At 42.6% G+C, this 62,074-nt stretch overlaps 1 protein-coding gene and 3 long non-coding RNA genes across 4 annotated transcripts; all 4 read left to right on the top strand.

Moving 5' to 3' along the window:
- Nucleotides 1–31,597: 31,597 nt before the first annotated feature.
- Nucleotides 31,598–32,666, top strand: LOC123488750. The gene is made up of 6 exons (XR_006660259.1): nt 31,598–31,632; nt 31,762–31,842; nt 31,963–32,049; nt 32,245–32,322; nt 32,453–32,524; nt 32,620–32,666. It is a non-coding gene; the product is annotated as an uncharacterized LOC123488750 (long non-coding RNA).
- A 7,260-nt stretch (nt 32,667–39,926) lies between these two features.
- Nucleotides 39,927–41,141, top strand: LOC121556888. Its single transcript, XR_006660257.1, has 5 exons — nt 39,927–40,207; nt 40,435–40,512; nt 40,642–40,722; nt 40,843–40,923; nt 41,104–41,141. It is a non-coding gene; the product is annotated as an uncharacterized LOC121556888 (long non-coding RNA).
- A 5-nt stretch (nt 41,142–41,146) lies between these two features.
- On the top strand, nt 41,147–42,215 carry LOC121564437. Its single transcript, XR_006660258.1, has 6 exons — nt 41,147–41,181; nt 41,311–41,391; nt 41,512–41,598; nt 41,794–41,871; nt 42,002–42,073; nt 42,169–42,215. It is a non-coding gene; the product is annotated as an uncharacterized LOC121564437 (long non-coding RNA).
- A 1,085-nt stretch (nt 42,216–43,300) lies between these two features.
- Nucleotides 43,301–48,169, top strand: LOC121556891. The gene is made up of 8 exons (XM_045219545.1): nt 43,301–43,561; nt 43,827–43,873; nt 46,448–46,517; nt 46,605–46,694; nt 47,168–47,266; nt 47,394–47,477; nt 47,582–47,686; nt 47,911–48,169. The coding sequence occupies exons 1-8, from the start codon at nt 43,301–43,303 to the stop codon at nt 48,043–48,045; spliced, it is 891 nt and encodes a 296-aa protein (XP_045075480.1). The 3' UTR covers nt 48,046–48,169.
- The last annotated feature ends 13,905 nt before the right edge of the window (nt 48,170–62,074 follow it).

The following is a 62,074-nucleotide window of genomic DNA, read 5'->3' on the forward strand; positions in this document are numbered from 1 at the left end:
CCGTGGTGACTCTTGCTGTCCCCAGTCCGCCTGGCCTTGCTGCTATTCCAGTTTCAACTGTTCTGCCTGCGGTTATGGAACCCCTACCTGTCCCAGACCTGCTGTTTTCAACTCTTAATGATCGGCTATGAAAAGCCAACTGAGATTTATTCCTGATTATTATTTGACCATGCTTGTCACTTATGAACATTTTTGAACATCTTGGCATGGTTCTGTTATAATCTCCACCCGGCACAGCCAGAAGAGGACTGGCCACCCCTCATAGCCTGGTTCCTCTCTAGGTTTCTTCCTAGGTTTTGGCCTTTCTAGGGAGTTTTTCCTAGCCACCGTGCTTCTACACCTGCATTACTAGCTGTTTGGGGTTTTAGGCTGGGTTTCTGTACAGCACTTCGAGATATTAGCTGATGTACGAAGGGCTATATAAAATAAAATTGATTGATTGATTGACAACGCTAGAGGGATTGACATAAAGTTATGAACTATAGTCAGCTGGTTAGATGAGAGGAGAGGAGGGCATTGACCAAAGCTATAGCTGTTTGTTTCCTGAATGCCTTGATGACACTAATGTTCGCACTTAAAGCTAGAGGGGTTGACATTCTGTTCTGTACTATAGAAAGTATGTCCACAAGGAGAAAGGTAGGCATTGACCCCGAATGCCTTGGTGACCGTTAATGTTCACACTTAAAGCAAGAGGGATAAACCTAAAGGTCTGTACTGTCACCGAAGATTTTGTGGTCCTTTTCATGTTACACAAACATCCAATGTGCTTTATCACTGCATGGTTGCCATGCCAACCCCTGGAGCCTCCCAGGAATTGATAACATAAATGTTAACAATGTTGAAGGAATTATAAGGGTCTTCAGATTAGGAACCCTAAATGACTGACTCCTCTTGGGTCACATATTGACCATACTGTACCCTCTAAATGAGCTACTGTAAACGTGGGAATGACCTGCTCTAGCTTGAGAAGTGACGATCAAACACAGACAGGCTTGTTTTGGGCGCAATGTTTGCGCCAGTCTGATCCACAGCCAGAAGAATCTGATCGCTGCTAAAATGTATTGATGACAGCCAGGCATCCACCTCCCTCTCCCTGCCCTGGGACGACACTTTCAAAACGGAGCTACTGGGTGAAGGCCTGATAACCCGATTGGGTTTGGCCCCCCATAGCCCCCACAGCCCCCTGGTGATCTGAGACGCACAGGGACCTAAGCCTGGACCCGCTGCCCTTTGGAAATATCCTGCTGCTATCAATACGTACCACTTCAATGTAGAACATCCATAGGCCATCTTTGTTGATATTTGTCTTTGATGTGTGGTAAGGAAATTGATTAGAAGGTCATCAGAACTTAACATCACTACTGCCCAGTGAACTTGGTGGCAACTACTTTCTGCACTTCTCAGTTGACAATAGATAGATATGTTCATATTAGCTGCAGTCAATCACATGGTATTATGTTTAACTGGAAACTGTCCCCATAGAAGAACCCTTTTTGGTTCCAGGTAGAACCCTTTTTGGTTCCAGGTAGAACCCTTTTGGGTTCCATGTAGAACCATCTGTGGAAAGGGAACCAAAGAGGTTCTACCTGGAACCAAAAGGGTTCTTCAAAGGGTTATCTTATGGGGACAGCCGAAGAACCCTTTTCGGTTCTAGATAGCATCTTTTTTTCAGTACAGTATTCCATCCAGATACACAAACAAAACATCAATACTCATGCAGATATGCACCCAAAACATCAATAATCATGCAGATATGCACCAAATACATCAATAATCATGCAACGATGTCAAATCAACAGGAGTGAATAGGATTGATAGTGGATCTGTAAAGCAACTCCCTCAGCTGATCTGACTGAGAATACAACAGTGAGCAGAGTGGTCTCTGTGATCACTACATGTTCCCCTCATGCAGTCAGTACATGTAGCTATATCTACCTGCCCTGTCTAATTAGCCACAACACCGTCACTGCAACACGCACTCAACACCAGCCTGTCTCCATACACTGCAGAATGCACATGATAAAGTGAATGAAGTACTGTAGACACAGAGGGTTGTCATGGGTACAGAGAGAGAAGTCCCTGTAGTTTGACCTCCCTCTCTGGGTGTAGCTGCAGTGTGTAGCTGACAACCAGTCTTACCTCCAGGGAGCGGTGAGTCAAAGCTGTAGTCCAGACTGCTGCTACTGCTACTGCTGCAGTGTCAATCTATTGCTCTGTAGCCTCCTGCCAGCAGAGAGGAAATGTTATCCAGTGTGTAGTGTTTCCACGTCTTCCTTCCCTGATCAAACCCTTTCTCTCCTCTCATGTGTGTCCTCAGCTTGCCTCTGTCTGTACAATCCAGTTAGAGCGATGTGGGGAGGAGGAGGAGGAGGAGGAGGAGGAGGAGGAGGGGGGTGAATCACTCTCCCGCCGATGCTGACGGAGAGAGGGAGCGTGCCTGGGAGAGAGAGACAGAAAGAGGGGGAATGAGACGCTGCTGTGTGGATAGAAGGACAGTGTGGTGCAGTGGAGAGAAATGACTGGGGAGGGAGGGAGGGGAGGAGAGAGGGAGGAGGGGGTAGAGGGAGGGATAGGACCTGGCATGCAGATATCAGCCTCGCTGCTAAATTTAACCCACCCCTAATGACACCTCTAGCCCCCTTCCACAGTACATACACAAACACACACACACACTTGGCCAGATGGTCCTGTCAGGGAACTGATCCCTAAGGAGTCTGGGACAGTCCCCGTGGAGAGAGAGCGAGAGGAAGGAGAGAGAGAAGGGGGGAACTTCTTTCAAGTGCCCAGGGGTAGGTTAGTCCGATTGGGTGATTGTTGTTTTATGAAGAGAGTGAAAACCTTGACAGGGGAACATGAAGTATAGACAGGTTTCCAAGTTGAAAGAAACTGGCCAGTAAGACCCTAATAGCACCTACCATACACATCCTATAGTTCTATATGATTGTACATGTCATTCGATGGCATCTACCTTCATCAGGACAGACAGAGAGACAGAGAGAGAGACAGAGACAGAGACAGAGACAGAGACAGAGACAGAGACAGAGACAGAGAGAGAGAGAGAGAGAGAGAGAGAGAGAGAGAGAGAGAGAGAGAGAGAGAGAGAGAGAGAGAGGGCGGGGCGGGCGGGCAGGCAGGCAGGCAGGCAGGCAGGCAGGCAGGCAGGGCAGGCAGGCAGGCAGGCAGGCAGGCAGGCAGGCAGGCAGGCAGGCAGGCAGACAGACAGACAGACAGACAGACAGACAGACAGACAGACAGGCAGGCAGGCAGGCAGGCAGGCAGGCAGGCAGGCAGGCAGGCAGGCAGGCAGGCAGGCAGACAGACAGACAGACAGACAGACAGACAGACAGACAGACAGACAGACAGACAGACAGACACTAACAAGAGGCAGCACTGTGGAAAGCTGAGCCCTACATGTAATCAGGACTTTAGTGTTAGTGAAGCCACTGGTACCCACAGCTTAAACAACAGGTGACACAAGGTGACAGAGTAAAATACATTGTAGTTTTTATTTGACTCAGGTGGTCTATTCTGGATGACAATAGAGTCTGGGTGACCATGTCACCTGGTCTGGTACCTTAGGACAAGGCATTTGATTTGCATGTGGGGAATCAAAATGGTTGTCTGATAGGAGCATAGCAGTATTCAAAAACAATATCCAGATTCTATGTTCATTTGCCAGCCAACTCTGCAAATAATTGAAAACTGTATTTTTCAAAGAATTACTGAACTTCACAGCATGTTCTTTCCCCTTTAAAACCTAGGGTTCCTTCCAGAAGTATAATGTTCTACGCTTGGACCTTCACTGAGGCATGCTCTCCTGTGGGACTGCTTTCTGTCCGACCACACCACGGCAACCACACTGCAACAACGGATTCATCTCAGACTCCTTTCAATGTGTCCTTGGCTCTATGCAGGTCTGTGTTTTCAATCAGTGAGCGGTGCTGCGGTGGGTGTGTGGGTGGGAAGGCTTTTCCTCTGGCCTCTTGAGTAGCAGTGGTGTCAATGTTTCAGTGTCTGCAAGTGTTTCTGGACTGACACAAACTATGTGTGTGGTGAGGACAAGGCACATTCGAGGCTTCCATTGTGTCAGTCCCCAGCTGTCATCTGAACTTCTCCTTGACACACACACACACGTACATCTTCTCAGAAACAGACTAAAAGCTGGGGCTCACAATCCCAGCTAGGGGAGGTAGAAAATATCCCCTTATAGATTTAGACCTCAATGGGCTCCCATCGTCTCTGAGTTTATTTACAATGTGCTGGGGGTTGTCATGGAGACGTGACGGTGCCTGTATTGTCAGAGCCACCTGTTGTCCTTCTCAGGAGAACAATAAGGCAGGGTAGTGGACAGCATGTCACTACACACTCAGTCCCACTGTAAATGAAACTGTTGGAATACAGGAAAATAGATTATACAGCCAGGCGAACTTTTTCCAGACATTGAGTTGCCAAAGACACACATCATTCATCAATTCACAATGAACTCTGAGGGACGTTCCTGTCTAGTCTGACTCCCAACTCTGTTTGTGCTGTCTTGCCAACTTTGGCGTGACGTTGACATAGCAGTTGGCAAGACAACACAAACAGATGTGGGACTCAGGCTAGCTCCTGTGCCCTCAGATATAACTAGTTCATCGTTGGCCTTGCGGCCAGTCACTGTGGCATGATGGATGTGATCTGCCTCTTGGGGATGCTGTGCTGAATGCCTGCGCTGATGTATTTCATTGACAGCTATGTCAGCCATTTTGAGAGTGATGTACTAACCTTATATCCCAGCTAGGTTTATTTACGATACGTAGCCTAGCAATTTAACATCCTCTCTAACTGACAAAGTGAAGTAAGAAGGTTCATATAGCCATCAGTTACTTTCAGTCATCAGCAAGAAATAGTCAACTGAAGAAAAATGGCTATAAAATATCTTGACTTCTATAAAGGGAGCCGGATAGAATATTGGCATTGAAGCATCCTAGACCTGGGACGATAAACCGAACCACTTATCGTGGACATTTTGCTGATATCGTTCATTATAATAAATAACCCATAGGGCCCTACTAGGAAATGTGTAGTTTGAAATAAGTTTGCTAATATGAGTGACTGTTGAGGCGTAACCTAACCATGCCCACGAATCACAAGCATCATAAAATTAACCTCACTGACAGCTCCCAGTGTGATCCAGCTGAATGTGCAGGGCTAGAAGTTCCCACCTGCCCATCTTTCATCGCCACCCAGCCCGCCGGGAGCCTTGCAGGAGGGGGGAAGGCTATTCCGTCGCACCCGCTGGTCTGAGCCGTGATCCATCCCACTGAGTGTATGTATATATAACACCTCCACCTGGAGAGGGAGGGAGGGAGGTGCATTCCAGAAATAGACCCCAATACCAAGGACTGGTAACCAGAGAGGTGCATGCTCCTCAGGCGTACCATGGGCCAGTCTGGATAGAGCATACTTATGATGAAAGCTGAAGGATATATGGGTTATCAACCCCACGCGCAGGTCTAGACCACTGACCTATAGACTAGGGTACTTTGGCCAATGAGGCATGAGGCCCTGTCTAGAATCAACCTCTAGCTCCTCCGCCTATAGGCTAGATCTTTAAGGACTCTATGACCTCATCCTCTCTCCATCTCTCCCATTTTGTTGTTGTCCATCACATAATGGCTGCTGTGCTGCACAATACTATGCCTTTGACCTCAGACAAAGTTAAGTGCTTTTCATTGTCCCTGCCAGACATGACGTTGCCTAGTGCTCCATCCCAAAATGACTCAAACAGTACACATGCACGCATGCACACACATACACACACACACACACACACACACACACACACACACACACACACACACACACACACACACACACACACACACACACACACACACACACACACACACACACACACACACACACACACACACACACACACACACACACACACACACACACACACACACACTAACAAATGGGCCATTATCGCTAATAAAAGGCTCTCTGGTGCAGAGATGCTTCCCAGAAAGACCATTCACAGCTGCTCTCTCCAGCCAGCGTTAGCTTAATGCTATACAGTTGAAGGAGACAGGTGGTGCATTTGTAAAAGCACCCTATGTGTCACGCCCTGGCTCTGGGGACACTGTTATGTTGAGCCAGGGTGTGTAGATCTATGTATTTCATTTCTATGTTGGCCAGTGTGGTTCTCAATCAGAGGCAACGAGTGTCAGCTGTGGCTGGTTGTCTCTGATTGGGAACCACATTTAAACAGGCTGTTTGCCCACAGTGGTTGTGGGATCTTGTTCGTGTTGGTTTGTGTTTGACCATTGACTGTCACGTCATCGTTTTGTTGTTTTTTGATCGTGTGATCATTATATAAATAAATATGTTCGCATTCAACGCTGCGCCTTGGTCCTCCTCTCTTCCCGACGATCGTGACAGAAGATCCCACCAAGACTGGACCAAGCAGCATGTCCAGGAGCCATCGCCAGGGAGATCTCTAGCAGATCTCCTTCGCCTCCTCGACTGGGTCAAGCCGGGTGAGGAAGAGAAGGGCCGGACTTGGAAGCAGAAGGGCGAAAGTTTGGCGAGGGACATGGAGACCTGGTCCACGGGTAGGAGAGACGCCCAGAAAATTTTTAGGGGGGGGCTAACGGCGTGGAGGACGGGCCAGCAGGAGACCGCGACAGAGCGGCCCAGCGGGTTGGCAGAGGAGGCCACCAGGTTACGGGGGCCACTGGTCGAAGAGGGGATGAAAGGTGTAGAGGCACGGCGAGAGGTACTGGGGTGTTTTACCAGTCCGGTCCGGCCCATTCCAGATCCCTGCGTAGGGCCAGTGGTGTGTGTCCCCAGTACGGTCCGGCCTGTTCCTGCTCCCCGCACCAGGCCAATGGTGCGAGTCTCCAGCCTGGTCCAGCCTGTTCCTGCTCCACGCACCAAGCCAGGGGTGCGTATCGTCAGCCCGGTCCGGCCTGTTCCTGCTCCCCGCACCAAGCCTATGGTGCGCGTCGCCAGCCCGGTTCGGCCTGTTCCTGCCACTCGCACCAAGCCAGGGGTGCGAGTCGTCAGCCCGGTCCAGCCCGTTCCTGCTCCACGCACCAAGCCAGGGAGTGCGTATCGTCCAGCCCGGTCCGGCCCGTTGCTGCTCCACGCACTAAGCCAGGGGTGCGCATCGTCAGCCCGGTCCGGTCCATTCCTGCTCCACGCACCAAGCCAGGGGTGCGCTCGTCAGCCGGTCCGGCCCGCTCCTGCTTCCCGCACCAAGCCAATGGTGCGCGTCGCCAGCCGGTTCGGCCCGCTCCTGCTCCTCACACCAAGCCAGTGGTGTGCGTCAAGTCCAGTCCTGCACGGCCCGTGCCTGTTCTCCACACCAAGCCAGTGGTGGGCGTCGCCATCGGCACGGCCCGTGCCTGTTCCACTGGTGCCTGGTCCGGCACCGGTCAGATGCGTTACGCCGGAGCTAGAGCAATCCGCTCCACCAGTGTTCAGTCCAGCTCCGGCCAGCGGGGCCAGACCGGACCAGGGGTACTTTGGGGGGTTAGAGAGGGAGTGGGGATCAGGCCCGGAGCCGGATCCGCCGCCAAGGCGGAGTGCCCACCCGGTCCCTCCCCTGTGGTATTTAGTTGGCACGGTCGGAGTCCGCGCCTTTAGGGGGGGGTACTGTCACGCCCTGGCTCTGGGGACACTGTTATGTTGAGCCAGGGTGTGTAGATCTATGTATTTCATTTCTATGTTGGCCAGTGTGGTTCTCAATCAGAGGCAACGAGTGTCAGCTGTGGCTGGTTGTCTCTGATTGGGAACCACATTTAAACAGGCTGTTTGCCCACAGTGGTTGTGGGATCTTGTTCGTGTTGGTTTGTGTTTGACCATTGACTGTCACGTCATCGTTTTGTTGTTTTTGATCGTGTGATCATTATATAAATAAATATGTTCGCATTCAACGCTGCGCCTTGGTCCTCCTCTCTTCCCGACGATCGTGACACTATGGTGACGACTACCTTTTTACCCTACTGTCTATTCTCAATGTGATGACTGTTTAATACACTTCACTTCACTTTGCCTGCCTGGGTCTCAGAAGCATAGCTGATAGTGGAATCCCCCCCTTGTGTGCTATTGACAGAATGAGCTACAGATGCTTGACGGGGAAAAAAGAAAAAACACATTTTGACAGTTTATTTGTTAAGCTATTGCTCATCCTGCAAATGTTTAATACCATATGGGATTTCTAATTTCCCAACTAGTGCTAACATTTATATTTTGTTACTTTGCCTGTGTGAAACTACATTTCTGCTTCACAGAATCTTTGAAAAGGAAACGTTTTGGTGTCTAGAGGAAGAACTAAAGGGCTTGTTCCCAGGGGGAGAACTAAAGGGCTTGTTCCCAGGGGGAGAACTAAAGGGCTTGTTCCCAGGGGGAGAACTAAAGGGCTTGTTCCCAGGGGGAGAACTAAGGAGTTTGTTCCCAGGGGGAGAACTAAGGGGTTTGTTCCCAGGGCAATAACTAAGGGGCTTGTTCCCAGGGGAAGAACTAAAGGGCTTGTTCACAGGGGAAGAACTAAGGGGCTTGTTCCCAGGGGGAGAACTAAAGGGCTTATTCCCAGGGGAAGAACTAAAGGGCTTGTTCACAGGGGAAGAACTAAGGGGCTTGTTCCCAGGGGGAGAACTAAAGGGCTTATTCACAGGGAAAGAACTAAAGGGCTTGTTCACAGGGGAAGAACTAAAGGGCTTGTTCACAGGGGAAGAACTAAGGGGCTTGTTCACAGGGGAATAACTAAAGGGCTTGGTCCCAGTGGAATAACTAAGGGGCTTGTTCCCAGGGGAAGAGTAGAAGGGTGCCATGTAAAGTCATGTGACTCTCCATCTCCTCCCTTGGCCCTAACCTCCAGGAAGCAAGTGTTGTAAAGCTCAGATTCACACCCCCTCCCTTCCCCGTTCTCTCCCTCAGTGTGATGGGCCCGGTCGGACAGTTTAAAAAAAGAAGTATTTATGACTCAGCATTCACTCTCATCTTCCGTTCCTGGAGCTCTCTTGTGCATGTGCCTCAGCCTCAGCCTGGCCAGCAGGACGGCATGAAGAGCAGGTTTAAACTTAGCTGTCAGTTCTGTTTGGCTATATGTTCCCTTACGGCTTGTGGCTCGGGGAAGCACACGGTGTGTGTGTGTGTGTGTGTGTGTTGATTGGCTTCTCGTTTCAAAAACATGTATTTTGATGCTCATAAACATAGTATGAAATGCACTTTTTGTTTAGAATTTTATTAAAAGGTATCCTCATAGTGTTTGATATTGCTGCTTCAGGTCACAAGCATATCAAGGCTGTCTGCTACTAATGGTGTCTGACCGCTGCAAGGCCAGGTACACATCACTGTCACAGGTCTCTGATGTGGACAAGGAGGAGAGGGCAGATCTGGCTTCAAAGGAGAACTCCTGTAGAAACTGTAGACACTGCATTATGCTATTTGGATACCCGAGCAGACAAGGTGAAAAATCTGTCGATGTGTCATTGAGCAAGGCACTTACCTCTAATTTGCTCTAGGGCGCCGTACTACTATGGCTGACCCTGTAAAACAACACATTTCACTGTCTGCCCCTATCCGCTGTATGTGACAATAAAACATGGTTAATTGTATTTATTTCACTCCCTGAGCACATCAATTAAGGCAGCCCCCCGCACCTCTCTGATTCAGAGGGGTTGGGTTAAATGCGGAAGACACATTTCGGTTGAATGCATTCAGTTGTGCAACTGACTAGTTATCCCCCTTTCCCTTCCCAGTAACTCTAACAACAGTCCTGATGATTCCTCAATGCAGGTGCAACCGCTTGTCTCCCTCTAATGGTCATACACTACTATTACATGTTCTCATCTGCAGCTGGCCAATTTGATCTTTGCTGTTTTCCCCTCTGTGTCTCCCTGCTCCCGACCATTTTTAGAGGCGCCAAGAGCCATGGCATTTACAGTCAGCTGTTTAGGGATGATTTAGCCTCGCTGGAAGGTAGAATTTCAAGCAATGCAATTTACCATCCATTGTATTTTATGTTTACTGTATTTATATTGTATATTATGTATGTTGACCGTGTAAATTCCTCTGTCTGTATTCTGTCTGTATATTTGTCTATTGCTGGGTATGAGTAAATGTACTTGGTGAATAAGTACATTCTGATTCTGACGGTGAAATGATGGTGAAATGTATGTCAAGTGAAAGCATCCAATGGCCTATTACTCTTCTCTCACTGCTTTCCGACCTCCCTCTGAGATTCGAGGGTGAAAACGGATTATCACACATCTATCTCTATCTGAGAAACGTTCTATTGTAGGATAAAAAAAAATAATGTAGCCTATAAAACATTTAAAACCCTGCAACATAATTGAATATATCAGTATTGTCAGATCAGTGGTTAACCTAACCCCAGGGAAGGGAGAAAGGAAGCAAGGAGGAAGGGATGCAATTGTAGGTGAGATTGGAAAAGATGGCGGAGGTGGAGGATGAAGTGGATTGTGAATCTAATGGCGGTAGAATCAAGGAGGATTGGAGTCTTTTTTCAAAAAACTGGAAAATGGAGTAAAGTAGGGTACAGTGATGAGAACGTCCTTTATATCTTGTAGGTGGAAGGTTTGTTAATGAGGAGCAGCTTATCCAAATACCAATCTTGAAGAATCCATTTGAGCTATTCAAACTGGTGGAGAGAGTGATGGGTAAAGTGAAGGATGTGAGGGTCATGAGAGGCGGGTTTGTTTCGATTCTTTGTACTTCTGCGGATCAGAAGGAACGTGTGTTGCGGCTCATCCCGATTTGAAAAGTTTGACGTGTCGTGTGTGTCTCTTCAGAACAGGGCACCCCTCAAAGGGGGTAATATCTGGCGTCTCGTGGGAAGTCGATGTTAAAGAGATGAAAAATATTCCTGGAGTGATTGATGCACGTCGGATGAATCGAGTGGTGAATGATGAAAAAGTGAAGAGTTTATTTGTTCTTTTGTTTTTTGATATGGAGTCTTTTCCTACTCAAGTGCAGTTGGGGTATATAAACTTGTAACGATCCCGGCAGTCTGAGTCGGGTCCTGTCTGTGGACTAGTTTTTCTGCTCGTGATCTCCAGTTTCCCGAGGGTTCTGGAACGCTCCGGGGAGCTCTCTTGATTTCCGCACCTGCATCCCATCAGCAATCTGCACACCTGGTCCTGATCATCACCCTTCTTAGGCTCTGGCCTAACATCCATTCCCTGCCGGATCGTTAGCCATGAACAGTAGGTTTACCAGAGTATCAGTCGTAGAGCTTCTAGCGTTAGTTTTGTTGTTTTGCACCTTGTTGGTTTGTTGTTTACTTACCTCCGTTTTTGTTCCATCTGCAGTCACTCGTCCGGAACCTTCATCCAACCTCTGCCTGGTGGTCGGCGGCTGCCGAGCCATGATTGGATCAACCACTGCACCCCCAACAACTAATCAACGCCGCCCGCTCTGTTCCCTGGATTATTCAGCATCACTCTTGAATTTGTAAATAAACACTCACCTCCGTTTCAACTTACCTTGTCCTGGTCTGCTTCTGGGTTCTGGCTTTGTAACTCGTGACAGAACGATCCGGCCAGTAATGAACCCAGCGGACCTGGACTCTGTTCGCCATGCCATTACCCATCAGGAGAAGATGTTGGGCCATCATAGCACGGAGCTACAGGAGATCGCGTTGGCAGTTCGGAACCTTTCTACCGGTCTGACGGAGGTCCAGAACCAGCGCAAGTTTCCGGTGGAGGATCCACTACCGGTTTCACCCATCTCGCCTGCCGCGTCTGGAGCGGTGTCCTTCCGTGAGCCCAAGGTTCCGGCGCCGGATAAATATGAGGGGGAGCTGGGAAGATGCCGTTCTTTCCTTATGCAGTGTGGGTTAGTGTTCGATCTACAGCCCTACTCTTATGCCACAGACAAGGCTAGGATAGCCTTTGTGATTGAGTTGCTGCGTGGTCGAGCGCTGGAGTGGGCTTCAGCCGTTTGGGAACGACAAGACCCCTGCATGGCTTCATACCAGGGGTTCACGGCCGAGATGAGGAAGCTTTTCGACCATTCCGTCCGAGGGAGGGACGCAGCTAGGCGCCTGTTTTCGCTTCACCAAGGAACTCGCAGCGTGGCCGACTTCGTGATCGAGTTCAAGACGTTGGCTGTGGAGAGTGGGTGGAATGAGGAGTCTCCAGCGGCCTTTTACCAGGGTCTGTCGGAGCAGCTCAAGGATGAGTTGATCTCCTATCCGAGCCTAGTGACCTGGACAGCTTGGTAGCCTTGTCTATTCGGGTGGATAATCGAGTCCGAGAGCGAAGGAGGGAGAAGCAATGGGGTCCGTCCAATCGATCAGCTTCTCAGGTTCCAGTCGGGTCGGGGATTGGACCAGAATACGTCGATCATCGTCCACCACACAGGATTAGTGGAGAGGTCCTGTCTCCCGATTCGGAACCAATGCAAGTAGGGCGGCACGGGTTAACCAAGGAGGAACGCCAACTCAGGCGTAGGACTAACTGTTGCCTCTACTGTGGTGGTTCGGGACATTACCTCGCCACCTGTTCCCGGCGGTCGTCAAACTGCGCGGCTCGCTAAAGTTGGGAGGACTTTTAGCGAGCCAGTTTCGATCCTCTCAATACCTCTGTCAGACCCCGTTTCCCGGCTACCCTTGTGAACAGGAATCAGAGCTTAGCGATTAACGCTTTATCGATTCAGGTGCCGATGGAAGCTTTCTTGATGCCGAGTTGGTGGAACAGCTGGGGCTTTCCAAGGAGCAATTGCCGGAAGCCATTGAAGCGACCACTCTGAACGGCAGTAGTCTGGCACGTATCACGATGAGGACTGAACCGGTTAAGATGCTGTTGTCGGGGAATCATTCGGAGATGATTTCATTCTTCATTCTGCCGTCTTCCCATGTTCCTCTGGTCCTTGGATACCCCTGGCTGAAGGAACACAATCCCACGTTCGATTGGGTGACGGGCAAGGTAACGAAGTTGGAGCCTTGATTGTCATGCTAACTGTCTCAAGACTGCCTGTCCCCATTCGGTTCCCAGTCAGGTGATTGAGGCTAAACCCCCAGATTTGTCCCTGGTTCCCGAGACATATCACGATTTGGGGGAAGTGTTCAGTAAGCAGAAGGCTCTGTCACTCCCTCCCCACCGACCATATGATTGTGCCATCAACCTGTTCCCTGGAGCTGTCTACCCCAAGGGAAGGTTATACAGTATCTCCCGCCCTGAACGTGAGGCTTTGGAGACCTACATCAAGGAGTCCCTAGCTGCTGGTCTCGTTCGTCCCTCGTCATCACCCCCTGGGGGCAGGATTCTTCTTTGTGGGTAAGAAGGATGGCTCTCTTCGACCGTGTATTGATTATCGGGGGTTGAATGACATCACGGTCAAGAACAAGTATCCCCTGCCCTTGATGAGTTCTGCCTTCGACTCCTTACAGGGTGCTACGGTGTTCACCAAGCTAGACCTACGCAATGCGTATCACATGGTCCGGATCAGAGAGGGAGACGAGTGGTTGACGGGTTTCAATACACCGATGGGTCACTTGAGTATCAGGTGATGCCGTTTGGACTGACCAATGCTCCAGCGGTATTCCAGAGTATGGTGAACGACGTCCTGAGAGATATGATCGGTCTCTTTGTGTTTGTTTATCTGGATGACATTCTGATCTTCTCGAAGGAACCTTCCGACCACGTCCAGCATGTCCGGCAGGTTCTGCAGCGATTGTTGGAGAATCGCCTGTTCGTGAAGGCCGAGAAGTGCGAGTTTCACGCCCACACGACATCCTTTCTCGGGTACATCATCTCCAGGGGAGAGATTAGGATGGACCAGGAGAAGGTTAGAGCGGTTCTGGAATGGGCCCAGCCCGGTACGAGATTGCAGCTCCAGAGATTTTTGGGGTTTGCGAATTTCTACCGCAGATTCATCCGGGATTACAGCCGTGTGGCCGCTCCGTTAACTGCCTTGACTTCCAGTATCAGGAGCTTCAAGTGGAATCCGGAGGCGGATCGAGCGTTCCTGGATTTGAAGAGGCGATTCACCAACGCACCGATTCTCTCTCAACCGGACACGGCCCGTCAGTTCGTCGTTGAAGTGGGCCGCGTCTGATGTGGGAGTTGGCGCCATCCTGTCGCAGCGATGCTCCACGGACAGTAAACTCCATCCCTGCGCCTACTACTCTCGTCGCCTTTCGCCTGCGCAGAGGAATTACGATGTGGGTAACCGGGGAGCTTCTCGCGGTGAAACTTGCCTTGGAGGAGTGGCGCCACTGGTTGGAGGGGCGGAGCAACCGTTTATTGTCTGGACTGACCACAAGAATCTTGCTTACGTGCAATCGGCTAGACGTCTCAACTCCCGTCAGGCCAGGTGGTCGTTGTTTTTCGGACGATTCAATTTTTCCCTGACGTTCCGACCTGGATCTAAGAACGGCAAGGCGGACGCCTTGTCTCGGATGTTCTCCAAGACGGAGGAGAGTGGGTCCAAGACCGAGACAATTCTCCCCCGGAACTGCGTCGTGGGAGCTGTTAGGTGGAAGATTGAGGAGGAGGTGATGGCGGCCCTTCGGACGCAGCCCGGTCCCGGTAACGGTCCACCCGGTCGGTTGTTTGTGCCTGAGTCGGTTCGCCCTGCGGTCCTCAAATGGTCCCACGCCAGCAAGATGGCTTGTCACCCTGGCGTGGCTCGGACGATGGCGTTTCTTCGCAGACGTTTTTGGTGGCCTGCCATGGCCGAGGATACTCGGGGTTATGTTGCTGCCTGTCCAGTGTGTGCGCAGAATAAGAGTACCAATCGGCCCAGCTCTGGACTACTTCACCCCCTTCCTATTCCCCGGCGACCATGGTCGCATCTGGCCCTGGACTTTGTCACTGGGTTGCCCGCTTCTGAGGGGAACACGGTCGTTCTGACTATCGTGGACAGATTCAGCAAGTTCGCCCACTTTGTGCCAATTGCCAAGCTTCCCTCTGCCTCGGAGACGTCCGAGATCCTGGTTAGGGAGGTTTTCAGGGTCCACGGTTTGCCCAGTGATATCGTTTCCGACCGTGGCCCTCAGTTTACCTCTGCTGTCTGGAAGTCCTTCTGTTTGGCCATTGGAGCTACAGTCAGTCTCACATCTGGTTTTCACCCCCAATCTAATGGTCAGGCGGAGAGAGCCAACCAGAAGATGGAATCCACGCTACGCTGCCTGGCCTCTTCCAACCCCACCTCCTGGGTCTCTCAGTTGCCTTGGGTTGAGTATGCCCACAATACTCTCCCTACATCTGCCACTGGGATGTCTCCCCTTCCAGTGCCTGTATGGCTACCAACCTCCCTTGTTCCCTTCTCAGGAGAAGGAGCTCTCAGTGCCTTCTGTTCAGGCCCATATTCGTCGTTGCCACCGGACCTGGCATCGGGCCAGAAAGGCACTCCTTAGAGTTTCGGACCGGTATCAGCTCCAGGCGAATCGTCGCCGGATCCCCGCTCCCACCTATACCATCGTAGATAGGGTCTGGTTGGCCACACGGGATCTTCCTTTACGGACTGAGTCTAGGAAGTTGTTACCGAAGTTCATTGGTCCGTTTGTGGTGGAGAAGGTGATCAATCCGGTGGCAGTTCGACTCAAACTCCCGAGGACGCTCAGAGTCCATCCCACCTTTCATGTCTCCTGCATCAAGCCTGTTTTCCTCAGTCCTCTGTTGCCTCCTCCGCCTCCTCCTCCTCCTCCTCGGATGATCGGAGGTGGTCCTGCCTACACGGTGCGACGCATCATGGATTCCAGACGGCGGGGCCGGGGTTTCCAGTATCTCGTGGACTGGGAGGGGTATGGTCCTGAAGAGAGGAGTTGGATTCCGCGGCGACAGATCCTAGATGCTGACCTCATCCGTGACTTCTACCGCCTCCATCCTGGCGCTCCGGGGAGTCCGCCCGGTGGCGTTCGCCGGAGGGGGTACTGTAACGATCCCGGCAGTCTGAGTCGGGTCCTGTCTGTGGACTAGTTTTTCTGCTCGTGATCTCCAGTTTCCCGAGGGTTCTGGAACGCTCCGGGGAGCTCTCTTGATTTCCGCACCTGCATCCCATCAGCAATCTGCACACCTGGTCCTGATCATCACCCTTCTTAGGCTCTGGCCTAACATCCATTCCCTGCCGGATCGTTAGCCATGAACAGTAGGTTTACCAGAGTATCAGTCGTAGAGCTTCTAGCGTTAGTTTTGTTGTTTTGCACCTTGTTGGTTTGTTGTTTACTTACCTCCGTTTTTGTTCCATCTGCAGTCACTCGTCCGGAACCTTCATCCAACCTCTGCCTGGTGGTCGGCGGCTGCCGAGCCATGATTGGATCAACCACTGCACCCCCAACAACTAATCAACGCCGCCCGCTCTGTTCCCTGGATTATTCAGCATCACTCTTGAATTTGTAAATAAACACTCACCTCCGTTTCAACTTACCTTGTCCTGGTCTGCTTCTGGGTTCTGGCTTTGTAACTCGTGACAAAACTACAAAGTCAGAGCATTTATCCCAAGACCAATGCAGTGTGATCACTGTAAAGCTTTTGGTCATGTGTCAAGGGTTTGCAGAAGGGAGAAACCGAGATGTCCAAGTTGTGGAAAATATCATTTAATGTGTTATAAAAGTGATGAAAAAGTGAAATGTTACAATTGTGGTGGGAACCATGAAGCCACGGTGAAAGAAAATGAGGAGGCCAAAGTTAGGGTTGTACAGAGCATTTCCTATGCAGCAGCGGTTAAAAGGGTTGAGGGTTTGAATGGTGCTCCTGAAGAGTCCATGGTGGTGGATAGGCCTTCAATGCAAGCTGCAGGGTTTGCCTTTCACCAAGATGATCCTGACATTTTAAAGGTTAAAATGTGGACTTTGTGGCCTTTATCGCAATGGTGATTAATGGCACTACCAAGGGGGAGAAAATATAGAAATCATTGTGGTTGCGGCAATTTAATCCTCCAGAAACTACAGAACAAATAATGCAACAAATATTGTGGTTAAATTCAAATATACTAATTGACAAAAAACCTTTATTTTTTGACAGAATGTATAAAAAAGGTATAATCTTCGTAAATGATATCATCGGTAGGACTGGTGGAGTTATGTCGCACATGCAGCTAACAAAAACATATGGAAATGTCTGCTCTACCCAAAATTACAACCAAATAATTGCAGCCTTACCGCAAAAGTGGAAGAGGAAAGTGGAAGGGGGGAGAAAGTAAGGAACTTGTCTGTCGGCCTTGCATTAAAGAACATAATTGGTTAAGGAAAACTGTGATAAATAAAAAGAATATCAGTTTCACTTAAGGACCAAAGGATTGACAGCCGTCCCATATAGATTGCAAAATAGTTGGGAAGAGATTTTTGACGTACCGATCCCATGGCATAGTGTTTATGAACTGACACGCAAAACGACACCGGATTCAAAAATTAGAATCTTTCAATTTAAATTATTATATAATATTCTTGCTACCAATAGAATGTTATTTATATGGGGGAATACAATCTTCCCAGCTCTGCAGATTTTGCTGTGAAGAGACAGAATCATTAGATCATTTGTTTTGGTTCTGTCCATTTGTAGCTTGTTTTTGGACACATGTCCAGGAATGGCTAAAGGATTGCAATATTTACCTGGAGCTAACCTTGCAGATAGCATTACTGGGTGATCTGAAAAGTCATAGTCAATCGATAAATAATATAAAAATACTTTTAGCAAAAATGTTTATTTTTAATTCACAATCTGTAGAAGCAATGAGAATAGTTTATGGACATAGTTTAGAGACTTGTCCCAAAGCCACTCCTGCATTTCCTTGGCTGTGTGCTTAGGGTCGTGCCCAGTCTGAGGTCCTGAGTGCTCTGGAGAAGGTTTTCATCAAGGATCCCTCAGTACTTTGTTCCGTTCATCTTTGCCTCGATCCTGACTAGTCTCCTAGTCCCTGCTGCTGAAAAACATCCCCACAGCATGATGCTGCCATCACCATGCTTCACCGTAGGGATGGTGCCAGGTTTCCTCCAGATGTGACGCTTGGCATTCAGGCCGAAGAGTTAAATCTTGGTTTCATCAGACCAGAGAATCTTGTTTCTCATGGTCTGAGAGTCTTTAGGTGCCTTTTGGCAAACTCCAAGCGGGCAGTCATGTGCCTTTTACTGAGGAGTGGCTTCCGTCTGGCCACTCTACCATAAAGACCTGATTGGTGGAGTGCTGCAGAGATGGTTTACCTTCTGGAAGGTTCTCCCATCTCCACAGAGGAACTCTAGAGCTCAGTCAGAGTGACCATCGGGTTCTTGGTCACCTCCCTGACCAAGACGCTTCTCCCCTGATTGCTCAGTTTGGCCGGGCGGCCAGCTCTAGGAAGAGTCTTGGTGGTTCCAAACTTCTTCCATTTAAGAATGATGGATGCCACTGTGTTCTTGGTGACCTTCAATGCTGCAGAAATATTTTAGTACCCTTGCTCTGACATGCACTGTCAACTGTGGGACCTTATATAGACAGGTGTGTGCCTTTCCAAATCATGTCCAATCAATTGAATTTACCACAGGTGGACTCCAATCAAGTTGTAGAAACATCTCAAGGATGATCAATGGAAACATGATGCACCTGAGCTCAGTTTCGAGTCTCATAGCAAAAGGTCTGAATACTTATGTAAATAAGGTATTTCTGTTTTATATTTTTAATACATTTGCAAAAATTTCAAAAAAAACTATTTTCGCTTTGTCGTTATGGTGTATTGTGTGTAGATTGATTAGGATTTTTTTATTTAATCCATTTTAGAATAAGGCTGTAACGTAACAAAATGTGGAAAAAGTCTAGGGGTCTGAATACTTTCCGAAGGCATTGTATGTATGGCCAAGTTTCCTAACAGTCTTCCAAAATGCCTCTACCCGTATTTGAAGATTTTTCACACACACACACACACACGCACACACACACACACACACACACACACACAGTTTTGTTACTTTGAATTCATGATTAAACATAATTTAAACAAAATGCACCGATATATCTGGATGATACTAGTACATTGTGTCCAAACTCAAATGGCAAAGTGTTTACATTGATACGTTATCATACTAGCTATACATACTCACACTTTCATATTCACATTCACACATGAACCCCACCTTCAACAGGTCTGATCACATACAAGGTCCCTGGTTTGGCCTCATCTCCCTCACACTGGAGAGGCAATTGAGTAGTCTACTTCCTTACATTGAACTAGGCATAGCTCCGGTGCTGATGTGCTCTCCAATTCTTGCCCTCCCACTGTTTATTCTCTACCTTTGTCTCTCTTGCACCTTATCTCTCTCTATTTTATCTGTTTCTATGTAGCCTATCTTCCTTGGTCATGCATGTCTGTGATAGAGACAGAGATAAGATTTTATGGGAGAGAACCCTGTTCTTAGACTTAAACCAGTACTGTAGAACATAACGTGTATATAATAAGTATAGTATTAATGGCAGTGTAGCCTAGGTTGCCTCTGGCTATGTCAGAGGGAATGTTTCTGTACTTGTATCAGTAAATTTTAGGCTACTAACATAGACCTAACTATTATTGTAAATGTGTGTGTTTACCTTTTGTTATAATAACCTATTTTCAATACAAATGATAGGACTGACTGAAAAACTGACTTTATAGGCTCGGTTGTAATTAATTACATTTGAAAGCCCACAACAGCATTGCTGTTAGATAGCTCCATGTATTTAGTTACCTGTACGAAATTAATAATACCCTAAAACTTTTATTAGCTGTATTGCTAGCTTTATTCAAAATAGCACAACATACCTGCCAGGCTACAAGTCCACTCTCCCGCGCTGCCTCTCTTTACGCGAAAATCGTCATGCAGACTTCATGGAGATTCCGCGCACTGGATAATTAATACTGAGGTATTAATTTGTGACACCTTACTAGGCTAAAAACTGCGTTTACTCGTTCATTCGTGTCCGTCAACCACTGAAAGCATAAATGTGCCAAACTTTGTCTGCCTCTTCTTATCCATTTGGTGGAATTTCAACCAGGCTCTGTCTTCTCTGCTTCCCACCTCTCCTTATGCACTTCTCAAATCTCACTCCCTCTCAGTCTCACAACAAGAGGATCATGGTGGTGTCTCGTTTCCCTTAGCAACCAGTTGCTATAGTAATATTCCTAGGTAATTCAAAGTGTTATAGTATGTTGATGATGACAATGAAGAGTCCAGATGAACGACCAAAATAGTTAGATTAGACTGGTTATTAAATCAAACACATTCATTTTACAATTATAGACCCCTAACCTCAGAAGAAACGTCTCTTATAAACATCTGTGTGCAGTTGCAGGTGGTAGCCTACTCAAAAATAGAGAGAAAATTCAGGAAAAAATATTAAATCCACTTTTTGCACGGTGCAAGGAGGTTCCTCATCATCTTAGCTGCTGCAAGTCTCGTATTTCCCAACATCTTTGCAGAAACTAGTCGTTTCTATGAGAAGCGTCTGTGGCCACTTGTAGAAGTAGCCTAAATGACATCACACAGTGTGACCAAAACAAAGATATACACAAATGCAAGAGGCATTTCTCACTCAATACAAAAAGTGGATTTAATATTGTTAGGCTATACTGGCTTTGCACTGTGTGCTGGAGAGATGTACCGTTTAAAAGACTTATGTGTGCAGGTTTTGCTGTTATTTGCTGTGGGATAGGAGTCCGTTCTAAAATTCTAAATTTGTTTGCGCTGGTAACAACGCAAACAGGGGGGGAGTGTCTATAACTATTGAAGAATAGAATGAAGGAATAAGGCCAAGGAAAATGTATACAAATTAGGACATTGCGAATCTATGGAAGCCCTCTAACGAGGCGATCATTAGGATGGGCCGAAAAATCCTAAAAGCACGTTAGGTGAATTTAGGTAAGTCCCGGGGACTTTGGGTTGTGGTATATATATTCGGTTGCAAGTTACCGCTCAACTTATAGTTGACGAAGTATATGATTGATGTAACCGCTCATCGAATGTCCTCGAACTCGTGGTAGCAGAAATTTAGGAACAATGGAAATATACGGCGCAATGGAGGTAGCATACTGCCTTAGGGGTCCATAGGAATGGGAAAAGCCTCTTAAACTGTATGTGTATGTGTGTAGAAGAGAGTAGGATTTGTGTTCGATGTTTTATGTTGGTTTGTGAGTTCTGTTAAGTGTTACTGTTTGTCTATGGGGGAAAGAGAGGAAGTACAGCGGGACTGTCTACTTTCTGTTGTCTAGCTGGGAGAGAGCCTGGAGAGAGCTCCCTCCACTCTGAAATCGCACTGGTGAATGTCCTACGCATGCGTGTGATTTTGTGGGTTTGGAGTTACGTGGAGCGAATGTGCCGCTCCTCTGCCTGCACTGAGTTGCTGGGAGACGCAGACTCGGAGCAGACAGGGAGTGGGGGAGATTTGAACACGAATATAATGTTCTGTTTGTTAAATTGGCTGTTGCTTAATGATGAAACTATTTGTTGAGATCTATTGAATTGATAAATGAGAGAGATATGTTGACGGATTAAAAATAAAAAAAATGATTAAATAAAAAAATAAAATAAAATGTTATTGAGCTATTTATACTATTCCTGAGTAAGTTGTTTGCTTATTTCTTAGAGCGAATGTGAACAGAGGGGTATTGGTATTGAATGGTTGAAATAACCCAGTGAGTGCATAAACTACTAAATTATTGTCTGTTTCTTTGTTCTTCTGTGATATGAGAGACGATAAGAAGGAGGAGACAGAGAGAGAGAGGAAGTGCTAACGAGTGCATCATTTTACATTTTTTACATTTTAGTAATTTAGCAGACGCTCTTATCCAGAGCGACTTACAGTTAGTGAATATATATTTTTTTTATACTGGCCCCCCGTGGGAAACGAACCCACAACCCTGGCGTTGCAAACGCCATGCTCTATTAACTGAGCTACATCCCTGCCGGCCATTCCCTCCCCTACCCTGGACGACGCTGGGCCAATTGTGCGCCACCCATGAGTCTCCCGGTCGCGGCTGGCTGCGACAGAGCCTGGATTCGAACCAGGATCTCTAGTGGCACAGTTAGCACTGCGATGCAGTGCCTTAGACCACTGCGCCATGCGACAGAGTGTGCTGCAACGGATCAAGTCAAATCAAGGCTAGTACTGTTCTATTCACAAAACGTACCTTCCCATAGAGGATATTTTGGGTGCCTAGCATATTTGATGTTATGACAATTTAACAAGGACTTGGCAACAGACTGATCAATTGATGTAATTAAGATTAGTATTTTGGAGTTTTTGTGCATGAGTGGGTTTGATTAGAGTTGAGTGGGGAAATCGAGTACTGACAATATTCTGTAAAATTAAGGTAATAGGGTGCTTATTAAGCAATGGGGTTTGTGAGTACTGTAGTGTTGCAGGATTAGAGGTCTTTATTTTTTGGATTGCTCTGAAGTTGACTACTTTCATTTACTTTTCCTGATCGGATGTGGTAAGATTGCCACTAATCAATAATTTGGTAAAATAAAATAAAATAAAATAAATTGATACAAATAAATAAATTGATGAATAAATTAATTGATTAATTAATTAATTTGGGGAAGAAAAAAATAAAATAAAAAAATAGAGGGAACAATAAGCTACATAGTCTAAAATAATGAAATAATTTACAATAAAGGAATATAAAAGAGTTGTTACAAGGGGGGAAAATGACATAAAAACTATGAAAGTAATTACTCCTGTTGATGTAGTAGAAAATAGTATTCCTCTAGTTAATGGTATTGCAAGGTTATTTGGAAAATGGAATAAACGTTGGCCTGACATTGAACAACCATGGCCAGTGGAAGGGACTCTTAACCCTGACGTCCTCAACATAATGAAAGTGTTTCTGTCAATTCATAAGGAAGATCAAAAGAAGGGGGAAAAAAAGGGAACAACGTAAAGAAAAGAGAAAAAGAGAGCTGGGTGTTCTTAAGCTGTTTGAAAATGAAGGACAAAAACTGATGAAAGATACCAACGATAAAAGAAACAAAGGTATAGAGAAGTGAAGGTGACAGAAAAACTAATGACAGAAGTCAGGACACCTTTCTCACATACGGATTCAGCAAAAATAACCCCACCTTATGAGAAAGAAGTAGAGTTTAAGGATGTCTATCCTCAGCTTCCAGTGATCATTCAGGAGGGTGATTATAGCATCAGAGTTGAAGATGAACGAATAATAGAGAGAGGACAAGCAGAAACGACCATAAAGATGAATCCAAACTCCAAAATTAAGAAGAAAATGAGACGTCTGGAAACTAAGGGTGGAGTGAGGTTCAGGAGGATGGAACTTGAAGATGAAGATGATGATGATGATCAGGGTGATTGAGAAGAGATCATGGGTGGATATGACTCTGTGATCAGAAGGAAGTTGGCAAAAGAGGAAAGAAGAAGGATACTAGAGATTTGATCTCTGATGGAAGTTGAAGGAAGAAGAAGGATACTAGAGATTCGATCTCTGATGAAAGTGAAGATGGAGAAAGCGATAAAGATTTGGAGATTAAAGGTGCTTTATGTTCAGGAGGATTTTATCCTACAATGATTAGCAAAGAAGAAATAGAAAGAGATATAGACTGATGCGTATCATGCCTGGATAAGGGGAATAATTTAGAAGAAGTAAGAGAACTGGAACAACAACTCAAGAAGCTGAAGACACAGAAGAAAAAACTGCTGAGAAAAGGATCCCAAGAATTGGAGAAAAAGTATACATTGAGGCCAAGAAAAGAGGGCAAGTAAGAAAATGATGCAACATGATATTTTGAGGACAGAACTTAGAATATAAGCCTTTGAAGAATACCGATATGTCAACAACTAGAAAGAACAGGACCAAGAAACTCTCAGAAAACTTGATGAAATACAACTGGGGGAGAATAAGAAGGAGAAGAAAAGCTTTGGTTATGAAGAATCAGTGTGCACCAAATCAACAATCACTGCCACAGCTTCAACTGAACAAGGTCAAATGCAATTGTACCAGCCACAATAGCGGTACCAGTTGTTTCATATCCATAGACAGTTTCTGGAAAGATAAAGAATTGGAGAGGAAGAGGACAAGAAGACTTAGAAAGAGGAAGAGGAGGAAGATTCAAGCCATACTTCCAACAATCTTGAGAAGTGTGTTATGATTGTGGACAGGTTGGCAACTTTGCCTGTGAGTGTAATGGGCCAGAAGGAAACATTAGAGGGAATTTCAGAGGAAGATACAGGAGCAAGTGAAGATCATCTGGAGGACAGGTGAACCCTTATAGGGGCCAGGAGCAAGGATTCTAGGGGTGCCTAGAAGATCCGAAAGGGGGGTGTCAGCTGGTAGCACCAGTTAGGGGAAAAAGATCCAACAATTGAGGTGAAAATAAACAACCGACCATTGGAAGTGATGGTGGATAGCGGAAAGGCTTTTATCTGTGTTCAGCCTGAAGAGGTTACACATCTCACTATGTCAAATCAACTAATTAGGACAATCGGATTCGAAGGAGTAAAACAGCTGATTCCTCTTACGGAACCAATTGAGCTCTGCTATAAAAATCAAAAAATTACAATACCCATACTGGTATCAGAACATACACCTATTGCATTGTTGGGAAGAGATGCATTGTGGAAATTGAATTGTACAATCAGATGTACACCAGACGGCTGTCTGGTAGAAGTGCCAAAGGAAAAGGTTTACCAATTGTTAATGATGACAGAGATGGATTTGTCTACAGTATTCTGGATTGGAAATCTCAGTGAAGATTTTTAGGAGCCAGACCTCCTTGGAAGAATCAGTATCCATTGAAAGATGAAGCAATCCAAGGGATTGAACCAGAAATTGAAGGACTTTCAAAAGCAGGTGTTTTGAAGACAAAATAAAAAATCCTTAGAGTAGGAATCAATTGTTGTTTTGGGGAGAAACCATGAGGGGTTGATAGTAGCGCCTCTGGACCTATTAGGTCTGATGATTTAGGAAGCTAGGGGTTAGCTAATGTTGCAAGGGGGGGAGATTAGGAGAAAGATTAAAAAGGAGTAGGGTTTTTGGGAATAATATTTGCTTGAACAGATTGACTATATCATAGGAAGGTGCACAATCTGTCTGAAAAGTAATGTTTATAGGGGGTGACTGTTATTCTTGTTTACATTCCTACACCAAGAGGGGAATAAGATTTCAAACTAAGCTAAAAGATACTCAGTCGTTTGCCAAGTCTGTGTGTAAAGAAGTCATAAGCAGGTGGGGACTTCCCGATCACATATCCTCAAATTAGTGGGAAAGGAATTTGTGGATAAATCAGTGAAATGGTTTTTGAAAAGTTAGAAGAAAAGTCAGACTAAAAAGTTAAGAAAACTAGGGTTGAAGGAACTCTAGGACGGTCAGCTCAGCTTCAATGTAAGTGCACGAGAGAGAACAGTGGTAAGGGAAAATTAGAGTTCAGTGGGAAGATAGATATGGCAGGAGTTTAGATCTGTTAGGAGCAGTTGCATTGAGAAAGTATGCGTTGTTGAATGATAAGAGAAGAATGAAGATTGAGGGTGATTGCAGTATCTATATTTACGATTCCCAGCAGGAAGATCAAGGTGATTATAAATGTATTTTTTATCATCAACAGTTTGAAAGTGAGGGATTAGAGTTGGGACTGAGAGTTAATGTAGTGACACTAGTGGTGATAGATGGAAATACAAGTAAAGAGTTCAAAGCTTTAGGGAAAATAGATGGATCAACAACAATGACATTAACACTTCAGCCTATTATAGCAACGGTGAGAAGCAATTCAACTCTTTCGACATTGATAGTTATTAAAGCTATAAATATATCACATTTGATTACAAGGGAGCCAATCGCTCCAGCACCAATTTTAGAGGAAAAGACTGTCATTAGGGTTAGGATGGGTGGTACAGCTCATCTTCCTTGTAGATGTGAGAGAAGGAATGTGTAGAGGTGATATTCCTCTCATGTGGAGAGATAATTATGGAGAAGAAGTGTTGTTATGAGGACCAGAAGTAGAAGCTGTGTCACCTAGTGAAAGGAAGTATATTTTGTACAACGATATGAAGTGGAAGAGGGTTATGAGTGATTGCTAACTTATTTTGAATAATGTTAGAGGGAAGATTAGGGAGAATACTATCATGGAGGTATAGGATGAGTTGTTTGATTTTGATGGAAGACAAGAAGATATATCTGATCAATACTGTTTGTTAGGGAAGAGAGTTATTAAATGGAAGGCATTTGGATTTAATTCTTCTGTTTGGAAATTAAAGATGGATGGGCAGGTAGGAATCTTTGGTTCCAGCAGTTAATTCATACTGTAAGATCAGTGAGGAATCTTGAGGGTCCATGTCTGTTGAGAATTCCAGCAATAGGAACATGGGGTTGAATCTTAGAGAAGGTAGCTCAACCTCTATAAAGTATGTGTCAATCTTATGCTTTATCATGGCTGTTGTATCAGCAACAATCATTAACAGATACAATAATGTCGTTGTCGAAGCATTTGTTTAGGCCTAGGTTTAAGTGTTCTTGGTTAAATGAATTACCCTATGTGAATTTGTTAGATGGGAAGGAAAATCAGTTAACAGCGCTTCATGAAGCATTGGAGGTGAATCCAGTGAGGGCTAAAAACTGTTTTTGTTAAAATAAAACATATGATGGAAAGAGGATGTTTAGGGGAATATCAGATGGTGATGATTATATGATGACTTTGGGTAAGCATGAACATAAGGTTAGTAATGAGAAATATAATGTAACTTTTGATGTTTCATTTAGTAAGAAGAGCAGGACTTTGATGGTGAAAGATCAGCTTTTGCATTGTAATGTGGCTATTGGGAATTTTAGAAACATCTGGGGTTTGTGGTGAGAAAGAATATATTCTTACCCTATGGATGGAAAGGATGTTGTTACATGTCGACGTTGAAGCTTCCATATGAGGTTTTTACCATTAAAAGAGGGGGAAGCACCGGACACTGATAAATCTGAGTCTAGGTTTGGAAATAGGGTGAAAAGGGACAGAGAGGAATTTCATAGTCTGGAAGCTACCATTGGAGGATAAGTCTAGGAGAGAAGTGGGGACTTTTTCCATGGTATGGTGTAAAATTTGGGAAGATAACATAGATAATATTACCTATAATTTGAAGGGTTTTGCAAATGAAACGATAAGAGGGTTTAACCTTCTGTCAAGACTCAAAGGAGTATTGATGGATAGATATCAATTTTGAATATCCGATAATTTTTTCACGTTTTTAAATATTATGGTGATTTTAGTATTTTGTGATGAATCAAAGGGGGGAAATGGTATGAGATTCATTTTATATATAATTTTATATATCATTTTTAGTTGATAGTGATGTTTTAATTTGAATGTGTTGTTTTGCAAAAGATACTGTTTGGTCTTTTCTTTTCTTCCAGAAGCATATGGGGGAATGTGTAGAGGGGATTCAAATATTCAAACATGGACAATATGAAGGGACAATATGAATGGACTGGAGGAAGTGGAACAAGGAAGGTGTGGAAAGGTTCAGATTCCATCATCGACGTTGCATTGGAAGTCGACACTGCTGAGGAGATGAAGTGTAGTGGACTACATTCCAGTGTCTGCAATGATATATAGATTGATTGATTGATGGATATTTGGAAAGAAAGCTGCCAGACAGGTTTTTCGCTCTCACACTCCATAAAGATTTGTTCATATTTCATAGAAATGTATTTACACTCCATAGAAAAATGTGTTTTTGGTTTATTGTTAAAGATACTCAATAAGAGAAATTGTTATTTGTCATAATCCTATTCTTTTTGTTTTCGAGACTTAATTAGTCTCGAAGGGGGGAAATATGTGGTGTCTAAGGAATTTATGACTTTGCTAACGTTTACAAATGGTATCTTGGAGGATGTTGATTCAGCTTAGGGAAGCATCTGTGGAGCAGTTTTATAGGGGCACCCCATAAAACAGAGGAAGTCTGTTGTGTGGAGTCATGGGATTGGTCTCTAGGCGAAACCACCCATATCATGGTAAAGATTATAAATACTTGGTGAGACAAAGGAGGACAGAACAACATATTATTTTGGGTCGTTGTTCTCCAGATGCCTGCAGATGTCTGTAAACTTACGCTGAAATCTTGTGATATAAATAAACCTTTATAATCAAAGTACAGTGTAAGCGGACTCCTTGTTCTCACAGCAAAGATTAGCATCATTATTTAGAAACAACAGAGGTATTGCAGTGGAGGCTCTGGTGGTTGAAAATCAACACTATCCCTCCACCCCCTCCTGCGGCAGAATCAGCACCCTTGCTTGTGGAGATTATACTAGCAATGGAATGCTTTGATAAAGGATGACGGTATAGTAAGTAGCCTATTATAAACTGTAACACATCTGACAAATTAGAGTAACATGCCATTTTATCAATAGGGACATCAAACTTGTGCAATAGAGTACAGACTGTTTGGTTTAACAACGTTTCCATAACTTCCTTTTTGTTTTGTTTTGAAATGTGTATGCCAGTAATAGCCTATGTTAATTTTATCACCAGCACTTTTGGAACCATACCACCAATGTAGCTATATAATCCAACCACCTTTATTCCTCAACCTGCCTTGATTCCCTTTGGTCAGAGTGATAACTGTCTTGATTCCTTTTGGTCAGAGTGACGACTGTCAATGCCTGCTGGAAGTTTCTAATTTTCACAGACTGACCAACCTTTTTAGATTGTTGGTCATGAAGATGTCCCTTTCTTAAAATGTTGTGGCTAAAGGAGGGTCGGGGAAGCGAACCCAGGTCACTGGCGTGAAAGATAAGCAGCCTACGCATTGCGCCAACAGGGTCAACCAACCTAATATGAATTGTCTTGTGGCTCACTGGCCCTTATTAGCGAGGATCACTATACTGCCGCCCCCGAATGGGAAGGCACGTCCCCATGCTTCGACCCCTTTGACCACCAATATGTATCCTACAGTTTTTTAGAGAGACAATATCTTTGTGGGAGTCCTTCCTAATTAAAACCCTAACCAGCCGTAACATACGCATTAGATTTCTATTGTCTGCCATTTTCTGTCTTTTAGCCTCTAATTCGTTTTCTCTCCTGAAGAGGATTTGTGTTGGTCTACTGGTTTTCCTCAACATCCACCCTCTTTGGATTTCTTATTGTTGCCGGCTATACAGCCAGAGCTTGTGTGCTCGCCTAGGGTTTCTATGTTAGTCTATTTTGGGATTAGGGTTATGTTATGAAACGTGGGATACTACATTATAAATATGAATTATCCAAATTATCAATCAACTGTAAAAACGTTCAGATACTGTTTAACCAGCAGAGCAGAAGTGCCAAGAGATGAGAAGAGTAGGCTATCTCAGCTGATAAAAAATAAAAACAACTATTTGAATTGTGTTTGAGTTCCATGCATGTTTGTTGAACGCTTTGACACCTTGAAAGTGAAAGTGAGAGTGGTTCAGTGAGTGGGCTCGGCCTAGAACATCAGGGAGCTGATGAACGCAGGAACGAACGTTCCTTTTCAGAACCATGGAGAGCGCACTGTGCATAGTGGCGCAGTCCCTTCTTCTACTCCTACTTAGAGCCATATGTATATTCTAAATTATTCTACTCCTACTGCTCTCTAAACCATGGTTCATAGTTCACCATTTTATAAACTCCCAAATCATCTCCAAAATTCAACTGAATTGATATCACTGTTAAATGATTTTTTATCCGTTTGGTAAACATGTTCATCCCATTGTGACATTGCCAACCATGATGTATGGAAGCATTTGACGTATTAATGGTTCCCTATAAAACCCTGTAATTCTAAGAACGTGTCAGATGGTTTTGAACTCGGTCAAAATCACTGCAGTATGAAGGGCGATAATGAGTAGGCCTACATTCAGTACTTTGTTGAAAGCGACCACGCTGAGATTCCTCCGCGAGCGGCCGCTTCTGTGTGCAGCTGGCCTGGTGCTTGCGACCGGTTCGGCTGTCTACTTTTATAGAAAATATTACGGCGTCGGTGAGGATGAACCGGCCACCGTGGAGAGCGTGTACCGTGTTGTCACGGTTGAGGAGGGTAAATTTACAGATTTTACAATGTCTAAATAGCAATACATACTGTTTATAGTACGGACTGAAACTATATTTAGCCATCATCATGTCATCATTTGAGTCCCAAACGGCACCCTATACCCTATTCCCTATTTTTTTTTACCAGGGCCAATAGTTATATGGTCAAAAGGCTCTGGTCAATAGTAGTTCACTAAATAGGGAATATGGTGCCATTTAGGACTCAAATAATGACATTTACGTCATTTCGCAGACGCTCTTATCCAGAGCGACTTACATTATATATTTTTTCATACCCCCTGTGGGAATAGAACCCACAACCCTGGCGTTTCAAACACCATGCTCTATCAACTGAGCTACATCCCATAATGACGTAATGATGGCTAGCAAAGCCCAGAGGAGATTTGATATGTTTTACAGTGTAGCCCTAGATGCTATGGAATTCCACTATTAACAACAACAAACGAACATGCTCCTCTGAAACCAAACCTTTGCTTTAGGTTTAATTGAACATATTGGTACATTATGCAGACACATAAATACAATGTGATATCACACAATATAAAAATACAAATAAAATATAAGATCGGCCTAACTACATGGACAGATGTCTGGTGTCTTGCAGTATTTCTTAAACTTAGAGAAAATAATCCTTTATTGTTTATTCATAAAGATCATGAGCCCACCCTGGACCAGGAGGACCCAGTCCTTGTTCAGGTAATAATGTAGGCCTATCAATAGTCTGATTACCGGTCTGTTTCTACTCTCTTGCTAATTCCATCGTGGCAATATGATATTTGCATAACAATCCAATAAGGTTGTGGGCAGAAAGCTGAAACAGACTGGCACCCAGGCTATAACAATACTGCTTCTGTAGCAGGATTGGTTCAATAACAATCTGACATTCAAACTGTAATTTTACTCACTCGAAAATTGATCCTTAGTTTGTAGATGAGGAGGTTCGGCAGCGGCCCTGTCTGGCTTTAATCCCTTGGTCTGGACCTCTGTGGGTTTCAAGCGCTGTAAGTCCATCCATTCTGATACTCTCTGGTCTTTAGACTGGTTTATGTAACTTAAACATAAACATGACGTTTTCTAAAGAACAATATAGAAATACATGTCTGTAAACATATTTCCTGTTTTTCTAATAGTCTGTAACACTGCAGCCAACTTATTACCTTACCCATGCTGGGAGGATGCTGGTGAGAGAGCTGGCAGTGTTAAACCCACAGGTAACCATGCAGATTATTGGACAAAGCTAATCTGATCTAATAGGCAGGATTACCTTCAGTATCCACTATGGTAGTGGGATACTTTGATGTCCTTAAACCTATTCCCTAATTTTCTTACAGATTTTCATGAATGAGCAACACATTTTCATCTCTCATGCTGGCACGATGGTATGGGATGAACAGTTTTCTCAGCCTGAAGAGGTAGCCATTCACATGCAGGTACTTTAGACATGTTCTTAACATTTGTAACTCAGACCTGTGTGTTTCAACTACTATCATTGCAGTGGCCTCCTCTTGCAATCCTCCCTATACCAGTCTTTCACTCCTATACTAGTGTATTATTCAAACTGACTCTTAAATGGATCCTGTCTTGTTCCTTAGTATGTGGATGAGGAGGTTCGGCAGCAGCCCTGTCTGGCTTTAATCCCTTGGTCTGGACCTCTGTGGGTTTCAAGCGCTGTAAGTCCATCCATTCTGATACTCTCTGGTCTTTAGACTGGTTTATGTAATTTAAACATAAACATGACGTTTTCTAAAGAACAATATATAAATACATGTCTGTAAACATATTTCCTATTTTTCTAACAGTCTGTAACACTGCAGCCAACATATTACCTTACCCATGCTGGGAGGATGCTGGTGAGAGAGCTGGCAGTGTTAAACACACAGGTATCCATGCAGATTATTAACCAATGCTCATCTGATCTAATAGGGATAATTAACCTTCAGTATCCACTTTGATAGTTGAATACTTTGATGTCTTTAAAGCTGTTCCCTTATTTTTACCAGATTTTCACGATGGAGCAGCCTATTTTCATCTGTTTCACTCCAGCTAGGAGGATGGTATGGGAGGAACTGTCTTCTCAAAATGAACAGGTAGCCATTCATATGCAGGTACCTCATAGGTTTCCTTAACCTTTAAACACAGACCTGTGTAGTTCAACTGCCAATTGTCTTAGAATCTATCTTTGCAGTGGCCTCCTCTTGCGATCCTCCCTATACCAGTCTGTCACTTCTATACCAGTCTCTCATTCAAACTGACTCTTAAATTGATCCTGTCTTTTTCCTTAGTATGTGGATGAGGAGGTTGGGCAGTGGCCCTGTCTGGCTATAATCCCTTGGTCTGGACCCTTGTATGTTCCTGTCTCTGTAAGTCTATTCATTCTGATACTCTCTGGTCTTTAGAGGATATTAAACATTAAACATCAAGTCACTAGTTTTCTATAAAACAATATAATGAACATGTCTGTAAACATATTCCGTCTTCTTCATCTCCAAGCCCAAACCAGTCTACTATCTCACCCGTGCTGGGAGAATTCTGGTGAGAGAGCTGGCAGTGTTAAACACACAGGTAACCATTCACATTATTAACCAAAGCTCATCTGATCTTATAGGGAGAATTTCCTTAATTTGATGGCTTTACCCTATTCCCTCTTCTTTTCACAGACTTCCAAATTGGTTACTGAGGAGCCTACCTTTCACCTCACTGAAGCAGGGAGGCTAGTGCTTGACGAACTGTCAGCACCTTTAGATAGCCATTCACAGGTAGCCATTCACATTATTAGACAGTCATAGAGTATTAGTAATAGTACACATTAACATGTCCTCTATCTCCACAATTGTGTTTTTTATTAATCACAGAGAAACCTCTGAAATTAGGGGATGTCTTTGTTTTTCAGCCAAATAGTGAAGACTCTCGTTTTCCCTATGAGAAGTTGCAGCTGGTTGGGAACTGGGGTTCGTTTCATTTCCATTACTGGAAGATCCATTATGGACGAGTGCAGGTACTTCATACATATTCTTAACACTAATGAACACACCTGTATATTTTAACTCCCATTTGTCTCTGGGGTTTCTTTTGTATGTCTGGCCCTAATTGAAACGTAGGGGAAAGTTGTTATATCACTGCCAGTAATGATAGTCAAAACTGAAATCGCCTGCCAAATGATATAGAAATCTACAGTAAAATATAGAGAAAGGTCTGCAGACTGAAGGCGTTTTTTCTTTTAGCAAAATGAAGAGGACTTGCATCACCTGTGCATTGTGAGGGGAGTGGAGAAACAGCTGTGGTGGAGCAGAGTCATTCAGGAAAAAATCCTGGACCCATGGGTGAGAGATTCTCAACTGATCTTTCATCTCAAATGCACCTGATTTGTGTCAAATGATGCACACAATATAGGGCTACTTATATTTCCTGGATGAAATGTAATGTTTTCCTGTGTCTCTTTTAAAGGGTCTTGTCCAGGTGGTCCTCACCAACAAGGAGCTGACTGGTATTAAGGTACAGTCAAACACTTTTTCACCCCACAAAAATGGGAAGTGGCAAATGTCCATTTACCTGTTTCAATAAATATTGACAGAAAATGAAATGAGACATTTGAATTTCTATCCTCATTTTTAGTTCCTTGGTAGAAGGATCTATGGACTCAGGTCCTGCCTTGTCAAGAGGAGGTCTGAGTTCACCTATTATGAGGATGCCCAGGTATAACTCGTTGTTTCTCTGTGCTAGGATTTATTTCAGTGTTTGGTTGAGGGGTTTTTAATATTGTGGTTTTCAATGTTGGGCTTACAGTGTCACATGTTGTGTGTTAAACAGCAGGTGGATATCTCCACCACAGTGGAGGGGTTCCAGGAGAGGGGGGATGAGATGACGTCGTATCAGTTCTCCACCTCTGACATCATCACCACCCCTCATGAACCGTTCTCTGGCTCCTCTCACCAGTTCCCCCAGGATTCTCCCCCCCCCCCCCCCCCCCTTTCCCTTCCGATTCCCCTCCCAGTCCCCCTCCACCATTCCACTCCACCCAGGACCAGGACCAGACCCCTGACAGCACTCCTCACGTAAAACTCTTTCTACAGTCAATAGCACTTTTTCTTTGTTTTACTGACATTTGTACTTGTGTGTACAGGTGTGTGTCTAAGTGTCATTGTGTTCAAAACACAATGTTTTGGTATCGACAGGTTTGTATTGTCTGTCAAGGGTCAAGTTTTTAGGTCAAGATGAAAGTATTGTTATGATGTCACTGAATGTTTTGTCTGCTTTAGTTGATGTTGCAGGTGAAATGCAGTTTAGTAGAGTTGATGTTAATGTGATGTCTGCTTTAGGAGTTTGTGGAGGAGCAAAATAATGTTGCAGATGTGCCCCAGCTGTGGTGAGTTTGCTTTAATGTGTTCATCTATAGTAAAAACATTTGCTTTGAAATAATCTGCCCAATATTGTACTTATACAGAAGTAGGACCTTAATAACCTTTTACTGCAGTGGGCTAGATCAGGGTCACACAGTGTGTTTCTTAATAGTCTTAAACAAATCTACTTTGAAGCAAAAGTATACATTTCACACATATGGACATGGTCTTAAAAAAAGAAGACACCTTTACCATGTCAGATATAGAGTTGAAACACTTTCTATACGGTACCAGTCAAAAGTTTGGACACACCTACTCATTCCAGGTTTTAAAAAAAATAATAATCTATATTGTAGAACAGGTTTCTTCAATTCCGGTCCTGGAGGGCCGAAACACTTCTGTTTTTTATTTCTACCTGATAGTTAATTGCACTCACCTGGTGTCCCAGGTCTGAATTAGCCCCTGATTAGAAGGAGAGGATGAAAAACAGAGGTGTTTCGGCCCTCCAGGACCGGAATTGAAGAACCCTGTTGTAGAATAATAGTGAATACCTCAAAACTATGAAATAACACATATGGAATCATGTAGTAACAAATAAAGTGTTAAACAAATCAAAAAATTTCACTTTTGAGATTTTTCAAAGTAGCCACCCTTTGCCTTGAGGACAGCTTTCCACACTCATGGCATTCTCTCAACCAGCTTCATGAGGTAGTCACCTGGAATGCATTTCAATTAACAGGTGTGCCTACTTATAAGTTAATTTGTGGAATTTCTTTCCTTCTTAATGCGTTTGAGCCAATCAGTTGTGTTGTGACAAGGTAGGAATGGTATACAGAAGATAGCCCTATTTGGTAAAAGACCAAGTCCATATTATGGCAAGAACAGCTCAAATAAGTAAAGAGAAACGACAGTCCATCATTACTTTAAGACATGAAGGTCAGTCAATCCGGAACATTTCAAGAAATTTTAAAGTTTCTTCAAGTGCAGTCGCAAAAACCATCAAGCACTATGATGAAACTGGCTCTCAGGAGGACCGTCACAGAAAAGGAAGACCCAGAGTTACTTCTGCTGCAGAGGATAAGTTCATTAGAGTTAACTGCACCTCAGATTGCAGCCCAAATAAATGCTTCACAAAGTTCAAGTAACAGACAAATCTCAACATCAACTGTTCAGAGGAGACTGCGTGAATCAGGCCTTCATGGTCGAATTGCTGCAAAGAAACCACTACTAAAGGACACCAATAAGAAGAAGAGACTTGCTTGGGCCAAGAAATACGAGCAATGGACATTAGACCGGTAGAAATCTGTCCTTTGGTCTGATTAGTCCAAATGTGAGATTTTTTGGTTCCAACCGCCGTGTCTTTGTGAGACGCAGAGTTGGTGAACGGATGATCTCCGCATGAATAGTTCCCACTGTGAAGCATGGAGGAGGAGGTGTGATGGTGTGGGGGTGCTTTGCTGGTGACACTGTCTTTGATTTATTTAGAATTCAAGGCACACTTAACCAGCATGGCTACCACAGCATTCTGCAGCGATACGCCATCCCATATGGTTTGCGCTTAGTGGGATTATCATTTGTTTTTCAACAGGACAATGACCCAACACACCTCCAGGCTCTGTAAGGGCTATTTGACCAAGATGGAGGGTGATGGAGTGCTGCATCAGATGACCTGGCCTCCACAATCACCCGACCTCAACCCAATTGAGATGGTTTGGGATGAGTTGGAGCGCAGAGTGAAGGAAAAGCAGCCAATAAGTGCACAGCATATGTGGGAACTCCTTCAAGACTGTTGGAAAAGCATTCCATGTGAAGCTGGTTGAGAGCATGCCAAGAGTGTGCAAAGCTGTCATCAAGGCAAAGGGTGGCTACTTTGAAGAATCTAAAATCTAAAATATATTTTGATTTGTTTAACACTTTTTTGGTTAGTACATGATTCCATATGTGTTATTTCATAGTTTTGATGTCTTCACTGTTATTCTACAATGTAGAAAATAGTAAAAATAAGGAAAAACCCTTGAATGAGTAGGTGTGTCCAAACGTTGACTGGTACTGTACATCACAGAAGACTGAAATATAACAAAACCGTTTGACATAGAAAAACCAGATTTTCTGCATTAAAAAAAATCATTTTGATTAACTATGAAATTATGAAAAAGATTAATATCATTACACCCATGAGGCCACTCGAGGGCGAGTTGGTCATTTGACTGCAGGAAAGGGTCTACTTTAAACCAGTGTGCTACAGCAGGGAAATAATCCTGCAGCAACAGCAAATATGAATTATTATGTGGATTATAATTTTCATTTTTGTAGGGGTTGATACATTTTTTGGGCAAATCAGTCTGACATTTCAAAGTGAAAATTACAAACTTTAAAAGCCTTTTTAAAACTAAAATACACTATAAGTTTAATTTCCTGCCGTGCAGGAAAATTCTCAGCAACAAAAGAGTGATCAAATGAAGGTCCTACATTGGTATGGTCTGTCTGAATCCTGCAGTTGTAACATAGGCTAACATAAGAGGATATCTTCATATCATGGCATTGATGTATGCTTTATCTCCTTATGTTGCACATGTGTTACTAAACATTTATATTTACAGGAGTTACTTTGGAAACCAAGGGACAACCAACTTCTCTCTGAGGCTGGCCGGTATCCGACATGCTATGGAGGTGTGAAATTGTGAATTTAGCACCTTTTGTATTTCATTTGATGAACATTTCTGGACTATTTGTAAATGTATTGTCTTGTTCTCACAGGCTCTGACATCCTCAGACAGTACCTCCCTTAATTACCTCACCCACGCTGGGAGGATGGTGTTGAGCGGATTGTCCAAGCTCAACCAGCAGGTAACCATTCACATAATTGTACAGAGTTCATCAGACCAGATATACAGTATAGTTCCCACATAGATGTCATTTCAACGTCTAGTTTTGAGTTACATTTGGTTGAGTTGTCAACTAATGTGAATTCAATGTGAAATCAACAAAAACATTGACCATGTCATTGGATTTAGGTTAAAAGTTAGGTGAAAAAAAGATTAAATTCCCTTACGTTGATGACTTTTTTCAAATCCAATCAGTTTTCCACGTTGCTTTAACATCATCACATTACATTTTTTTGTTAAAATGACATAGAAACTACGTTGATACAACAAGTCTTTGCCCAGTGGGTTACCTTTAGGCAACAGTGATTCATAGGTTTTAGTTGAAAAGTTCCAATGTCTTACAAGCAAAACAATCAGAGACCCTCTGAATTACAGACCTGAATCTTTGATTTTATGATCTAAGTTTAAGGAATTGTATGATTGTTTTGTTTTGAGGATGTGAGGCAGTTTCAGCAGGCCTACGACCTCCTGGTGAACTTCATTAATGAGCCAGCAAACAGGGGAGCGACTAGAGCAAGAGATGGCTCTTGTAGGAGTAGGTTTACATGCAAGTTTGAGCGTTAGCTGCAGGCACAGTCTGCTCATCCAACATCTACTCAATGAGACTTTCTAAAGTGCTTGTCAATGAAGATTATGAAATTAGCGTATTTGTTTGACTTCAGATCGACCGCATCAACTTCGTGGATGTATTTTATGAATTCGTTCTACTAAGCCTTCTAGAAGGAAAAACATCTCTTCCTACATCTGTAAGTGGCCCTAAGAATGTAAACATCCTGTTGTTTATCTATCCTATCCACACTGTTGTATCAAGCCTGTAGACACTCACTCATGTCCCCTGTTCCTTCTCCAGAGGCCTGGTAGCTTCTTTTATCTGCTCATGGAAGTGATAAAGAGGATTCACCCTCCTGGAGGAGCCTGGACAGAGGCTGCTTGGAACTTCTACCTCCTCATTAAGGTACATTTCTCTCTCTCTCTCTCTCTCTCTCTCTCTCTCTCTCTCTCTCTCTCTCTCTCTCTCTCTCTCTCTCTCTCTCTCTCTCTCTCTCTCTCTCTCTCTCTCTCTCTCTCTCTCTATATATATATATATATATCCTGAGCTGTGTGTGATGGTTTGTTCATCATTATCTTTGTGGTTGGTCATTAAATAATAGTTGATGATGTGTCTGTTGTCGTCAGGGCCAGATGAAGGCGTGGCTGGACTCCATCTTCAACCTCGATGAGTCCATCTATGAAAGCCCACAGAGGCTCTCGGGGCAGGTGATGGGGAATCTAGAAATGCAGGTTGAGTTCCTCCTGTCCAGCCTGGATTAAGGGTCCCAAACTGAGCTGAGGATCACTAACACAAAATAAAGTTTTTTGCATTTAAACATTATCTGTCAATCGTAAACTAACTTTACATAATGTGTGGGGGAGAGTGGGGTAAGTTGAGCCATTTTTTACATTCAGTATCACTCCATCAAGGGAAATATAGTATTCTTTCTAACAAAGATATCTACATATATTTCAACTTGCCATTGGCTCAACCATTGGCTCAACTTACCCCAAGGCAAACATTTTGACTTTATTAGCCCACACAGCTATAATGATGCACTTTCATGCCAGGTTTAGGACCTCATATTAAAGCTTATAGAGACCCCAACTGATGTATAGAACAATCTTTACATTATCTACTTTGGTTTAGGTACAAGCATAATGAAACCTCTAACACAATAAATTAATTTGACTTGGTGAAAATCTGTTTTTTGGACCTTACTTGCTTACCACTTTTTCTATGTGGTTTCTTTCTTCATAATAATAATATGCCATTTAGCAGACGCTTTTATCCAAAGCGACTTACAGTCATGTGTGCATACATTTTTACGTATGGGTGGTCCCGGGGATCAAACCCACTACCCTGGCGTTACAAGCGCCATGCTCTACCAATTGAGCTACAGAGGACCCATGAAATGAAATGATGACCACACAAGAAGTAGATTAATGAAACTGGTTACAATTGACAGCGTCACCCATAATTCACCAAATGATATTGGCTCTGATGTGGACAAGGAGGAGAGGGCAGATGTGGCTTCAAAGGAGAACTCCTGTAGAAACTGTAGACACTGCATTATGCTATTTGGATACCCGAGCAGACAAGGTGAAAAATCTGTCGATGTGTCATTGAGCAAGGCACTTACCTCTAATTTGCTCTAGGGGCGCCGTACTACTATGGCTGACCCTGTAAAACAACACATTTCACTGTCTGCCCCTATCCGCTGTATGTGACAATAAAACATGGTTAATTGTATTTATTTCACTCCCTGAGCACATCGATTAAGGCAGCCCCCCGCACCTCTCTGATTCAGAGGGGTTGGGTTAAATGCGGAAGACACATTTCGGTTGAATGCATTCAGTTGTGCAACTGACTAGTTATCCCCCTTTCCCTTCCCAGTAACTCTAACAACTCTAACTTTACCAGGGCCAATAGTTATATGGTCAAAAGGCTCTGGTCAATAGTAGTTCACTAAATAGGGAATATGGTGCCATTTAGGACTCAAATAATGACATTTACGTCATTTCGCAGACGCTCTTATCCAGAGCGACTTACATTATATATTTTTTCATACCCCCTGTGGGAATAGAACCCACAACCCTGGCGTTGCAAACACCATCCTCTATCAACTGAGCTACATCCCATAATGACATAATGATGGCTAGCAAAGCCCAGAGGAGATTTGATATGTTTTACAGTGTAGCCCTAGATGCTATGGAATTCCACTATTAACAACAACAAACGATCATGCTCCTCTGAAACCAAACCTTTGCTTTAGGTTTAATTGAACATATTGGTACATTATGCAGACACATAAATACAATGTGATATCACACAATATAAAATACAAATAAAATATAAGATCGGCCTAACTACATGGACAGATGTCTGGTGTCTTGCAGTATTTCTTAAACTTAGAGAAAATAATCCTTTATTGTTTATTCATAAAGATCATGAGCCCACCCTGGACCAGGAGGACCCAGTCCTTGTTCAGGTAATAATGTAGGCCTATCAATAGTCTGATTACCGGTCTGTTTCTACTCTCTTGCTAATTCCATCGTGGCAATATGATATTTGCATAACAATCCAATAAGGTTGTGGGCAGAAAGCTGAAACAGACTGGCACCCAGGCTATAACAATACTGCTTCTGTAGCAGGATTGGTTCAATAACAATCTGACATTCAAACTGTAATTTTACTCACTCGAAAATTGATCCTTAGTTTGTAGATGAGGAGGTTCGGCAGCGGCCCTGTCTGGCTTTAATCCCTTGGTCTGGACCTCTGTGGGTTTCAAGCGCTGTAAGTCCATCCATTCTGATACTCTCTGGTCTTTAGACTGGTTTATGTAATTTAAACATAAACATGATGTTTTCTAAAGAACAATATATAAATACATGTCTGTAAACATATTTCCTGTTTTTCTAATAGTCTGTAACACTGCAGCCAACTTATTACCTTACCCATGCTGGGAGGATGCTGGTGAGAGAGCTGGCAGTGTTAAACCCACAGGTAACCATGCAGATTATTGGACAAAGCTAATCTGATCTAATAGGCAGGATTACCTTCAGTATCCACTATGGTAGTGGGATACTTTGATGTCCTTAAACCTATTCCCTAATTTTCTTACAGATTTTCATGAATGAGCAACACATTTTCATCTCTCATGCTGGCACGATGGTATGGGATGAACAGTTTTCTCAGCCTGAAGAGGTAGCCATTCACATGCAGGTACTTTAGACATGTTCTTAACATTTGTAACTCAGACCTGTGTGTTTCAACTACTATCATTGCAGTGGCCTCCTCTTGCAATCCTCCCTATACCAGTCTTTCACTCCTATACTAGTGTATTATTCAAACTGACTCTTAAATGGATCCTGTCTTGTTCCTTAGTATGTGGATGAGGAGGTTCGGCAGCAGCCCTGTCTGGCTTTAATCCCTTGGTCTGGACCTCTGTGGGTTTCAAGCGCTGTAAGTCCATCCATTCTGATACTCTCTGGTCTTTAGACTGGTTTATGTAATTTAAACATAAACATGACGTTTTCTAAAGAACAATATATAAATACATGTCTGTAAACATATTTCCTATTTTTCTAACAGTCTGTAACACTGCAGCCAACATATTACCTTACCCATGCTGGGAGGATGCTGGTGAGAGAGCTGGCAGTGTTAAACACACAGGTATCCATGCAGATTATTAACCAATGCTCATCTGATCTAATAGGGATAATTAACCTTCAGTATCCACTTTGATAGTTGAATACTTTGATGTCTTTAAAGCTGTTCCCTTATTTTTACCAGATTTTCACGATGGAGCAGCCTATTTTCATCTGTTTCACTCCAGCTAGGAGGATGGTATGGGAGGAACTGTCTTCTCAAAATGAACAGGTAGCCATTCATATGCAGGTACCTCATAGGTTTCCTTAACCTTTAAACACAGACCTGTGTAGTTCAACTGCCAATTGTCTTAGAATCTATCTTTGCAGTGGCCTCCTCTTGCGATCCTCCCTATACCAGTCTGTCACTTCTATACCAGTCTCTCATTCAAACTGACTCTTAAATTGATCCTGTCTTTTTCCTTAGTATGTGGATGAGGAGGTTGGGCAGTGGCCCTGTCTGGCTATAATCCCTTGGTCTGGACCCTTGTATGTTCCTGTCTCTGTAAGTCTATTCATTCTGATACTCTCTGGTCTTTAGAGGATATTAAACATTAAACATCAAGTCACTAGTTTTCTATAAAACAATATAATGAACATGTCTGTAAACATATTCCGTCTTCTTCATCTCCAAGCCCAAACCAGTCTACTATCTCACCCGTGCTGGGAGAATTCTGGTGAGAGAGCTGGCAGTGTTAAACACACAGGTAACCATTCACATTATTAACCAAAGCTCATCTGATCTTATAGGGAGAATTTCCTTAATTTGATGGCTTTACCCTATTCCCTCTTCTTTTCACAGACTTCCAAATTGGTTACTGAGGAGCCTACCTTTCACCTCACTGAAGCAGGGAGGCTAGTGCTTGACGAACTGTCAGCACCTTTAGATAGCCATTCACAGGTAGCCATTCACATTATTAGACAGTCATAGAGTATTAGTAATAGTACACATTAACATGTCCTCTATCTCCACAATTGTGTTTTTTATTAATCACAGAGAAACCTCTGAAATTAGGGGATGTCTTTGTTTTTCAGCCAAATAGTGAAGACTCTCGTTTTCCCTATGAGAAGTTGCAGCTGGTTGGGAACTGGGGTTCGTTTCATTTCCATTACTGGAAGATCCATTATGGACGAGTGCAGGTACTTCATACATATTCTTAACACTAATGAACACACCTGTATATTTTAACTCCCATTTGTCTCTGGGGTTTCTTTTGTATGTCTGGCCCTAATTGAAACGTAGGGGAAAGTTGTTATATCACTGCCAGTAATGATAGTCAAAACTGAAATCGCCTGCCAAATGATATAGAAATCTACAGTAAAATATAGAGAAAGGTCTGCAGACTGAAGGCGTTTTTTCTTTTAGCAAAATGAAGAGGACTTGCATCACCTGTGCATTGTGAGGGGAGTGGAGAAACAGCTGTGGTGGAGCAGAGTCATTCAGGAAAAAATCCTGGACCCATGGGTGAGAGATTCTCAACTGATCTTTCATCTCAAATGCACCTGATTTGTGTCAAATGATGCACACAATATAGGGCTACTTATATTTCCTGGATGAAATGTAATGTTTTCCTGTGTCTCTTTTAAAGGGTCTTGTCCAGGTGGTCCTCACCAACAAGGAGCTGACTGGTATTAAGGTACAGTCAAACACTTTTTCACCCCACAAAAATGGGAAGTGGCAAATGTCCATTTACCTGTTTCAATAAATATTGACAGAAAATGAAATGAGACATTTGAATTTCTATCCTCATTTTTAGTTCCTTGGTAGAAGGATCTATGGACTCAGGTCCTGCCTTGTCAAGAGGAGGTCTGAGTTCACCTATTATGAGGATGCCCAGGTATAACTCGTTGTTTCTCTGTGCTAGGATTTATTTCAGTGTTTGGTTGAGGGGTTTTTAATATTGTGGTTTTCAATGTTGGGCTTACAGTGTCACATGTTGTGTGTTAAACAGCAGGTGGATATCTCCACCACAGTGGAGGGGTTCCAGGAGAGGGGGGATGAGATGACGTCGTATCAGTTCTCCACCTCTGACATCATCACCACCCCTCATGAACCGTTCTCTGGCTCCTCTCACCAGTTCCCCCAGGATTCTCCCCCTCCCCCTCCCCCTTTCCCTTCCGATTCCCCTCCCAGTCCCCCTCCACCATTCCACTCCACCCAGGACCAGGACCAGACCCCTGACAGCACTCCTCACGTAAAACTCTTTCTACAGTCAATAGCACTTTTTTCTTTGTTTTACTGACATTTGTACTTGTGTGTACAGGTGTGTGTCTAAGTGTCATTGTGTTCAAAACACAATGTTTTGGTATCGACAGGTTTGTATTGTCTGTCAAGGGTCAAGTTTTTAGGTCAAGATGAAAGTATTGTTATGATGTCACTGAATGTTTTGTCTGCTTTAGTTGATGTTGCAGGTGAAATGCAGTTTAGTAGAGTTGATGTTAATGTGATGTCTGCTTTAGGAGTTTGTGGAGGAGCAAAATAATGTTGCAGATGTGCCCCAGCTGTGGTGAGTTTGCTTTAATGTGTTCATCTATAGTAAAAACATTTGCTTTGAAATAATCTGCCCAATATTGTACTTATACAGAAGTAGGACCTTAATAACCTTTTACTGCAGTGGGCTAGATCAGGGTCACACAGTGTGTTTCTTAATAGTCTTAAACAAATCTACTTTGAAGCAAAAGTATACATTTCACACATATGGACATGGTCTTAAAAAAGAAGACACCTTTACCATGTCAGATATAGAGTTGAAACACTTTCTATACGGTACCAGTCAAAAGTTTGGACACACCTACTCATTCCAGGTTTTAAAAAAAAATAATAATCTATATTGTAGAACAGGTTTCTTCAATTCCGGTCCTGGAGGGCCGAAACACTTCTGTTTTTTATTTCTACCTGGTAGTTAATTGCACTCACCTGGTGTCCCAGGTCTGAATTAGCCCCTGATTAGAAGGAGAGGATGAAAAACAGAGGTGTTTCGGCCCTCCAGGACCGGAATTGAAGAACCCTGTTGTAGAATAATAGTGAATACCTCAAAACTATGAAATAACACATATGGAATCATGTAGTAACAAATAAAGTGTTAAACAAATCAAAAAATTTCACTTTTGAGATTTTTCAAAGTAGCCACCCTTTGCCTTGAGGACAGCTTTCCACACTCATGGCATTCTCTCAACCAGCTTCATGAGGTAGTCACCTGGAATGCATTTCAATTAACAGGTGTGCCTACTTATAAGTTAATTTGTGGAATTTCTTTCCTTCTTAATGCGTTTGAGCCAATCAGTTGTGTTGTGACAAGGTAGGAATGGTATACAGAAGATAGCCCTATTTGGTAAAAGACCAAGTCCATATTATGGCAAGAACAGCTCAAATAAGTAAAGAGAAACGACAGTCCATCATTACTTTAAGACATGAAGGTCAGTCAATCCGGAACATTTCAAGAAATTTTAAAGTTTCTTCAAGTGCAGTCGCAAAAACCATCAAGCACTATGATGAAACTGGCTCTCAGGAGGACCGTCACAGAAAAGGAAGACCCAGAGTTACTTCTGCTGCAGAGGATAAGTTCATTAGAGTTAACTGCACCTCAGATTGCAGCCCAAATAAATGCTTCACAAAGTTCAAGTAACAGACAAATCTCAACATCAACTGTTCAGAGGAGACTGCGTGAATCAGGCCTTCATGGTCGAATTGCTGCAAAGAAACCACTACTAAAGGACACCAATAAGAAGAAGAGACTTGCTTGGGCCAAGAAATACGAGCAATGGACATTAGACCGGTAGAAATCTGTCCTTTGGTCTGATTAGTCCAAATGTGAGATTTTTTGGTTCCAACCGCCGTGTCTTTGTGAGACGCAGAGTTGGTGAACGGATGATCTCCGCATGAATAGTTCCCACTGTGAAGCATGGAGGAGGAGGTGTGATGGTGTGGGGGTGCTTTGCTGGTGACACTGTCTTTGATTTATTTAGAATTCAAGGCACACTTAACCAGCATGGCTACCACAGCATTCTGCAGCGATACGCCATCCCATATGGTTTGCGCTTAGTGGGATTATCATTTGTTTTTCAACAGGACAATGACCCAACACACCTCCAGGCTCTGTAAGGGCTATTTGACCAAGATGGAGGGTGATGGAGTGCTGCATCAGATGACCTGGCCTCCACAATCACCCGACCTCAACCCAATTGAGATGGTTTGGGATGAGTTGGAGCGCAGAGTGAAGGAAAAGCAGCCAATAAGTGCACAGCATATGTGGGAACTCCTTCAAGACTGTTGGAAAAGCATTCCATGTGAAGCTGGTTGAGAGCATGCCAAGAGTGTGCAAAGCTGTCATCAAGGCAAAGGGTGGCTACTTTGAAGAATCTAAAATCTAAAATATATATTGATTTGTTTAACACTTTTTTGGTTAGTACATGATTCCATATGTGTTATTTCATAGTTTTGATGTCTTCACTGTTATTCTACAATGTAGAAAATAGTAAAAATAAGGAAAAACCCTTGAATGAGTAGGTGTGTCCAAACGTTGACTGGTACTGTACATCACAGAAGACTGAAATATAACAAAACCGTTTGACATAGAAAAACCAGATTTTCTGCATTTAAAAAAATCATTTTGATTAACTATGAAATTATGAAAAAGATTAATATCATTACACCCATGAGGCCACTCGAGGGCGAGTTGGTCATTTGACTGCAGGAAAGGGTCTACTTTAAACCAGTGTGCTACAGCAGGGAAATAATCCTGCAGCAACAGCAAATATGAATTATTATGTGGATTATAATTTTCATTTTTGTAGGGGTTGATACATTTTTTGGGCAAATCAGTCTGACATTTCAAAGTGAAAATTACAAACTTTAAAAGCCTTTTTAAAACTAAAATACACTATAAGTTTAATTTCCTGCCGTGCAGGAAAATTCTCAGCAACAAAAGAGTGATCAAATGAAGGTCCTACATTGGTATGGTCTGTCTGAATCCTGCAGTTGTAACATAGGCTAACATAAGAGGATATCTTCATATCATGGCATTGATGTATGCTTTATCTCCTTATGTTGCACATGTGTTACTAAACATTTATATTTACAGGAGTTACTTTGGAAACCAAGGGACAACCAACTTCTCTCTGAGGCTGGCCGGTATCCGACATGCTATGGAGGTGTGAAATTGTGAATTTAGCACCTTTTGTATTTCATTTGATGAACATTTCTGGACTATTTGTAAATGTATTGTCTTGTTCTCACAGGCTCTGACATCCTCAGACAGTACCTCCCTTAATTACCTCACCCACGCTGGGAGGATGGTGTTGAGCGGATTGTCCAAGCTCAACCAGCAGGTAACCATTCACATAATTGTACAGAGTTCATCAGACCAGATATACAGTATAGTTCCCACATAGATGTCATTTCAACGTCTAGTTTTGAGTTACATTTGGTTGAGTTGTCAACTAATGTGAATTCAATGTGAAATCAACAAAAACATTGACCATGTCATTGGATTTAGGTTAAAAGTTAGGTGAAAAAAAGACTAAATTCCCTTACGTTGATGACTTTTTTCAAATCCAATCAGTTTTCCACGTTGCTTTAACATCATCACATTACATTTTTTTGTTAAAATGACATAGAAACTACGTTGATACAACAAGTCTTTGCCCAGTGGGTTACCTTTAGGCAACAGTGATTCATAGGTTTTAGTTGAAAAGTTCCAATGTCTTACAAGCAAAACAATCAGAGACCCTCTGAATTACAGACCTGAATCTTTGATTTTATGATCTAAGTTTAAGGAATTGTATGATTGTTTTGTTTTGAGGATGTGAGGCAGTTTCAGCAGGCCTACGACCTCCTGGTGAACTTCATTAATGAGCCAGCAAACAGGGAGCGACTAGAGCAAGAGATGGCTCTTGTAGGAGTAGGTTTACATGCAAGTTTGAGCGTTAGCTGCAGGCACAGTCTGCTCATCCAACATCTACTCAATGAGACTTTCTAAAGTGCTTGTCAATGAAGATTATGCAATTAGCGTATTTGTTTGACTTCAGATCGACCGCATCAACTTCGTGGATGTATTTTATGAATTCGTTCTACTAAGCCTTCTAGAAGGAAAAACATCTCTTCCTACATCTGTAAGTGGCCCTAAGAATGTAAACATCCTGTTGTTTATCTATCCTATCCACACTGTTGTATCAAGCCTGTAGACACTCACTCATGTCCCCTGTTCCTTCTCCAGAGGCCTGGTAGCTTCTTTTATCTGCTCATGGAAGTGATAAAGAGGATTCACCCTCCTGGAGGAGCCTGGACAGAGGCTGCTTGGAACTTCTACCTCCTCATTAAGGTACATTTCTCTCTCTCTCTCTCTCTCTTCTCTCTCTCTCTCTCTCTCTCTCTCTCTCTCTCTCTCTCTCTCTCTCTCTCTCTCTCTCTCTCTCTCTCTCTCTCTCTCTCTATATATATATATATATATATATATATATCCTGAGCTGTGTGTGATGGTTTGTTCATCATTATCTTTGTGGTTGGTCATTAAATAATAGTTGATGATGTGTCTGTTGTCGTCAGGGCCAGATGAAGGCGTGGCTGGACTCCATCTTCAACCTCGATGAGTCCATCTATGAAAGCCCACAGAGGCTCTCGGGGCAGGTGATGGGGAATCTAGAAATGCAGGTTGAGTTCCTCCTGTCCAGCCTGGATTAAGGGTCCCAAACTGAGCTGAGGATCACTAACACAAAATAAAGTTTTTTGCATTTAAACATTATCTGTCAATCGTAAACTAACTTTACATAATGTGTGGGGGAGAGTGGGGTAAGTTGAGCCATTTTTTACATTCAGTATCACTCCGTCAAGGGAAATATAGTATTCTTTCTAACAAAGATATCTACATATATTTCAACTTGCCATTGGCTCAACCATTGGCTCAACTTACCCCAAGGCAAACATTTTGACTTTATTAGCCCACACAGCTATAATGATGCACTTTCATGCCAGGTTTAGGACCTCATATTAAAGCTTATAGAGACCCCAACTGATGTATAGAACAATCTTTACATTATCTACTTTGGTTTAGGTACAAGCATAATGAAACCTCTAACACAATAAATTAATTTGACTTGGTGAAAATCTGTTTTTTGGACCTTACTTGCTTACCACTTTTTCTATGTGGTTTCTTTCTTCATAATAATAATATGCCATTTAGCAGACGCTTTTATCCAAAGCGACTTACAGTCATGTGTGCATACATTTTTACGTATGGGTGGTCCCGGGGATCAAACCCACTACCCTGGCGTTACAAGCGCCATGCTCTACCAATTGAGCTACAGAGGACCCATGAAATGAAATGATGACCACACAAGAAGTAGATTAATGAAACTGGTTACAATTGACAGCGTCACCCATAATTCACCAAATGATATTGGCTCTGATGTGGACAAGGAGGAGAGGGCAGATGTGGCTTCAAAGGAGAACTCCTGTAGAAACTGTAGACACTGCATTATGCTATTTGGATACCCGAGCAGACAAGGTGAAAAATCTGTCGATGTGTCATTGAGCAAGGCACTTACCTCTAATTTGCTCTAGGGGCGCCGTACTACTATGGCTGACCCTGTAAAACAACACATTTCACTGTCTGCCCCTATCCGCTGTATGTGACAATAAAACATGGTTAATTGTATTTATTTCACTCCCTGAGCACATCGATTAAGGCAGCCCCCCCGCACCTCTCTGATTCAGAGGGGTTGGGTTAAATGCGGAAGACACATTTCGGTTGAATGCATTCAGTTGTGCAACTGACTAGTTATCCCCCCTTTCCCTTCCCAGTAACTCTAACAACAGTCCTGATGATTCCTCAATGCAGGTGCAACCGCTTGTCTCCCTCTAATGGTCATACACTACTATTACATGTTCTCATCTGCAGCTGGCCAATTTGATCTTTGCTGTTTTCCCCTCTGTGTCTCCCTGCTCCCGACCATTTTTAGAGGCGCCAAGAGCCATGGCATTTACAGTCAGCTGTTTAGGGATGATTTAGCCTCGCTGGAAGGTAGAATTTCAAGCAATGCAATTTACCATCCATTGTATTTTTTGTTTACTGCATTCATATTGTATATTATGTATGTTGACCGTGTAAATTCCTCTGTCTGTATTCTGTCTGTATATTTGTCTATTGCTGGGTATGAGTAAATGTACTTGGTGAATAAGTACATTCTGATTCTGACGGTGAAATGATGGTGAAATGTATGTCAAGTGAAAGCATCCAATGGCCTATTACTCTTCTCTCACTGCTTTCCGACCTCCCTCTGAGATTCGAGGGTGAAAACGGATTATCACTATCTCTATCTGAGAAACGTTCTATTGTAGGATAAAAAAAATTCATGTAGCCTATAAAACATTTAAAACCCTGCAACATAATTGAATATATCAGTATTGTCAGATCAGTGGTTAACCTAACCCCAGGGAAGGGAGAAAGGAAGCAAGGAGGAAGGGATGCAATTGTAGGTGAGATTGGAAAAGATGGCGGAGGCGGAGGATGAAGTGGATTGTGAATCTAATGGCGGTAGAATCAAGGAGGATTGGAGTCTTTTTCAAAAAAATGGAAAATGGAGTAAAGTAGGGTACAGTGATGAGAACGTCCCTTTATATCTTGTAGGAGGAAGGTTTGTTAATGAGGAGCAGCTTATCCAAATACCAATCTTGAAGAATCCATTTGAGCTATCCAAACTGGTGGAGAGAGTGATGGGTAAAGTGAAGGATGTGAGGGTCATGAGAGGCGGGTTTGTTTCGATTCTTTGTACTTCTGCGGATCAGAAGGAACGTGTGTTGCGGCTCATCCCGATTTGAAAAGTTTGACGTGTCGTGTGTGTCTCTTCGGAACAGGGCACCCCTCAAGGGGGTAATATCTGGCGTCTCGTGGGAAGTCGATGTTAAAGAGATGAAAAATATTCCTGGAGTGATTGATGCACGTCGGATGAATCGAGTGGTGAATGATGAAAAAGTGAAGAGTTTATTTGTTCTTTTGTTTTTTGATATGGAGTCTTTTCCTACTCAAGTGCAGTTGGGGTATATAAACTACAAAGTCAGAGCATTTATCCCAAGACCAATGCAGTGTGATCACTGTAAAGCTTTTGGTCATGTGTCAAGGGTTTGCAGAAGGGAGAAACCGAGATGTCCAAGTTGTGGAAAATATCATTTAATGTGTTATAAAAGTGATGAAAAAAGTGAAATGTTACAATTGTGGTGGGAACCATGAAGCCACGGTGAAAGAAAATGAGGAGGCCAAAGTTAGGGTTGTACAGAGCATTTCCTATGCAGCAGCGGTTAAAAGGGTTGAGGGTTTGAATGGTGCTCCTGAAGAGTCCATGGTGGTGGATAGGCCTTCAATGCAAGCTGCAGGGTTTGCCTTTCACCAAGATGATCCTGACATTTTAAAGGTTAAAAATGTGGACTTTGTGGCCTTTATCGCAATGGTGATTAATGGCACTACCAAGGGGGAGAAAATATAGAAATCATTGTGGTTGCGGCAATTTAATCCTCCAGAAACTACAGAACAAATAATGCAACAAATATTGTGGTTAAATTCAAATATACTAATTGACAAAAAACCTTTATTTTTTGACAGAATGTATAAAAAAGGTATAATCTTCGTAAATGATATCATCGGTAGGACTGGTGGAGTTATGTCGCACATGCAGCTAACAAAAACATATGGAAATGTCTGCTCTACCCAAAATTACAACCAAATAATTGCAGCCTTACCGCAAAAGTGGAAGAGGAAAGTGGAAGGGGGAGAAAGTAAGGAACTTGTCTGTCGGCCTTGCATTAAAGAACATAATTGGTTAAGGAAAACTGTGATAAATAAAAAAGAATATCAGTTTCACTTAAGGACCAAAGGATTGACAGCCGTCCCATATAGATTGCAAAATAGTTGGGAAGAGATTTTTGACGTACCGATCCCATGGCATAGTGTTTATGAACTGACACGCAAAACGACACCGGATTCAAAAATTAGAATCTTTCAATTTAAATTATTATATAATATTCTTGCTACCAATAGAATGTTATTTATATGGGGAATACAATCTTCCCAGCTCTGCAGATTTTGCTGTGAAGAGACAGAATCATTAGATCATTTGTTTTGGTTCTGTCCATTTGTAGCTTGTTTTTGGACACATGTCCAGGAATGGCTAAAGGATTGCAATATTTACCTGGAGCTAACCTTGCAGATAGCATTACTGGGTGATCTGAAAAGTCATAGTCAATCGATAAATAATATAAAAATACTTTTAGCAAAAATGTTTATTTTTAATTCACAATCTGTAGAAGCAATGAGAATAGTTTATGGACATAGTTTAGAGACTTGTCCCAAAGCCACTCCTGCATTTCCTTGGCTGTGTGCTTAGGGTCGTGCCCAGTCTGAGGTCCTGAGTGCTCTGGAGAAGGTTTTCATCAAGGATCCCTCAGTACTTTGTTCCGTTCATCTTTGCCTCGATCCTGACTAGTCTCCTAGTCCCTGCTGCTGAAAAACATCCCCACAGCATGATGCTGCCATCACCATGCTTCACCGTAGGGATGGTGCCAGGTTTCCTCCAGATGTGACGCTTGGCATTCAGGCCGAAGAGTTAAATCTTGGTTTCATCAGACCAGAGAATCTTGTTTCTCATGGTCTGAGAGTCTTTAGGTGCCTTTTGGCAAACTCCAAGCGGGCAGTCATGTGCCTTTTACTGAGGAGTGGCTTCCGTCTGGCCACTCTACCATAAAGACCTGATTGGTGGAGTGCTGCAGAGATGGTTTACCTTCTGGAAGGTTCTCCCATCTCCACAGAGGAACTCTAGAGCTCAGTCAGAGTGACCATCGGGTTCTTGGTCACCTCCCTGACCAAGACGCTTCTCCCCTGATTGCTCAGTTTGGCCGGGCGGCCAGCTCTTAGGAAGAGTCTTGGTGGTTCCAAACTTCTTCCATTTAAGAATGATGGATGCCACTGTGTTCTTGGGGACCTTCAATGCTGCAGAAATATTTTAGTACCCTTGCTCTGACATGCACTGTCAACTGTGGGACCTTATATAGACAGGTGTGTGCCTTTCCAAATCATGTCCAATCAATTGAATTTACCACAGGTGGACTCCAATCAAGTTGTAGAAACATCTCAAGGATGATCAATGGAAACATGATGCACCTGAGCTCAGTTTCGAGTCTCATAGCAAAAGGTCTGAATACTTATGTAAATAAGGTATTTCTGTTTTATATTTTTAATACATTTGAAAAAAATTCTAAAAAACCTGTTTTCGCTTTGTCGTTATGGGGTATTGTGTGTAGATTGATTAGGATTTTTTTATTTAATCCATTTTAGAATAAGGCTGTAACGTAACAAAATGTGGAAAAAGTCTAGGGGTCTGAATACTTTCCGAAGGCATTGTATGTATGGTCACTTCTATCCAAGTTTCCTAACAGTCTTCCAAAATGCCTCTACGCGTATTTGAAGATTTTTCACACACACACACACACACGCACACACACACACACACACACAATTTTGTTACTTTGAATTCACGATTAAACATAATTTAAACAAAATGCACCGATATATCTGGATGATACTAGTACATTGTGTCCAAACTCAAATGGCAAAGTGTTTACATTGATACGTTATCATACTAGCTATACATACTCACACTTTCATACTCACATTCACACATGAACCCCACCTTCAACAGGTCTGATCACATACAAGGTCCCTGGTTTGGCCTCATCTCCCTCACACTGGAGAGGCAATTGAGTAGTCTACTTCCTTACATTAAACTAGGCATAGCTCCGGTGCTGATGTGCTCTCCAATTCTTGCCCTCCCACTGTTTATTCTCTACCTTTGTCTCTCTTGCACCTTATCTCTCTCTATTTTATCTGTTTCTATGTAGCCTATCTTCCTTGGTCATGCATGTCTGTGATAGAGACAGAGATAAGATTTTATGGGAGAGAACCCTGTTCTTAGACTTAAACCAGTACTGTAGAACATAACGTGTATATAATAAGTATAGTATTAATGGCAGTGTAGCCTAGGTTGCCTCTGGCTATGTCAGAGGGAATGTTTCTGTACTTGTATCAGTAAATTTTAGGCTACTAACATAGACCTAACTATTATTGTAAATGTGTGTGTTTACCTTTTGTTATAATAACCTATTTTCAATACAAATGATAGGACTGACTGAAAAACTGACTTTATAGGCTCGGTTGTAATTAATTACATTTGAAAGCCCACAACAGCATTGCTGTTAGATAGCTCCATGTATTTAGTTACCTGTACGAAATTAATAATACCCTAAAACTTTTATTAGCTGTATTGCTAGCTTTATTCAAAATAGCACAACATACCTGCCAGGCTACAAGTCCACTCTCCCGCGCTGCCTCTCTTTACGCGAAAAATCGTCATGCAGACTTCATGGAGATTCCGCGCACTGGATAATTAATACTGAGGTATTAATTTGTGACACCTTACTAGGCTAAAAACTGCGTTTACTCGTTCATTCGTGTCCGTCAACCACTGAAAGCATAAATGTGCCAAACTTTGTCTGCCTCTTCTTATCCATTTGGTGGAATTTCAACCAGGCTCTGTCTTCTCTGCTTCCCACCTCTCCTTATGCACTTCTCAAATCTCACTCCCTCTCAGTCTCACAACAAGAGGATCATGGTGGTGTCTCGTTTCCCTTAGCAACCAGTTGCTATAGTAATATTCCTAGGTAATTCAAAGTGTTATAGTATGTTGATGATGACAATGAAGAGTCCAGATGAACGACCAAAATAGTTAGATTAGACTGGTTATTAAATCAAACACATTCATTTTACAATTATAGACCCCTAACCTCAGAAGAAACGTCTCTTATAAACATCTGTGTGCAGTTGCAGGTGGTAGCCTACTCAAAAATAGAGAGAAAATTCAGGAAAAAATATTAAATCCACTTTTTGCACAGTGCAAGGAGGTTCCTCATCATCTTAGCTGCTGCAAGTCTCGTATTTCCCAACATCTTTGCAGAAACTAGTCGTTTCTATGAGAAGCGTCTGTGGCCACTTGTAGAAGTAGCCTAAATGACATCACACAGTGTGACCAAAACAAAGATCTACACAAATGCAAGAGGCATTTCTCACTCAATACAAAAAGTGGATTTAATATTGTTAGGCTATACTGGCTTTGCACTGTGTGCTGGAGAGATGTACCGTTTAAAAGACTTATGTGTGCAGGTTTTGCTGTTATTTGCTGTGGGATAGGAGTCCGTTCTAAAATTCTAAATTTGTTTGCGCTGGTAACAACGCAAACAGGGGGGAGTGTCTATAACTATTGAAGAATAGAATGAAGGAATAAGGCCAAGGAAAATGTATACAAATTAGGACATTGCGAATCTATGGAAGCCCTCTAACGAGGCGATCATTAGGATGGGCCGAAAAATCCTAAAAGCACGTTAGGTGAATTTAGGTAAGTCCCGGGGACTTTGGGTTGTGGTATATATATTCGGTTGCAAGTTACCGCTCAACTTATAGTTGACGAAGTATATGATTGATGTAACCGCTCATCGAATGTCCTCGAACTCGTGGTAGCAGAAATTTAGGAACAATGGAAATATACGGCGCAATGGAGGTAGCATACTGCCTTAGGGGTCCATAGGAATGGGAAAAGCCTCTTAAACTGTATGTGTATGTGTGTAGAAGAGAGTAGGATTTGTGTTCGATGTTTTATGTTGGTTTGTGAGTTCTGTTAAGTGTTACTGTTTGTCTATGGGGGGAAAGAGAGGAAGTACAGCGGGACTGTCTACTTTCTGTTGTCTAGCTGGGAGAGAGCCTGGAGAGAGCTCCCTCCACTCTGAAATCGCACTGGTGAATGTCCTACGCATGCGTGTGATTTTGTGGGTTTGGAGTTACGTGGAGCGAATGTGCCGCTCCTCTGCCTGCACTGAGTTGCTGGGAGACGCAGACTCGGAGCAGACAGGGAGTGGGGGAGATTTGAACACGAATATAATGTTCTGTTTGTTAAATTGGCTGTTGCTTAATGATGAAACTATTTGTTGAGATCTATTGAATTGATAAATGAGAGAGATATGTTGACGGATTAAAAATAAAAAAAATGATTAAATAAAAAAATAAAATAAAATGTTATTGAGCTATTTATACTATTCCTGAGTAAGTTGTTTGCTTATTTCTTAGAGCGAATGTGAACAGAGGGGTATTGGTATTGAATGGTTGAAATAACCCAGTGAGTGCATAAACTACTAAATTATTGTCTGTTTCTTTGTTCTTCTGTGATATGAGAGACGATAAGAAGGAGGAGACAGAGAGAGAGAGGAAGTGCTAACGAGTGCATCATTTTACATTTTTTACATTTTAGTAATTTAGCAGACGCTCTTATCCAGAGCGACTTACAGTTAGTGAATATATATATTTTTTTATACTGGCCCCCCGTGGGAAACGAACCCACAACCCTGGCGTTGCAAACGCCATGCTCTATTAACTGAGCTACATCCCTGCCGGCCATTCCCTCCCCTACCCTGGACGACGCTGGGCCAATTGTGCGCCGCCCATGAGTCTCCCGGTCGCGGCTGGCTGCGACAGAGCCTGGATTCGAACCAGGATCTCTAGTGGCACAGTTAGCACTGCGATGCAGTGCCTTAGACCACTGCGCCATGCGACAGAGTGTGCTGCAACGGATCAAGTCAAATCAAGGCTAGTACTGTTCTATTCACAAAACGTACCTTCCCATAGAGGATATTTTGGGTGCCTAGCATATTTGATGTTATGACAATTTAACAAGGACTTGGCAACAGACTGATCAATTGATGTAATTAAGATTAGTATTTTGGAGTTTTTGTGCATGAGTGGGTTTGATTAGAGTTGAGTGGGGAAATCGAGTACTGACAATATTCTGTAAAATTAAGGTAATAGGGTGCTTATTAAGCAATGGGGTTTGTGAGTACTGTAGTGTTGCAGGATTAGAGGTCTTTATTTTTTGGATTGCTCTGAAGTTGACTACTTTCATTTACTTTTCCTGATCGGATGTGGTAAGATTGCCACTAATCAATAATTTGGTAAAATAAAATAAAATAAAATAAATTGATACAAATAAATAAATTGATGAATAAATTAATTGATTAATTAATTAATTTGGGGAAGAAAAAAATAAAAAAAAAAATAGAGGGAACAATAAGCTACATAGTCTAAAATAATGAAATAATTTACAATAAAGGAATATAAAAGAGTTGTTACAAGGGGGGAAAATGACATAAAAACTATGAAAGTAATTACTCCTGTTGATGTAGTAGAAAATAGTATTCCTCTAGTTAATGGTATTGCAAGGTTATTTGGAAAATGGAATAAACGTTGGCCTGACATTGAACAACCATGGCCAGTGGAAGGGACTCTTAACCCTGACGTCCTCAACATAATGAAAGTGTTTCTGTCAATTCATAAGGAAGATCAAAAGAAGGGGGAAAAAAAGGGAACAACGTAAAGAAAAGAGAAAAAGAGAGCTGGGTGTTCTTAAGCTGTTTGAAAATGAAGGACAAAAACTGATGAAAGATACCAACGATAAAATAAACAAAGGTATAGAGAAGTGAAGGTGACAGAAAAACTAATGACAGAAGTCAGGACACCTTTCTCACATACGGATTCAGCAAAAATAACCCCACCTTATGAGAAAGAAGTAGAGTTTAAGGATGTCTATCCTCAGCTTCCAGTGATCATTCAAGAGGGTGATTATAGCATCAGAGTTGAAGATGAACGAATAATAGAGAGAGGACAAGCAGAAACGACCATAAAGATGAATCCAAACTCCAAAATTAAGAAGAAAATGAGACGTCTGGAAACTAAGGGTGGAGTGAGGTTCAGGAGGATGGAACTTGAAGATGAAGATGATGATGATGATCAGGGTGATTGAGAAGAGATCATGGGTGGATATGACTCTGTGATCAGAAGGAAGTTGGCAAGAGAGGAAAGAAGAAGGATACTAGAGATTTGATCTCTGATGGAAGTTGAAGGAAGAAGAAGGATACTAGAGATTCGATCTCTGATGAAAGTGAAGATGGAGAAAGCGATAAAGATTTGGAGATTAAAGGTGCTTTATGTTCAGGAGGATTTTATCCTACAATGATTAGCAAAGAAGAAATAGAAAGAGATATAGACTGATGCGTATCATGCCTGGATAAGGGGAATAATTTAGAAGAAGTAAGAGAACTGGAACAACAACTCAAGAAGCTGAAGACACAGAAGAAAAAACTGCTGAGAAAAGGATCCCAAGAATTGGAGAAAAAGTATACATTGAGGCCAAGAAAAGAGGGCAAGTAAGAAAATGATGCAACATGATATTTTGAGGACAGAACTTAGAATATAAGCCTTTGAAGAATACCGATATGTCAACAACTAGAAAGAACAGGACCAAGAAACTCTCAGAAAACTTGATGAAATACAACTGGGGGAGAATAAGAAGGAGAAGAAAAGCTTTGGTTATGAAGAATCAGTGTGCACCAAATCAACAATCACTGCCACAGCTTCAACTGAACAAGGTCAAATGCAATTGTACCAGCCACAATAGCGGTACCAGTTGTTTCATATCCATAGACAGTTTCTGGAAAGATAAAGAATTGGAGAGGAAGAGGACAAGAAGACTTAGAAAGAGGAAGAGGAGGAAGATTCAAGCCATACTTCCAACAATCTTGAGAAGTGTGTTATGATTGTGGACAGGTTGGCAACTTTGCCTGTGAGTGTAATGGGCCAGAAGGAAACATTAGAGGGAATTTCAGAGGAAGATACAGGAGCAAGTGAAGATCATCTGGAGGACAGGTGAACCCTTATAGGGGCCAGGAGCAAGGATTCTAGGGGTGCCTAGAAGATCCGAAAGGGGGGTGTCAGCTGGTAGCACCAGTTAGGGGAAAAAGATCCAACAATTGAGGTGAAAATAAACAACCGACCATTGGAAGTGATGGTGGATAGTGGAAAGGCTTTTATCTGTGTTCAGCCTGAAGAGGTTACACATCTCACTATGTCAAATCAACTAATTAGGACAATCGGATTCGAAGGAGTAAAACAGTTGATTCCTCTTACGGAACCAATTGAGCTCTGCTATAAAAATCAAAAAATTACAATACCCATACTGGTATCAGAACATACACCTATTGCATTGTTGGGAAGAGATGCATTGTGGAAATTGAATTGTACAATCAGATGTACACCAGACGGCTGTCTGGTAGAAGTGCCAAAGGAAAAGGTTTACCAATTGTTAATGATGACAGAGATGGATTTGTCTACAGTATTCTGGATTGGAAATCTCAGTGAAGATTTTTAGGAGCCAGACCTCCTTGGAAGAATCAGTATCCATTGAAAGATGAAGCAATCCAAGGGATTGAACCAGAAATTGAAGGACTTTCAAAAGCAGGTGTTTTGAAGACAAAATAAAAAATCCTTAGAGTAGGAATCAATTGTTGTTTTGGGGAGAAACCATGAGGGGTTGATAGTAGCGCCTCTGGACCTATTAGGTCTGATGATTTAGGAAGCTAGGGGTTAGCTAATGTTGCAAGGGGGAGATTAGGAGAAAGATTAAAAAGGAGTAGGGTTTTTGGGAATAATATTTGCTTGAACAGATTGACTATATCATAGGAAGGTGCACAATCTGTCTGAAAAGTAATGTTTATAGGGGGTGACTGTTATTCTTGTTTACATTCCTACACCAAGAGGGGAATAAGATTTCAAACTAAGCTAAAAGATACTCAGTTGTTTGCCAAGTCTGTGTGTAAAGAAGTCATAAGCAGGTGGGGACTTCCCGATCACATATCCTCAAATTAGTGGGAAAGGAATTTGTGGATAAATCAGTGAAATGGTTTTTGAAAAGTTAGAAGAAAAGTCAGACTAAAAAGTTAAGAAAACTAGGGTTGAAGGAACTCTAGGACGGTCAGCTCAGCTTCAATGTAAGTGCACGAGAGAGAACAGTGGTAAGGGAAAATTAGAGTTCAGTGGGAAGATAGATATGGCAGGAGTTTAGATCTGTTAGGAGCAGTTGCATTGAGAAAGTATGCGTTGTTGAATGATAAGAGAAGAATGAAGATTGAGGGTGATTGCAGTATCTATATTTACGATTCCCAGCAGGAAGATCAAGGTGATTATAAATGTATTTTTTATCATCAACAGTTTGAAAGTGAGGGATTAGAGTTGGGACTGAGAGTTAATGTAGTGACACTAGTGGTGATAGATGGAAATACAAGTAAAGAGTTCAAAGCTTTAGGGAAAATAGATGGATCAACAACAATGACATTAACACTTCAGCCTATTATAGCAACGGTGAGAAGCAATTCAACTCTTTCGACATTGATAGTTATTAAAGCTATAAATATATCACATTTGATTACAAGGGAGCCAATCGCTCCAGCACCAATTTTAGAGGAAAAGACTGTCATTAGGGTTAGGATGGGTGGTACAGCTCATCTTCCTTGTAGATGTGAGAGAAGGAATGTGTAGAGGTGATATTCCTCTCATGTGGAGAGATAATTATGGAGAAGAAGTGTTGTTATGAGGACCAGAAGTAGAAGCTGTGTCACCTAGTGAAAGGAAGTATATTTTGTACAACGATATGAAGTGGAAGAGGGTTATGAGTGATTGCTAACTTATTTTGAATAATGTTAGAGGGAAGATTAGGGGAGAATACTATCATGGAGGTATAGGATGAGTTGTTTGATTTTGATGGAAGACAAGAAGATATATCTGATCAATACTGTTTGTTAGGGAAGAGAGTTATTAAATGGAAGGCATTTGGATTTAATTCTTCTGTTTGGAAATTAAAGATGGATGGGCAGGTAGGAATCTTTGGTTCCAGCAGTTAATTCATACTATAAGATCAGTGAGGAATCTTGAGGGTCCATGTCTGTTGAGAATTCCAGCAATAGGAACATGGGGTTGAATCTTAGAGAAGGTAGCTCAACCTCTATAAAGTATGTGTCAATCTTATGCTTTATCATGGCTGTTGTATCAGCAACAATCATTAACAGATACAATAATGTCGTTGTCGAAGCATTTGTTTAGGCCTAGGTTTAAGTGTTCTTGGTTAAATGAATTACCCTATGTGAATTTGTTAGATGGGAAGGAAAATCAGTTAACAGCGCTTCATGAAGCATTGGAGGTGAATCCAGTGAGGGCTAAAAACTGTTTTTGTTAAAATAAAACATATGATGGAAAGAGGATGTTTAGGGGAATATCAGATGGTGATGATTATATGATGACTTTGGGTAAGCATGAACATAAGGTTAGTAATGAGAAATATAATGTAACTTTTGATGTTTCATTTAGTAAGAAGAGCAGGACTTTGATGGTGAAAGATCAGCTTTTGCATTGTAATGTGGCTATTGGGAATTTTAGAAACATCTGGGGTTTGTGGTGAGAAAGAATATATTCTTACCCTATGGATGGAAAGGATGTTGTTACATGTCGACGTTGAAGCTTCCATATGAGGTTTTTACCATTAAAAGAGGGGAAGCACCGGACACTGATAAATCTGAGTCTAGGTTTGGAAATAGGGTGAAAAGGGACAGAGAGGAATTTCATAGTCTGGAAGCTACCATTGGAGGATAAGTCTAGGAGAGAAGTGGGGACTTTTTCCATGGTATGGTGTAAAATTTGGGAAGATAACATAGATAATATTACCTATAATTTGAAGGGTTTTGCAAATGAAACGATAAGAGGGTTTAACCTTCTGTCAAGACTCAAAGGAGTATTGATGGATAGATATCAATTTTGAATATCCGATCATTTTTTTCACGTTTTTAAATATTATGGTGATTTTAGTATTTTGTGATGAATCAAAGGGGGGAAATGGTATGAGATTCATTTTATATATAATTTTATATATCATTTTTAGTTGATAGTGATGTTTTAATTTGAATGTGTTGTTTTGCAAAAGATACTGTTTGGTCTTTTCTTTTCTTCCAGAAGCATATGGGGGAATGTGTAGAGGGGATTCAAATATTCAAACATGGACAATATGAAGGGACAATATGAATGGACTGGAGGAAGTGGAACAAGGAAGGTGTGGAAAGGTTCAGATTCCATCATCGACGTTGCATTGGAAGTCGACACTGCTGAGGAGATGAAGTGTAGTGGACTACATTCCAGTGTCTGCAATGATATATAGACATATTTGCATGTGTATGCATAATTTGTGTCATATTCTTTCTGTATAAATTTTTGTAGAATGATATTTGTTGTTATTGGGTACATTGGGGATCTCAGATGTTTTTATTTATTTCGTGGATGCTTAGGAATATTGGGTCTAGGCAGGGATAGAGAGAATCCACAGGAGGGTCCGATGGGTCGTCCAGCCTGAATGTGGACATTTTTGATTGTATTTTGTTTGCTAAGGCTTTATGTGTATTCAAATTGCATCATAGTTTAAAATGCATTGATAAAGATTTATGAATTGATCTGGAGTACTTAGGTGGTTGCCTGGGGCAGAGGGGCCGTGAGAGAATTTTACTGTCTTGATTGATTGATGGATATTTGGAAAGAAAGCTGCCAGACAGGTTTTTCGCTCTCACACTCCATAAAGATTTGTTCATATTTCATAGAAATGTATTTACACTCCATAGAAAAATGTGTTTTTGGTTTATTGTTAAAGATACTCAATGAGAGAAATTGTTATTTGTCATAATCCTATTCTTTTTGTTTTCGAGACTTAATTAGTCTCGAAGGGGGGAAATATGTGGTGTCTAAGGAATTTAT

Source organism: Coregonus clupeaformis, unplaced genomic scaffold, assembly GCF_020615455.1.
Source record: "Coregonus clupeaformis isolate EN_2021a unplaced genomic scaffold, ASM2061545v1 scaf2460, whole genome shotgun sequence".
Taxonomy (NCBI): domain Eukaryota; kingdom Metazoa; phylum Chordata; class Actinopteri; order Salmoniformes; family Salmonidae; genus Coregonus; species Coregonus clupeaformis.

Excerpts from the sequence above, each read along its gene's own strand:
- LOC121556891 (XM_045219545.1), top strand. The coding sequence starts at position 43,301 with ATGTTGTGTGTTAAACAGCAGGTGGATATCTCCACCACAGTGGAGGGG. Across the intron at positions 46,695-47,167 it reads TGTCCAAGCTCAACCAGCAG|GATGTGAGGCAGTTTCAGCA; the intron begins GTAACCATTCAC and ends TTTTGTTTTGAG. Across the intron at positions 47,267-47,393 it reads AAGAGATGGCTCTTGTAGGA|ATCGACCGCATCAACTTCGT; the intron begins GTAGGTTTACAT and ends GTTTGACTTCAG.